The following is a 72,089-nucleotide window of genomic DNA, read 5'->3' as shown; positions in this document are numbered from 1 at the left end:
TCTACACTTGATAGCTTTAAAGATTTATTTCATTGTATGTATGTAATAAAATATATTTTTTCTTTCTCTCTATTTTCTCTTCTTTCTTTCCTTCCTTCCTTTCTGTTCATTAAATATGAAATGTCTAATTTCGAATGAAGAGTTTAGTTTACTATATCTGAAACAAGAAGCACTATAATTAATCAAACTATGTGCCTAGACTATCAATACAGTTTTGTCATCTGAACGGTAGTTTTCTTATGCCAGCAGCGAAGAAGCTTGAAAAGTGAGTGACAATGAAATCACGAAAGACGATTTCCAAAGCTTGTTAAGAATAGAAGATTAAAAAAAAAAAAAAAAATAGAAGATTTTTCCTTGCATGAGGTGGTCGAAAGCCTGGATAAAGTCACAGTCAGTTGGTGCAAAGTCTGGTGAATATGGAAGATGACAGAGAGTTTCCAAGTCCAGCCTCTATAGTTTGAGCAGTTTTGTTTGTGCAACATGTGATTGAGCATTGTCCTGCACAAGGATTGGCCTGTCTCTATTGACCTGTTTTGGCTACTTAACTGCAAACACCCTCATCATTTCGTCCAACTGGTTGTAGTAGACATCCACTGTAATCGACTGACCAGCTTTCATGAAGCTGTAGTGGATAGTACCAGCACTGGACCACCAGAAATCATTAGATGAATATTCAGTTTGGAACTGTGTTTTAGCACTTTATCTTTATACAAACATTGTGTGCTCAATGCTTGTGATTGTGAAAAAGAATTCATTTTTCATCATACATACCAATACAGTATAGAAATGGTTCACCTTTATGTCATGACAGCAATGAAAGGCAAGCTTTTAGACTTTTTCTCTTCTGATGTTACTTTAATTCATGTCATACCCATCTATACAGCTTCTTTACCTGGCTGATTTGTTTCAAACGGTCCAATATTGTTGCAATAATAATGTCAAACCTTGCTGATAATTCACACATAGGTTGACATGGATTCGCTGCCACTACAGCTTTCACTTCATCATTATCTGCCTTGGCCTCAGGTCACCCACATGGCTCATTTTCAAAATTAAAATCACTAGAATGGAACTTCTCAAACCATCAACGTACCATGTGTTCATTAGCCACATCCTTCTCAAACATTTCAATGCTAGTTCAAGCTGTCTGTGCTTCATTGGTTCCACAATGGAACTCATATTTGAAAATAACACAAATTTTTGACTTATCCATGGTTTCCAGAAAATTGCTCTAAACAAATTAGAAAGATAATCACAAGTCAAACCATGTGTTTATCAGAATGAGGATGTACCTTTACAATAAAAGTAAAGCAAGAAGTGTCAAAGTGAAACATCAGAGATGTCAACTGTCTAACTTAGTACTTAAGGAAATCAGACATTTCATACTTACTAACTTAATTCTTTTCTACTATGGTTTATTAGGGAATATTTTTGTGGTTTCCTTACATACATTTTAGAAAATAAATTATGCTCAGAAGTTTTATGTGTGTGTGTGTGTGTGTGTGTGTGTGTGTGTATGCTAATAATTTACCCTGACAAGAGTAATATTTAAAAAACATAACACAGTAAATGATTTTAACATATCATGATGCTAAAGGGTAAGATGGTAGGCAGAAAACTGACATCCATGAATGATTAAACAGATCACAGAGCTTGGGATAAGGACTCATATTTTCTATAATAAAAGAAGACTTGATTTGAGAATCCACTGGAGCCAAACCATTTGTAATGTCAGTTCAATTTACTATACAAGTAAATTATTCTTGCATTCATTCTAGGCCCACATGCACATTCAGCCAAAAAGTTAGAATGTTCCTACACATGGTTCTCTGAATCAGGATAGCTGAATCTGTGTAGAACATTCTAATATATGTGTATATGAAGGAAAAAGTTCATTCCCTGCTTTCTCAGGAATAGGAAATAATAAATCTATAAGCATTTTCCAATGCCTGAAGGTGGTAAGATAGTTCCTTTAAGTCAGACTTCCAAAGACCAGTTTGGTTATTATGAAAACAATGCTACCATTTTTGTATAGAAAAACCATCTGCTACTCCTCTGGGTAATATACCCTCTTCCCTCCAAGTTTGGAAAGGAAGCTTTTTTTCTTTTCCCCAAGCCTTCCATCAGCCACACAGTTAATTAGGAGGCACTGGAATAGACACAATATCCAGTATTGTTAGCACTGGATACTATGTTATGCAGAACAGGCTCACCATTTGCTTCTCAATATGCTTGAGTTTACAAGGCTCAGGGCAATGGAGAACACTCAGCTTTTGTAACCTTTGTGGAAGTGTTGGATGTGTATTTGTGTGGGCACAATGTGATTATATTCTAGAAGATTCAAAGAGTTTCCTAATGGAGAGCACAAAAAAGAGGAAACTGTTTGAAAGTTATCCATTACAAATGACTTCCAAAACTAAAAGCCTTGTGGAAAGATACACCCATAACTCACTTGTTCAACTCTGGACTGCTGTGGCAAAGAAAAATGGAAAAAAATATATAAATCATTTACAAAGCCAGATTAACCCCAGAAAATGAGCAAAGAATTAGATGCTCAGAGCCTGCTCCCATTCAATATGACAAACCCCAGAAATGTTCACAATTGCCACAGTTTGTTAATTGCTACACAAGAGTTATCACATTAATGCAACTCAGATGCCAAGAAGGGTTTAAATGAAGTTAAATGAGTAAAGCATGCAGAATGGTTTTCATTGTTCAGGCTTATGGGTAGTCAGTGAGTTGTATAATTGGGATCGCTAATGTTTCCAGCTCATTTAGTCTTTTACTGTATTGTGTGAACTCAACAAACATCTGCCAGAGAGAAAGAGAGAAAGAAAAAGTGCAATACCCAAGATTCAAAGATCCTCAAAGCCAAGATAAAAGATATAATTTTCCTCCCATTCAGAGTTTACTTCCTTAGAAACTAGATTTTAAAATCTATATCTGTTTGACTTTTTGTTTATTTGCTTTTCTGTAATTGCCACAGATAGCTAAATCTTTACTAATCAAAATATGGTTCACAGAGTAGAAATATCAGCATTATCTGGAAGCTTGTAAGAAATGCAGAATCTCAGTCCATCCCATACCTAGAAAATCAGAATCTATATTTAACAAGATCCCTAGATGATCTGTATGCACATTAAAGTTTGAGAAGCATTGAGCTAAACAAAAGCCCACTTAAAATCAGTAAAGAAAAAATATATAATTTTTTTTTACTTTTGAGTAGACAGCATTTGTCTTTTTAGTTCTTTGACAAACATTAATCTTAAAGAGCTTATAAGATCCTATAATGCACTCTCTTGCTATATTGTCTATTGGTATTGCTAATTAAATGTGAACAAAGCAATTACAGACATATTTACTGTCTTTAAATAACAAGTTGTGATGATAAAGTTGAAAATAGGTAATTCATGCACCAAGCTTCTTTTGCTACTTTTTGTTTTTAAATGTCATATTTATTGATGGTGTATCTGAAACCTTTCTTTTTCAAAAATATTAAGGGAGTAGAAATGTTTTAGATTACATGGATCACTTTTGTAATGCTTGAATCTTGGCTTATAGGTGTGCCTGTCACCCAGATAGCCTTCATAGTACCCATGAAGTGGTTTTTTCCCTCCCCTAGCCCCTCCCTTCTGCTTGATTTCCACTGAGTTTTACTTCCCTCTGTGCACATGTGTGCTCATCAGTTACTTCCAATTTAATAGCGAGTATATGTGGTGTTTGTTTTTCCATTCTTGAAATACTTCACTGAGGAGAATGGACTCTAGTTTCATCCAGATTGTTGCAAAAGGCATTAATTCATCTTTCTTATGGCTGACTAGTATTCCATGGTATACAAATACCACATTTTATTAATCTACTCATCAATTGACAGGGACTTAGGTTGATTTCACATCTTTGCAATTGTGCATTGTGTTGCAATAAATATGCTAGAGCAGGTGTCTTTTAGATAAAAAGTTTTCTTTTCCTTTGGGTAAATACCCAACAATAGGGTATTTGTTGGATCAAATGGTAGGTCTACTTTTAGTTCTTTGAGGAATCTCCATAATTTTTTCCATAGCGGTTGTACTAATTTGCAGCCCCACCAACAGTGTATAAGTGTTCCTGCTCTCTGCATCCCAGCTATTGATTTTGGAATTTTTCATAAAAGCCATTCTGTCTAGGATAAAGTGGTATCTCACTGTGGTTTTCATTTGCATTTCCCTGATGACTTCTAATGTGGAACATTTTTTCATATGTTTCATGTCTATTTTAATTTCTTATTTTTGAACCTTCTGCTCATGTCTTTTGTCCAGTTTCTAATAGAGTTGTTTGCTTTTTTCTTGCTGATTTGTTTGAGTTCTTTGAAAATTCTGGTTATTAGCCCTTTATCAGGTGCATAGTTTACAAATATTTTCTCCCATTCCATAGGTTGTCAATTTGTTCTGTTATTTCCTTAGCTGTGCAGAAGCTTTTCAGTTTAATCAAATCCCATTTATTAATTTTTGTTGCTGCCATGATTGCCATTGGGATCTTAGTCATAAATTCTTTGCCCAGGCCAATATCTAGAAATTTTTTTCCTATATTTTCTTATAGGTTTCATGCCTTAGATCAAAGTGAATTCTTATGGTTTCATGCCTTAGATCAAAGTGTTTTATTGGTCTTGAATTAATTTTTTTGAGTGGTGAAAGGTAGGGGTCTTTTTTCATTCTTTTGCATGTGGCTATCCAATTTTCCCAGTACCATTTATTGAATAGGTATGTTCCCCAGTGTATGTTGTTGTCTGTTTTGTCAAAGATCAGTTGATTGTAGGTAGATGGTTTTATATCTGGGTTCTTTGTTCTATTCCATTGGTCTATGTCTCTATTTTTGTACTTATACCATGTTGTTTTGGTTACTATAGCCATATAATAGTGTTTGAAGTCTGGTAAAGTGATGCCTCCAGATTTGTTCCTTTTGCTATTCAGGCTCTTTTCTGGTTCCAAACAAAGCATAGTTTTTTTTTCTAGATCTGTGGAGTAAGACTTTGCTAATTTGGTGGGGATTACATTGAATTTCTAAATCACTGAGTACTATGGACATTTTAACAAGGTCGATTCTACCTATCCTTGAACATGATGTGTTTTTCCATTTGTTTGTATCCTCTGCAGTTTCTTTCCTCAGAGTGTTGTAGTTCTCCTTGTAAAGATCTTTCACCTCTTTGGTTAAGTATATTCCTAGGTTTTTATTTTCTTTGTAGCTATCATGAATGGTATTGAGTCTTTGATTTGACTCTCAGCTTGATTGTTATTAGCATATAGAAGTGTTACTGATTTATGTAAATTGATTTTATATCCTGAGATTGTGATGAACATATTTATCAATTCCAAGAGTCTCTTGGTAGAATCTTTGGGGTTTTCTAGATACAAAATCATATCATCAGCAAAGAGCAATAGTTTGACCTCCTCTCTCCTGATTTGAATATACTTATTATTCTTCTCTTACCTGATTTCTCTGACTAGGACTTTCAGCACTATATTGAATAGAAGTGGTGACAATGGACATCCTTGTCTTGTCCCAGCTCTTAGAGGGAATGCTTTCAACATTTCCCCCATTTAGTATGATGTTGGCTGTGGGTTTGTTATATGGATTTCATAATTTAGAGATATGTTCCTTCTATGCCTAGTTTGTTGAGAGTATTTATCATGAAAGGGTGCTAGATTTTGTCAAATGCTTTGTCTTCATCTAGTCGAATGATCATATGGTCTTTTGTTTATGTGGTGAATCACATTTATTGATTTATGTATATTGAACCACCCTTGCATCCCTGTGATGAAGCCCACTTTGTCCTGGTGGATTTTTTTTTTTTTTGACATGCTGTAGAATTCAGTTTGCTGGTATTTTATTGAGAATTGTTGTATCTATATTCATAAGGGATATTGGTCTATAGTTTTCTTTTTTGTCGTGTCTTTTGCTTTGGTATCAGGGTGATAGTAGCTTCCTATATGAATTGGGAAGGATTTCCTCTTTCTCAATATTATGGAATCATTTCTGTATTATGGGTACCAGGTCTTCTTTTAGGTCTGATAGAATTTGGCTGGGAATCCTTCTGTTGCAGAGCTTTTGTCAGGGGAAGTTTTACATTTTGCTTTGATCCCATTGTTCATTATTGCTGTTTGGGAGCTCTATTTCTTCCTGGTTAAGCCATGGGAGGCTATGGGTTTCCAGGAACTTGCTCATTTAATCTATGTTCTCTATGCACATAGAGATTTATGTAATATTCATGGATGATATTTTGTATTTCTCTGGTATCAGATGTAATGGTCACCTTTTTCATTTCTGATTGAGCTTATTTGGGTCCATTCTCTTCTGTTCCTGGTTAATCTAGCAAAATGTCTGTTAATTTTGTTTATCTTTTCAAAGAACTAACTTTTTGTTTCATTAATCCTTTGTACTGTTTTTTTGGTTTTCCAATTCATTTACTTCTGCTTTGACTTTTGTTATTTCTTTCTTCTGAAGGCTTTATTCTTTTTCTAGTTTCTTGAGGCATGACATTAGGTTGTTAATTTGAGATCTTTCTGCTTTTTTGATGTAGGCTATGAATTTTCCCCTGAGGAATGCTATAGCTGTGTCCCACAGATTTTTACAGCTTGTATCCCCTTTGTCATTCAGTTCAAAGAATTTTTTGATTTCCATCTTAATTTCATTATTGACCCAATAATCACTCAGCAGAAGGTTGTTTAATTTCCATGATGTTGTATAGATTTGAGGGTTTCTCTTGCAATTGATTTCTAGTTTTATTCCACTGTGGTCTGAAAAGGTGGATCCTCAAGGGTATCCACTGCTGATCCTCAAGGGGAAAGACATGGGCTCCACTCTCTGTGGAAACCTCAGACTAGAGGACATGCCAGCTGGGGAGAGGTGGACGCTCACCAAATTCTCACCTCAAACTGCTCTTCTTGTTGCGGTGAGTCAAGGAGGGGGAGGGAAGAACAAGAGTTTACATGGAAAAAAGCCAGCTCTCTGGCCTCTTGAGTCACTCTCCTTGGAATGGAATTCTGCATGGAATGTCCAAGCTCTGGGATCATGCAAGTTCTCCCGACAATTCCATGGTCACCACAGTGCTTGGGCTCATGGAGGTGGAAAAGCTTCCAAGTAATTGGGTAGCCCACTCATTACTGAAGGACTATGGAAGGGAGAAAGGAGTTCCCCTTTGCCCCTTCACTGGACTATGAGCCTCTCTGGGTATGAGCCTCACCAATATCTTTCTTCCTTTATCCTCTTCCTTCTCTGCTTTGCAATTTTCCTCTGTGAGTTCCCTGGTAGGCTCCTGCACTTCTTTCTCTGATGTACATCTGAGCTGTGGCCCCTCTCCCCTCTCCTTTATCTGAAACCTTCTTTCCCTCTGGAATGGTCTGACAAGCGATGTCTCCAGTCAGCCATCTTGTCCCCCCTCCCTGGGTTTGCTGAAACTTTATCCAGTGGTGTGCTGGTATGTGGTTAACAGCTAGCTTTACAGTAGAGGGGACGGGTTTGATCTGAAGCATTCAGTCATTTTTAGTGTGAATAGACCCACTCTGGCCAATTTGAAGTCATTAATATGAAGTCATGGAACTGGATTTGGGAACAAACGCATACAAGCAACTCCCCCTACTTAGTATAAGGTAGCTCCCACACAGAATTGGCTTGTCACATTCTCCTACACTCACTTTGAATTGGCCCCTTAGCTCTCCCTAGCACTTCAAGGCTTCAGAACCCAGTTGGAAAACCACTTCAATACAACAGGAGGAAAATTAAGGCAACCAAGTATAAAATAGTATTTGTTTCATTCTTGTGATTCCTTCCTTTGATTCCAACACCTGTTCTGCTTGCCCTGCCTGAATTGTCTTTGGATCCTCTGCCTTGATCCCTTTCCTGACACTGGCATCCATCTGATGTCTTCAGTGCTACACCAGTGGCTCTGACCTTTGCCAAGATGGCCTATTGAGCAGGATCAGAATCTAACATGTTTTATATAGCTTATAATTTTTAAACTAATAAAATGTACAAACTGAATGTACAAATTCAGAAGTGATTTCTTTTTTGTTAAGGCAATTCAAAGTTCTAGTTAAAATCCATTTTACAAACATTAAGTGAACCTTTTCTATTGCTGGCACTGTAATAATTTCTTTAAAAGGAGAAAGGAGACTGAACAACACCTGATTCCAAAGGCTCAGGCGTGTTTTGCAGGTTAGTTTCCCTCAGGAAACCCTGGGTGCCCTGCTCTGCATTCTCCTGTGAGTGCTTAGCTCCTCCCCTTCCCAGCTGCCTCCCTCAGGCCCAGTAAGTTGTTGCTGCCCTCATCCAGGGAATAATGTACCTGAAGCAGAACCCTAATCTCAGTGTTTTTAAGAATTTCTCCTTTATAATGATGATAACTAACCAAAGCAAAAGTATTCCTTGGCTTTGTGATGATTGATTAGAGTGCCTAGTGCCAGGCAAATGGAACCTAAAGGGTCAGTCTGTGAAAATGGTGCTTGCTGGAGGTGCCTGAACTTTATTAAACTCAGCCACTCCTCCACAAATGCTTTCTAAAGGTATGCAAAAAGGTATGCAAATAAACTATGCAATTCACTTGTATGCACTGAAGACAAGAACTGAACAGCTGTTGGCTAATGGAGAAAGATGAAAGTGGAGAAGACAGGAAGACCTATTCCTACCTAATAGGAAGACCTATTACCTGATCCTACCACCCTCAATTTTAAAGCTCCACATGTCTTAACACATGAGTACAGTTTTCACTTCATTTTATACCATTGAACTTCTTCTCTTCTAATAAGTCTGTTCTATATAACAACTGCAACGGCAATAACAACCACCACAACACATTGTCTGGCTTTTCTACATATTGATACTCTCCTATTTATAGTTTTGTCAGTTTGTGGAAAACAGGAAAATGTTAATGTTAGATCCTTTAAAATTCAATAATTTTCTCTTGTAAAACTTATTAAGAATATGCAACTAGCAGATTTGTATTTTGCCTGAATAAAATATACTTTCAACTTTCATATGCCAATCACATAGTCTCATAAAAGGAAAAAGTTATCTAAACATATATTAATATTCAAAATGTATTTTAAGGGTATACATTTAAGACATTCCCACAGATTTAAAATTTCTATAAAACTATAATCATACAATTGTATTCGTGATCTATATAGAACATGATAAAATAAGTATCTTACTAACATAATCATGCACCTAGAGGTAGCTCAAAAATGTATGCTGAATAAACAAAGTGACCATTGCATTTATAACACAGAATGCCATGGTTTTGCTGGTTGGTGAAAACTAATTAATAATTAGCACAAGCTAATGGTATGGTTCACTATTCTATTCTGTACTAATAACTTTAATTTATCTTAGTGAAAATAGGAGATGAAAAGTACTTATCAACATTTCCACCTTGAATCTTGTCTCTTAGAATGTTACATATTATCATATGCCACCAGTATCTCTTCCTTGAACTTATTTACTGTCTAATCTTTAATTATGTTATGATACTACTGAAATAATTTGTGGATTCATAAGTATTTGGTTAATTTATTTTGAAGAACACTTGGGAAAGATCCAGGTAGGCACTTAAAATCTGAATGCTTAAAGTACCCTTAGAACCAAGGGATATATTTTAGTTCTAAAATATTGAGATTTAATACCATAATTATTGGACTAAAACCAAACAACACATCTACAAAAATATGTAAAACAGAAAATTATATTTTTATGTGTGGCTAATTTATTTTAAAAACCCTTATTCAACTATTTTAACTTGAATGCCTTAAATTAACCTTAGGAGGAAAGAATATATTTTATTTATAAATATTGAGAAGAATGTACATTGTAACTGTTGGAAGTAAAAGCAATTTAGAAATCGGTAGAAAGTATAAGAAACTATTAATTACAGTCTCAAAAGAATGGGACATAATTTCATTTACCTAAATGCTTTATATTTTAGATTTGTGCTCCCAGGAGTATTTTGACATTAAAAAAGTAATTTTTATAAATATAAAAAGTTAACTGGTAGGGTACTTACAAAAAGCAAAGTAGCATTATTTAACACAAAATTAACTACCATGATTTGTGTTAGCAGAATTTTGAAACTATGGGGTCCTCCCAAAGCTCTGTAAATCGTAGCTGTTATGACAAACTTAGCAAGGGAGGGTATTGGAGTGAAAGGGTGCTAAAGTAGGAATTAGAATCATCATCCACTAACCACATGACTCTTCAAGATACCAAAAAAAATGATGAAAAATTTGGATTACTTATTCTAGAAACCCTCTCTTCATTCCTGTTAAACCATCTACATATTAACAAATAATGAATATGCTAATAGACATGGAGAAATGGAAACTGTCATATTCTCTCTGAGTCACAGCTTCTTGGTTTCTGCCTCTATCAACATCTAATATTTCTCAAAAGGGCAGATTCACAGCTCTCGCAGAATCAGAGCAAGCGTCAATACCAAACCCCAGCTTCTCTCAGTCCCTGCAGTGATATTTTCATACTGGAAGCAAGTTAACCAGTGGCAGCTTCTCATAAACTTTGAAAACTGCTCCATTTGACCAGGCACAGTGGAGAGAGGCTGCAGGTTAAATATGATCCTAGGATAAAGCAATGAAATGGCAAGTCTTGCACTATAGAAACCAGAGTATTGCCAACATCAGAATAAAGGTGGGGTCTCTGGGGCCAAAAACAGCACGTAGAGATGTGCTTATATTCCTTTCTCTTCAGTGTGAAGGAGAATAAATATATTGTAAACTTTCAAGTGTAAAGGCATTCTTTTTCTTACACATTAAAATATTTGCTTTCTTTGTCTCATTTCTATACTTTCCCCATATTTTATTATGCCATTTTTCTTTCTTTAACTTTTGTCTAGATTTCTGGTCTCAGAACCACTTTATATTTCTTAAAATTACTGAGGATCCCAAAGAGATTTCACCTATATGGCTGAGGTGCATCAACGTTTAACATATTTAAACTAAAACTAAGGTTTTTTTTTTTTTTTTAAATACATAAAAATGCACAAGCACACATTCTACCAGATTCAGAGAAATGACATCACCATGCATTACATAGCCTCTGGAAAACTCCAATACACACTTGTGAGAGAACACAACTGACAAAAAAAAATTCTTCTGGTCATTACCATGAAAAGTGCTTTGACCTTGCAGACCCTATGAAAGGAGACCTCCAGGGGTCCTCAGACAGCACATTAAGAACTGTCACTCTAGATAAAAAACAGAAGGCAGACAATTCCAATTGTTTTTATCCTTTTTCATAGTTATTTCTACTCTTCCTCTAAATGTTGAAAGAGAACAACAAAGTTGAAACTTACATTACCCGACCTTATAATTATTATAAAGCTATAGTATTCAAGATTGTGTCATATTATACACATATTAGAATGGCAAAAATTAAGAGGACTAATCATAACAACTGTTAATGAAGATGTAGGGGAACTGGAACACTCACACAAATGCTGGTATGAATATAAAATGATGCAACTACTTTGGAAAAACAGTTGACAATTTAAAAAGAAATTAAACCTATACCTACTATATGATATAGCTTTTCCACTCCTAATTCTTTAAACATGAAAAATGATGCATATGTCCCTACAGAAAGTTATACATGAATGTTACAGTACCTTTATTTGTAATAGTCGAAAACTGGAAACAATCAAGTGTCTATCAACAGGTAAATAGATAGGTAAATTATGGCACTGTATATAAATATAGTGGAATACTACTATCAACAATATAGATTGACTATTGATATATGTAGCCACGTAGGTAGATGATTCTCAAAATAATTTTTCTTGATAAAAGAAGTCAATCAAAAAATAGTACAGTAAGAGAACAAAAAGACAAGTTACAGCCTTGGAGAAAATCTTCAGAAAATTCATATCAGATATAAGGTGGCTATCCAAAAAATATACAAAGAATTCTTAAAATCCAAAAATAAAAAAAAAATTAAATGGGCAAAAAAATCCAACAGACACCTTACCCAAGAAGATATAGAGATGACAAATAATCATATGGAAAGATGCTCCATATAGTGTATCATTAGGAATTATGAATTAAAACAGTAATGAGCTACCACTACATATTTATTAAAGTGGCCAAAATCCAAAACACTGGCAATACTAAATACTAGGCATGATGTGGAGAAACAGGAACTCTTATTTATTGCTGATGGGAATGCAAAATAGTACAGCCACTTTGGAAAACAGTTTGGCAGTTTCTTACAGAACTATACACATGCTTACCATATTATTCAGCAGTCATCTCCTTGGTGTTTACCCCAGCAGGTTGAAACTTATGTTTGCATTACAAACGTTGATAGCGATTTTATTCATAATCACCAAAACCAAGATGTCCTTCAGTAGCTGAATGGATAAACAAACTATCCATCTATAGGACATCTGTTTGATAGAATATTATTCATGATAAAAGGAAATGAGCTATCAGGCCATGAAAAGACATGAATGGGCCTTAAGTGCATATTGCAAAGTGAAAGAAGTCAATCTGAAATGGCTACATAATGTGTGATTCCAACCAAATGACATTTTGGAAAAGGCAAAACCACAGAGAAATAAAAAGTTCAATGGTTGCTAGGAGTTCAGGGGAAGGGAGGGATAAATAGGTGGAGCATAGGGGATTATTAGGACAGTAAAACTATGATTCTGTATGATATTGTAACGATGGATACATATCATCATACATTTTTCAAAACCCATAGAATATACAACACAAATGGTGAGCCCCAATGTAAACTATGGACTTCAGTTGATAAAAATGTCTCAATATTGGCTCATCAAATGCAGCAAATGTACCACACTAATGCAAGGTAATAAAAATAGGGGAAATTGGGCAGGGAATGGTGAAAGGAGTAGACACATGGAAACCCTGTATTTTTCACTCATTTTTTTTTTCCTGTAAACCTAATACTGGTCTAAAAAAGTCTATTAACTTGAAAAGAATAGTGCAGATTATATCATTTTCATTTGTATAGAATTTTAGAACATGAAAAATAACCTATGTGGCCTGGCAGTGAGGAGGAAGAGAGGTACGGATTACAAAGTGGCACAAGGAAACCTTTGGAAGTAATGGATACGCTCATTATTTTGGTTGTAATGATAATTGCTTGGGGGCATACATATGCCAAAATGTATCAAATTTTATACCTTGAATATGTATGGATTATTTTACATGGATTTGCATTTCTTAACTATTTCCCAAGGGATGCTATTGCTGCTGGTCTGAGGACCACACATTGAGACCACTGTTTTGGAGATAGAGAGAGAGAGCTATTGTTCTCACCCTTGGTGGCCCTTTGGAATTAACTGGAGAGTATGAAAAAGGAGAACTTCTGATGGAAGTAGTTTGTAGTCAAACTTAGCATACGGATTTTTAAAAAGCTCCATGGATGATTCTCACTCAGACAAGATTAAAAGCAATTAGGATAGAGATACCCTAAAAAATCTTTAGTTCTTCTACAGCTTGTTCACTTCTGGTAGTAATTTCCCAAGTATAACTAAAGGACAAGGGCTAACACACCTCAGACACTTCTCATGTGTACACTTGAAAATTCTATTAGTTTGATGTTTATCACATGTAGACTTTTTGGCATAGCTACTAAAAAAAATAAATTTTGTTAATTTAGCAAATATTAAGGGGAAATCTGGAAATTGCATGTTTGGCAAGAAATAGCCACAGTTTAATCTTTACATTCATCAGTAATATATGATCGCTAAATAAAATAACCCCATGCCCTTCCCTTTCCGTGAACTGCTAACTTATACATTATAGAAAATAATACAAAGTGGCAGCTGATCAATTAAGAATTATTTGGGGATAGGATGATTTGTTTTATAGATTATTTTTACTGAATAAATTTCTTCCCTTTTCATAAAACACCTTTAAAATCCAGTTTTCTCATATTTCATGGGCCATCCATGAGTTTCTTCTAAAATCTTTCCCCCTTGATAAGAACCAGTATGGAGAGGAAAAAAGGGGTCAGGACTAGATAGAGTCTGTACTCACTATGCAGTACTATAGAGCTGACTGGAAGCTGGAGCCTGCAAACCTCAGGAATTACTCCTTTATGCTTCCATTTCCTGTCCATAGCCACAAACTGTGAATGTGAATAAAGAAAGCAAGCTTTGATATCTACTCTCCATGTCAGCCTCAAGAACCTCTCTTCTACATAAACCTATTTTTAGCTCCTTAAGGATTACTACTAATATGCTGAAAAGCAGTTCAGGGCACAGCTCACAAAAAGGACCAACAGACCTCTGGCCAGTGGTTCACATGGTTACAAGGATTTACCTGGATAAAACCAGGATAGTCTAATAAAATTCTATTCAGTATATTAAAAGTTATATTGCCAGCCTTCTGAATCCTATAATTTTTGGTTTACACTAAACAATAGCTATTGCTGTGACTAACTAAATTCTTTAACTAGCTCAGCCTAGACATTTTTAAGTCAAGCCTAAAGACAAAGGTAATTTTATAAAATAATGTGTATGATTGATTGAACAAATCTGTCACTAGCCCAACAAACAACAGAAAGTTCAGTATAAGAGTATTTTAAGGTATATGCTATTTTAATGTGATCCTAAATTTAGGTGCAAAAATTGCAATTATATGGAAACCATATCAGCATTTATATTTTTATGCACACAATTTATATTTTGTATAAACAAATCGACTGAATCAATTACTAATGAAAACACAAAGTTCTTTTCAAGATTAGTGAATTGATATCCTTATAAAAATACAATTTAATTATCTCCACAGCTAGCTTTGGCAATTCTAGAATTACATACTCAAATTCAAATGAGTCTCTAACTCAACCATTCTATTTCTTAAAATTGTTCCAACTAAATGCCACAGGGGTGAGACAATGAATGTTTGGAAGAGGGCTTTATAGTCAGAAACCAAAATTATACCAGAGCCATGAATATGAACATATTCCTGATTGCCTCAAGAGTATGACAAAGTTTTAGCTTGTTTGTTTGTTTTTAGAGAGCTTTGTTCTTACTTTTCCTCTATCTTGCAAAATACAGTTTTAATCTGTATACCCTGGTGCTCTGCCAGGGTTGCAAAGTGATAGATTTTGGATGAGCTATATCCTGTAATTGGCCACAAAGAACACAAGTAATTGGGACAAGAGAAAGAACATGGTTGAAAGATCCCAGGTTCTGCTCTATTCCTACTCTATAGAACTGATTTTACTTCATCATTAAATGAAGATGATAATGCAGCCCTCAATTCACTTCCTAGGTACATTACTCTGACCTTCTGAGATTTAGACACTAAAAAGCAATTATGGACTTCCACTCCTGTTGTGTATAGAAAACCACAAGATAAATTTGCTCCTATTTTAATAAAACAAGAAGCCAGACAATATCTAAAATTAAAGCAGAAGGTATAATAATCAAGAATTTTCCATAGTTAATAAAGTATTTCAAACTAAAATCCAAGAAGCTCACTTAATTCCAGGGAACATAAACACAAACTAAATCACATGAAGGCAAAACATACACAGATGGAAACCAAGATTAGGGAAAATCCAGAAAGTTGTCAGAGAAAGCAAAGACATATTTAATACGTGCAGGGCATGATGATAAAAGCAATGGTTGGTGTCTCATCAGAAATGATGGAGGCAAGAAACTAATGAAAAGACACCTTAAAAGTACTAACCTAAGATACTGCCAACCTAGAATTCTATATCCAATGAAACTATTTTTCAAAAATGAAGGAGAGATAAAGGCACTTTCAGACAAAAAGAAAGCTGGGAGAATTCATCTCTAGAAGATCTGCTCCACAAGACTAAACCTTTGAAAAATACTATGTAAAGTGAAATTTAGACTATTTAACGTAAAACTATTAAAAATTCATTGTGGAGTTTATAGCATATATAGAGGTATGACATGTGACAAAAGAACACAAAATGCAGGAATGTGGTAATTGGAAATATATTATTGTAAGATTCTTATATTGTTTGTGGAATACTGGAATATTCTCTTAGGCAGACCATAAGTTAAAGATGTGTATATTTTAATCTCTAGAGCAGGGATTTGTACACTTTTTCTGTAAATGACCAATTAGTAAATATTTTAGGCCTCATAGGCTATTTAGACTCTATCACACCTACTCAACTACACTACTGCAGCACAAAAGCAGTTGTATATAATATGTCAATAAATGGACATGACTGTTTTCCAACGAAACCTTATTTATATAAAAGAAGGACTGGATTTTGCCTGCAGGGTATAGCTTGCTGATCCCTTCTTTAGGGCATCCACTAAAAAAAGAGGGGGGCATAGCTAAAATGTTAATAAAGGAGATAAAAGAGAGTACTAAAAATTACTTGACTCATCCTAAGAGAGTAAGGGAGTAATAAGGAGCAGGTAGGACAGTGTAATTCAGATACCAAAATGGTAGACTTAAATCCAAACATATTAATGAGTACATTGAATTGAGATGGACTAAACGCCCAATTAAAATGAAGAAAATGTTAGGTCAGATTAGAAAAGAAAAGATCCACTATATATTTTGTTTATAAGAAACACCTTTTAAATATAAAGATACAGACAGATTTCAATATAAAGTAAAAGATATATCATTCAATCAATCTGTGAATAATAGCCTATATGAGTAGCAGACAAAATAGACTTCAAGATGTAGAGTATTATCAGTATAGGCATTTCTTTAAAGGTTAAGTATAAAACTATCCTATGATTTAGGAATCTCATTCCTAGGTATTTATTTAAACCTATGTCCACAAATAACCTCATATACAAATTTTTGTAGAAAGTTGATTTCTGGAAATCTGGAAAAGCTCAGGTGCCCATTAACAGAAGAATAGCTAGTTAACAGTATATTAATATTGTATAATATTACTTAATAATAATAAGGAATAAACTACTGATATAAACAACAACATGAATGAGTCTCAACATTATTCTGAAAGAAAAACTCCAGAAACAAAACAGTATAAATAATATAATTATATTAATATAAAATTCTAGAATATATAAAACTAGTCTTTTATGATAGAAGTAAAATTAGTATTTGTTACTGGTTGGGGGGACTTGACCGGGAAAGGCACAAGGAAACTCTAGGGTGATAAAAATGTTCTCTATCTTACTGGAGGATTAATAAATGGGGGTATATTTATTTATCAAAATTGATTGACTTGAGTACTTAATATCTGTACATATAGTATATCTAAATTATATCTCAATAAATTTAGTATTTAGGTACAGAAAGTATTTATGCATGATTGAAAATCAGCAAACATTTATGTAAATTGACTATAGTAATATAAACACTTGTTTGCTATGAAAATGTTTTCAGTTCTATGCCAAGAAAAATATTTGCTAATTAGACGTTTCTGCTGCTAAGACATTAGATATCCTTGGCTATTCCTTTACCTAAAAGTAGTGGGATAAAATATACAGAAACACCTATCATATAATAGATATTCATAACATTTTTCTTCTCCCTTTTCTTAGATGAGATCTAAAAGGAACATTTCTCATACAGAATTTCGTGAGTGCAATTTGTATAGTCCCTCCCATATTTGAGATACACCTGATCCATTTACTATAATGCTCTTTCATCAACCAAGGCAGCCACCTTCAATACATTTGAGTTAGCACACAGGTTGAAACTTATTTGCCACCTTCACCAGAGTATGAAATGCAGCTCTCAAAAGCTTACTCTATTGGCACAAATTGAGCTGTGAAAGAATAACATAGTTCTGGCCGAAGTCAGAACTTGATTCTAGACTAGAATGGTAGAGCAGTATTGGAAGAATCACATGATGAGTTAAAAATGTTTAGGGTAAGACAACATCAGAGAATTAGGGTTAAATTAGTGGCAAAAAATGAGGCCAATTCAGAGGTTAGAGGTAAGAGACAGTGAGCCAGGCTTAGGGCTTTGAAGCTCACTCTTGTTAAGTGGATCCAGCTAGAAAGTGAACCGTTTGTATAAAGGAAGGCAACACAGCATCAAGCAAAGTGGCGGCAAGCCTTACCCTAGATCTCAGCTTTAGTCTATAGTAAAGCTTGCATTGGAGACTTGTTTCTATTATACATGACACTTCGCTCTCATAATAGTCATTAGGTTGATGGCCCAAGGCAGATGAGGAGCTTCCTATTTATATTTCAAAGCATATAATTTAGATATTTCAGTGACATAAAGAATAGGATATGATGCTTGTAGTTGAAATTAAAATTTTAATAAAAACTATCTCTTTTCAGTTCTGCTTAAAATGCTAACTTAAAATTTTTGCTTCTGGTGAAATAGTATGAAGACAAACAAAGCTTCCACTGACAACTAGAAAAAACAGACAACAAAATAAAAAATCTATTTGTATGTAGTAGGACCTGCCAAGAAAGCCATGACTGCTGAGGTCAAGACAATGGAAAGAAGAATCCTTCAGCTGAGCCTAACTTTTCTGCACATTGCTTTTCCCTTTGGGTCAGTTTCTCATTTGCAGTTCATAATGAGAAGCTAACAAGCCTGGCAGATGCCACTAACTGGCAGAGAAGCCAGCAGAGTTTTTGTAGTTGTGATATAAAAATGGCGTTTAGAGCTGACAAATTAGAGAAGTTGAGGGGCCAAGTGTTTAAAGAGAAGTGATTCTAACCCTCAGTACAAGTTTTCCCTTTGAGGTATTTTACTGTATCTTTAGTGCTGCTAGACGAAATGCTAAGAATTTAAGTAAAATGGTTCTAAAAAGCACAGAGAAATTATTGATAGCCATATGGTGCTAAGAAGATAAAAATGGAATTTAAAAATTGCCAAATTAAAAAGGTCATAGTAAATACCTCAGGTTCTCAGGTGGAATACCTGAAGGGCTAAAAAGTATGAGGATCTGAAGCACAGGTAGACTGAGTCACATAAAAACTGCAGCCCAGCCTTGAGTTAGCTCAGCCCCTTATTGGGTTGAGGTAATGTCCCTCTGCCACAGATCAAAGTATCCTCTCAGGAGGAGGATAATGTCATCCTGAGCCTCTACAGTGTTTCAAACATGTGGTAAATATTCAATTAATCATTCCCAGGTATTATAAAATCAAGACCAAGAAAAACACAAAGAGACAACAGATACAGACTCAGATATGAACACCAGCAGCCCCAGATACGAATGCCAAAATAACTGGTTAAATATGTCAAGAAAATCAAAGGTAAAGTCAAAAATTTTACTAGAGAACTGGAATCTGTGAAAGGAAAAGAAAAACAAATTCTAACCATGGAAAATAAAATCACTGAAATTAAGAAATCAGTAATTGGCTTTAGCTATAGATTGGACACAACAGAAGAGAGCCTTATTAAACTGGATGATAGGTCAGTAAAAAATAGCCATACTGAAGAATGGAGAGGGAAAAAGGATGGAAATTTAAGAGCAAGGGAAACATGTGAGACATGGAAAAGTTTTACCATACATGTGATTGAACCCCTAGAAGAAAAGAGGAGAGAGAATATTTGAAGAGATGACAGCTAAAATGTATCTAAAACTGATGAATATATAAAGTATACTCATATGATAGAATACTATGTCGCAGTACTGCTTAATAGGAATATAATGTAAGTAAATATGTAATATGAAGCTTTCTAGTAGCCACAATAAATAAAGTAAAAACAAAATAGGTATGTAGTATGTAGTAGGCTGAATGGTGCCCCTCCCAAAAAGAATGTACATACAGAACTTCAGAATATGATCTTATTTAGAATGAGTGCCTTCGAAAGATAATAAAGGTAAGGATCTCAAGATGAAATCATTCTGGACTAGGGTGGGCCCTAAATCCAGTAAAAAAAGTATCTCTATAAGGCATAGAAAAGGAGAAGACACAAAGTGGAAGGCCATGTGAAACTGGAGGCCGAAACCAGAGTGATGTGTCCACAAATCAAGGAATGCCAAGAATTGCCAGCAACCACCTGAAACTAGCAGAAAGGCATGAATGGATGTTCCCTCAAAACTTCCAGATGGAATTAACCCTGCTGACATATTGATTTTTGGACTTAATGATCTCCAGAACTATGAGAGAATAAATTCCTATTGTTTTAAGTCCTGATGTTTGTGGTAATTTGTTACAGCAGTCCAGCGAAACTATTAATAATACATGATAAAAACATTTTTAGTAATATATTTTGCTCAGTACAATATATCAAAATATTATCACTATTTTATCATTATAACAAGTCATTAATATAACACATAAGGTATTTTACATGCTGTTTTATATACTGTCTTCAAAATCTAATTAATGTATATTTTAAACTTTCAGCACATCTCAATTCAATTAAAAATTTAGTTCCTCCATTGCACTAGCCATATTTTAAGCACCCAATAGTCACATGTGCTTATGGACTGTCACATAACATAATGGGCAGCACAACTCTATACCAAAAATATATATATAAAAGGAGTTATATAAAGTTATATACAGAGCCATGCATGACTCTCACAGACATGTTCTTAAACAAAAGAAATCAGATGTAAGAGAGGATGTGTTGATGATTCCTTACACAAATTTCAAGAAAAGGCAAAAGTAACTGATGATCATAGAAGTCAAAATAGGGGTAACCTTGTGAGGGAATGGTTTAGAGCAGGAAGAGGCACGAGGGAACAATTCTGGAGTAATATTGTACATCTTGACCTGGATAGTGGTATATACATAAGTATTTCAAGCTACCAACATGACATGACTGAACATGAACTTGGAAGAGATTCGTGAAATCAGCTCTTACAAGCTGGTGCAAGCCAGCTCCAGCACATGTACCTTAATATAAAAGTCAAATAAATAAATACGTGAAGAAGTTAGGGTTTGAACACAAGTAGTCTGGACACAGAGCCCCCTGTCTTAATACCTCCCTCCACACTGTGGGAATAATCACGATGATGATTATGAGGAGGAGGAGGAGAAGAAAGAAAAAAAGAAAGAGGAAGAAGAGGAGGAAGAGGAGTTATTTTCATGGGACTTCCTTGACGTTCAAAGAGAACATTGATAAAAATATTATTCAGACAAGGCACAGGGAGGTTCCCTCAGCCTCCCTTCCCCAAACTCTCATTTTTCAAACCCACCCCCGTGTTATTCCATTCAGTGGTTACTCTCTGCACACCCAAATGGAGCTGAAAGCAAGAGCATTCAGCATGGGCTTTCTCTTGTACATACTGTACAATGCCAAGTATGCTGTCAAACTCGGGAAATAATACACTTTAAGATAATGAAGTATATTAGACAACAATACCAAAGGCGATATTGAAGTGTCAAATAAAAAATGTGTAACAGTAAAATAAAGCAGATGCTCCCAGGCACCTGGCTTGTTCATAGGAGAACATATATTAAAGCAGAAATAAACAGTATGTGCTTGACTGGGTTTCTAAATTTTTACATGTTTGCTGTGCAAGAAAAGTCATGCTGAGAGTCACCGTTTGCATTTCTTAACCTTTGCTAGGATTCTATGGTCTCAGTGACACAGTACCATTTGAAATTAATTTTCTAATTGCATTAGCTCGAAAAGGTACTGTCCTTAAAAGGTTATCAATTAATGAAAATTCTAATTCGATGTAAACATGAGGCCACAAAAGGCCTGGATTCTGTACAAGACAGCTTATCCCAGAGGGCAGTGTGACATTTGCCCCGAGGGCTAGTGTGACAAACAAGAAAGTGAAAACAGTGGTAACAAGGCCTTTTACAATATCCTAATGCTGTAAAACAGTTTCACTGAGGAAAAAAATGTATATCCTGATTCCAACAGTATAGTGAGGCAAGGCCCAGGCATCAGCCACCTGAGGTTGCATTCCCATTGTGCCAATTACTAGCCGTGCAATCATAGGCAAGTTAAATTCTTTGGGCCTCAGTTTCTTCATTCGTGTAACGGAGAATATAACTATCGTTCCTATACAGACACATACCTAATCTCATGAACACATATATGCACATCATATGAATATATGTATGCCTGTGTTTATAATAGACACTGTCAGTTCCCCACCCATATCTTTCGGATCTCATCATGTCTTTGTGCTCTTATGATTTCCAACTGCCAGAATCTGCATCTCTATGCAAAATCTCAGAAGGTCCCTCTGCCTGTATACACAGCAAATTAGAAGTGCTGGAGAATTAACATCCCTGTGAGCAAGTATTAATCAAATAAATGATGGGAGTTGGTGTATAAATTCCCCAGCTCCCTCCCTCAAGTGGGATAATTCAGAGGTATTGTGTTTTATATAATCTCCCCCAGTCTCTTTGCTCCAGTGCCTATAATGGTGACTTATTTAATAACTTACATTGGCTGCCCTTTCTTTGCTGAAATTATTTCCCACTCCCCTGTCAGGGTTTCTGGCACCTTATAAATATGCTGCTTGCACACAAATGTTTGTCTCAAGGTCAGCTCTGACTGTGTGCATAAAGTACACATGTGGGAACCCTCTGGCATCATAATTCCAGGCTCATAGTAAAAAAGGTGTAAGTCGAATGAATACATTTCAACTCATAATAATATTTACTTATTGTAAATAAAGTAGTAATGTCAATCTTAAAGTACAAAATCCATTCACCTGTATGTTATGGTATTTTTTTGCTTTAGACTGTGTATGTGTACATTATAAAGGAATAACAGGGTAATAGGTTCTACCAGAGTGAAGTGTCTGGATGCCAAATCTGTAAGCAGCTGAAATAGATGCTGCTGTTGGCCCACTTGGTGTAAATCCCACACTTTCTTCTTTCGCAGTATGAAACTCAGTTTTTCAGGTATCCACCATGCCCCACGTGACTCTGAGAATGAGACCCATCCCCAGACACAAGGTAGATCTTATTAGTCTCAGCCAGTAAGTGCAGGCATTCTGCTGATAACATCCTAGGCATGGCTTAAGAGGCCCAGTCACACTGAGGGACATTGTTCCATGTCATGTTTGGAAAAGAGGTCTTTTCTCCTTTTCGCTAATGGAAATAAATAAGGAAGTAACTACCCTAAAAGGCTACTGTCAGCCATGTTGGAACTATGAGGGAAGCAAGTGTTAAGATGGCAGAGCAACAGCACAGAATGTTGTCTGTCTTGAACCGATCTTGAGCTGCCAATTATACCTAAGTCCATCATCCTATAGGAATTCCAGTTATGGAAATGAATAGATGTCCTTGTTTGAGATAAGTCATTGGTTATTTTCAATCAAATACAATATAACACAGCACCTTTTGAAAATGTTTTATTTATTTAGAAAGAACTCTTTATAAAATGTAACCCATTTTGATTATATAGTCATTATCTAGAACTCAAATAAGTGTGTAATAACACGGTCATGACTTAAGGAACAAAATTTCAAGTTGGGACATAGAGGGTCTGGGAGGAGGGGTCTAGGTGGCCAGGCCAGCAGAGACAGACTCATGCTTCTTGAGGGGGCTCAGAATATGAGTTATTTTTTAAACAAAATGGCAGTATTTTCATATTTTAACCACTGGTATGGCTGTAGGAAAACATACTAGCTCATGATCAGTCTTATATATAAACATTGTTAGCACTTAAGGGGAAAAAGTCAAAAAGAAATTTAAAATTATTCCTAATCTCACCACACAGAATAACTACCATTAAAATGTGTTGGGCAGGTGGGAGGTGGGGAGAAAGGGATGGGTATTTACATACATAGTGAATGCGATACACACCGTCTGGGGGATGGACACGCTTGAAGCTCTGACTCAAGAGGGGAGGGGAGGCAGGGGCAATGCATGTAACCTTAATGTTTGTATCCCCATAATAGGCTGAAATTTAAAAAAATGACTATATATTTAACTGCAAATATAAATATATGTACTCTTTTGAACCAAACATGATTATACCACACATAGTACCATTTTCTAACTTGATTTTCATTAATATATCTCACAGTGTCAGTAAACATATCTATGTGATTATTTAATGATACCTAATATGTAATATTCTATTTTATATGAATAATTAATTACCATATGTTATGGTACGTGTTTATATTATTTTTATAGTTTTATATATAATTATAAATAAAAATATAAGCATATGTTTTCATCAATGTCCTTCTAGGTTATTTGATTATTTCCTTAGAAAAAAATACCTATAAGTAGATTGTCTAGGTCAAAAGTTAAATTATTTTTCATACATTTCCAAAACTAACTCCAGAAGTTTATAAATGTATATACATCTAGCTCTTCAAATGAACTCTAATAAGTATTTATCTTAATATATTCATTTACTTTTAATTGTGGATTTTTGCCTCAGCTATTATAAGAGTTTACATAGCTTTTTAAGCTATGCATGAAATAAAAAAAAGTAAGTGAAAAATTTTATCAAATGGAAAAAAACTAAGGATAAGAAAAGATGAGAAAGGTATGGTACTATGAGATTTCCAACTCAGCATTTTTTACTGTTTAAGAAGCCATATTCAAGGTGCTTTATAAATATTCTGACAAATACTTGATTAAGCAAAGTGATGACATGAATGAATCAGCTCCAATTACTTTTGAAAGTCAGTGTAGTAAGCATAATAACTGAGTCAATTAATGACAGTAATGAAAAGCCATGTGGGTAATTTATGCTAGGGACATGAATAATAAGATGATGACTGTATTATGTAAAATGGAATCATTTGCACTTAGATGGACATAAGACTATAAAGTTCAAAGAGGTCTTCAGGAGAGAATTATTATTCAAATAGTATTATAATCTCCTATTTCTTTGCTTTTTCCTGTCACAACATTTTTCTTTATCAATATCTATATCCTCTGGTAGCCGAAATATTCATTATGCATTTTCTTACTCTATATACATCTAAAAGTACCACATTTAGCCTCATTTATATTGCATAATTCCATTTCTAAAAAGTTAATTGGATTCAGACAATATGTGTATACAAGAAGGAGATGGCAACCTCCAGAATAAATCAGTAACAAAGGTCAAAACAAACAAAAAAATAAGCAACAAACTTCCAGTACCTCTAGAGGTGTCTGCCTGAGATGGCAGTCCCCAGTCACAAATAGCTAGTTAAGTTTAAGTGTGAATTAATTGAAATGAAATGAAACCTAAAAATCAGTTCCTCAGTTGGACTAGCCATGTTTCAAGTGCTTAGTAGCCACTTGAGGAACAGTGCAGATATAGAAGATTGTGATCAATGCAGAAAGCACTATTGCACAGCACTGCTAATAGACCATAAGTGGTCTTTGACGTATGAGAAGACAGCACATTTAAAAGTATGTATGTAGGCTGGTTGACTAAAGGTCAAAATGTATTTTCCAATAACATTGTGACTATAAATGATGCCTAAGTGTTTCATAAAAGCCTATTTAGCCCTCATTGTAACTGAAATCTTACAAACTGGCATAGTTATAAGTAATTCCATGTTATGTTTGTAATTAAACAAAATAGGAAAACAATAACATTGCCTGAGAAATAGTGCTTTATTTCCTGTGACTGCTGTAGTTAAGAAATAACAAGTTTAATTTGAGAAAGAAGTGTCCATCTGGATAGGGAATTCTGTGATAATTCGTTAAACATATGCTCAGCCTTTCCATCAGCAGAGGTGGCCAACAAATCATTCTTTATTACTATTTGTTTTTACATCACAACATGAGATTTCTCTTTTCTTTGACACGAGACTATCACTCTCACTAAACTTACATTTATCGATTTAGATATTTATATTTTTCCCAGAAATGGACCTTAAAAAGAGAGATATAAAGGGAGAAAGTAAACAATCTTTTGTAAATTAAATACAAGTAGAAAAAGAAAAGGGAATATTAAAGAGGTTTACAGCTAATATTTGTGCTAAACACTTCAGATGTATTATCTCATTAAAAATGACTAGAGGCAAGTAAGAAAATAAAAATGAAAAAAAAATAAGAACGGCTCTATATGCAAAATGACAAAAGAAAAAAAAATTAAAGATGCGATTATGGGTGGGCATAATTACACTGAGATAAAAAATTTTAAAAAGACATAATAGACCAGATATAATATAGAATTTTGCTACTGAAAGTGTTGTCCATGGTCCAGCACCATTGGCATCACCTGAGGACTTGTTAGAAATGCAAATTCTATGATTAGAAAAAGGAAATGCAAATTCTCAAGCCCCACCCCAGACCTATTACATCACAATCTGTAGTTCAACAAGATCTTCACGTGATTCATATTCACAATAAAGTTTTATTCAATGATATAGAACAATACATTGAAAACCACTAAAGTAGGGCAATTCAGTTGCTCCTAGAATGGTGTCAAATATGTCAGTTACCCACCTATCAGACATTACCAGGCCCTCTATCACCTGTCTTCCACAAACAAAGATTTTAAAAAGCCAAATATACACTTTCTCTTGTCTCTCTTGCATCTAAAAGTAGCAATGATGAGTTGAAGGACAAGAAGATATAAAGGAAATGTTTATAGGGTAGTTTCTGAAAAAGGTTTTCCTCCCTGATGAAAGGAGAAGCAGTGAGGTGAGTCCTTTTAGCCATGAAGCTAAGAATTGGGACAGGCATTTTATGACAAAAGAAGACAACACCAGCATAGTAAAAATAGCTAAATGAAGGATTAGAGCCTGGGATCTTGATGATATCACTGAAACCATACCCACCAAACTGCCCACCTTTGGACTTGTGTTTTGTGAGATAATTATATATTCTTTTGTTTAAGTCACTGTCCTGTTACTTGCAGGTGAAATCATTCCTACTGGCCATGAGGGACAGTAGAGTGTTTGAAGCAGAAAGAGAGAGGGAATTGGCTATTCCACGTATAAAAAATTCATAAGTAGAATATTCAAAACTCAGGAAGAACTAAGAAATTTTTAGTAGTATTTTGGATTTGATTACAAGTTATTTCAGATCTCAAAGGGTGTGGAGGGTGTATTCTCTTTTAATAACATAAACTTGACATACAGTATGTCTATAATTCATTTTGTTTTATAGATATAAAATGAGTCACACTTTGGGTTTTAGTCCGGGATTTAAAAAACTGCTTATCTAAATCAATGATTACTAATGACAAGCTTTGCTACTTGTTCGTTAGCAAGGTTGCTTTCAAATATTATTTGTTTCAGATTGTGTGTTTTTTCTGCATATTCACTGTACCTCCTGAAACCTACTAAAATAGAGAGTTTTGATAAATTAGATGCAGGCCCCAAAGTAATGTAAGAAGTAAGCAAGTTATATTTTCCCAAAGCTTCTCATGATTGAATAAGTTTAATCATTTTTTCATTTCCTCTAAGTCAACAAAGTCTCCTTTGGAAAAAGAATAAACATTTCAGTGTCTATTTCTGTTTGGAATTGAAATTTTCCAATGCACTTCAATCATACTCTACCAGTGTAAGAGAGTATTGCTGCTGCTACAACAAAAAGAACATGCATCAAAAGGCATGAATGACCAGAATTTTCAAGGATTAGAGTTTAAGTCTGATTATAGAAGATATTCATTTTGTAATGAAAGAACATATTTCAACACTTGTGGGTGAAAAGCATTTATAAACCTATATATGCATTTCTTTATTGACCAATATAATATTAATATACTAAACCTCTTAGATCATTGTGAACTTTCAGGTCATCATACTAATCAATAATGTTCACACTATTGAAAGGTTAAAATAAAAGGTGGATGCATTTAGACTTATTGTGTACATATTCAAGGAGATACCTTGAGGAGATATGTGAATACTGTTTATGAATTTTCTTTATGATCCAGGGTTTTTTTGGTTAGTTTTTTGTTCAGACATTTTTGGGAAGAAGGTGCTTGTTTGTTTACTAATAATCTCTCTTTTCTAAAGATAATGTCCAAAAAATAGTTTAGGTTATCCAAAGTTTAATATAACATATAACAATATATTCCACACTAATATTAATATATATAAGCAAAGTAACTGTCAAGTTCTAACGTGCATATGAATCACCTGTGAATCTTGTTGAAATGTGGATTCTGACTTAGGAGATCTGGGATTGGGTCTGGATTGCATTTCTCCCAAGTTCCTGGGTGATGCCAATGCTGCTTGTCCACAGATCATACTTTGAGTAGCAGAAGTCTAGTATGTTACAGTTCATAAAGTGCTTTAGTATACATAATCTAATGTAAATCTCACCATATCCCCACCCTACCAATGAGGGAAAAAAGCAAGTTTCTGAGATCTTCAGGTTCTTGTTCAAGGCTCTGGTAATAAAGTTAACATTCCAACCCATATAATCTGACACAAGTCTAATTTCCTTTCTCTTTCCAAAAAGGGCTTTCTCCTCTACCCTCCCCCAGGTCAGACACCCAGTCCTTTAGACCAAACCAGAACAACTTTTGCAGTCCTTTAGTTTGTCCAGAGTAAATATTATCTAGTTAATGAATGTGCTAAATCCATCCATTAATTATAGAGAGTACAAGAGGAAGATCAATTTGGCTTTACTTACATATGGGAACACATTATAATTTGGGCATCCCCCTTTAAAGGGGATATTATATGTTATACAGTAAGAAATGTCCACTTAAATATACTGTGTGCTGGCATATTAGTATGCCAGCATTATATACACCAAAAATTATATATCTTCAGATGGGAGAAGGAACAGTGGTCAACAGGATATTTCTAAATCTAATATTTCTAATCCTGTCTAATGGTATATGGAAAAATAACATTAGAGTTTTATTTTCCTCTCTCTTATATCATTCCCCCCTTCTCTCCACATCTTCCCCCTTTTTCGTTCTCTTGCACTGCATATATATCTATAAAACCCCTTAGGACCTGATTTCATTATCATGATTCAACTAACTGAAAAAGTTAAAATCCCTATGAAAGTACCAGAGCAGCAGAAAATCTGATTATTTGGAGTGCTGTTGGCTAGCTCGTGGCATCCATATTTAAGGAAGCATCCACAACATTCAGCCAGAATGAGCATATGGCAGACCTCGCTAGGCAGCCATTATTATTCAGTCATTGTTCATTACGTTTGAATTAACAGTGACAGCACACATCATGCTTATTAGATGATGTTTCTATTTAATTCCCTATTACCTATTTAAATCTCTCCACTCTTGCAGAAAAGACGCACACACAAAAGTCATACACAGAGACTTGAGGAACCACCCACATATTACTCTTCCCATCCTTTCCAAAATATAGGTCCTAATATGTTACTTTAAAAAACACCATCACCAAATTAGTACTCTAACATCATTCTTCTGGTTCTGCCTAGAGTGTTGGGAAAAGAAAATGGATTGTTGCTTTTGTACCTATCTGTGAGCCAAGGTACATTAATTTGTTGAGGGACGAAGGGGTGATACTGATTATAGAGTTGCCACGTGATGAAAAATATGGTGTCAATATACTCCTGGGTGATGTCAACATACAAACTTTATCAGCATTACTATTACCTTGTTCAATATAGCTGCTATTTTATTAATAACTCTAGTGTTGGGAAGACTGAAAATGAGGGCCAGCAGAGACCTGCTGAAAGACCACTGTCTCTGCCATACATACTTCAAATACTGTTTAAGTGATGAAATATAGGAGGGTTGTAAAAACATAACTGCAAGGTAACCATTCAGAAGTTATCTGAGCTAAGGCCTCAGTTCTGAGGGTTAGTTCAAGTAAGGCATGTAGGGGCATTTTGAACAGAGTTTTCTGAGATCTTAGTTCTTATTATAATACATTGGGATTCCCAAGTGACCACATGTTATTGGAATATAGCCAGCACTGGGATTGCCAAAAACAGGCTCCAGTATCTCCTATGTTTTACATCAAAAGCATTAGTGTTCTTCTGAAAGTTGTGAGTCATCTACTTCTGTAACAATAGCTATAAATACTGTTGGAGCTTTGATTCCCATTTAGAGACCTTGCTTCCTCCCAACTTTGATTTGATTGGAGACAAACTATGCAGGCAGATCTAATAACTTGCTCACCATGTCACAGTATGAGAATCAAGAACTCTATTCTTTGAGGCTTTCCGAGGATCTAGCTATTTGAAACTATCATAACAAAGTATGACTGAGGAATTCATTTTTATATGTCTTCGGATTCTTGAGGTGTATGTGGAAATGATCATCTACTTACGAAGATGGACAAAGTAATACAGTCATTCACAGTGGGGATTGGGGCACCATGTGTAGATATGCCCCTGACTTAGTGACAAAATGAGTTCATTTCATTTAGGCTTCGTTAACTCTAAATGAATCTTGATTTCAGGACTATTTACTCTTTATTGAAAACAGAGTTACAAAAGTTTTCTTCAGCAGAAAATCTGAGGGAAACATTAAATAGTAGCTTAGAGACTAAAGATTTTCACTTATCAAGTGCATTTTGTTTAAAGTAGCATATATTCAATCCTTAGATTTAATTGTAAGTAAATGCCTACCCCTTCTAATAATAATAGTGATACTACTCTGCACTTCTTGCACTAATATTTTTCAATTGCTTTCCGTATGAATTGAACCATTACTAATCCAATAAATATCCACAGAATTTACATGTTGACTTAATGATGAATGTCTCTCCCCCAAAAGATACATTGAAGTCTTAATTCCCAGTACTTACCTCAAAATATTACTTTATTTGGAAATAGGACTTTACAGAGGTAATCAAGTTAAAATGAGATCATTAAGGTAGGCACTAATCCAGTATAACAGTGTCCTTATTAAAAGGGGAAATTTGAACACAAACAGGCATTGAAGGAAGACAATGGAATCTACCTGACAAGGGAATCCTGAGGGTACCAGAAGCTAGGAGAGACATGGAAAGGATCCTTCCCCAGTGTTTTTGGAGGATGCATGGGCCTGCTAACACCTTGATTTCTAGTTTCTAGAACTGTGAGATAATATATTTCTGTTGTTCCTAGCCACCGAGTTTGTAGTACTTTGCTATGGCAGCCCCAGGAAATTAATGCAACAATGTTCCTCCAATCTTACACAAATATGGACTAACCTTACTCAGAGGGTTGAAAAATGTATTCTTGGCACAGAGAAAAATGCATGAGATCTAAAAGCCTCATAGCTGAAGCCTATCATGATGGTTAGAGTTATGCTGGGGGGGGGGTAGGGGTGCGGGGATTGAGGAAGAAGATTTGCAGGCAGAGAAAGAGGGGAAAATGGGAGAAAACAATGGAAAGTGAAGGAAAAGAAAGAAAGGAAAAAGAAGAGAAGGAAGTGAAAGAAGAAGACAGGAGGAAAGAGACAATAAGCAAATTGTCAAGACTCAATGCAAGAAGATAAAAGGAATATGATTCCAAAGAAAGGTGTTAGGGTAAGAAGGAAGAGGAACTGCAGGGGTTTTGTGGGTTGGGGGTAGCATGAGGCACCCAAATGAATGCCATGGTGCCATAAAGTTGAAGTGTCTGCTTTTCATGCAAAAGAAATAAAAGGAAAAGCAAAGAAAAAGAAACAAAACCTGGCCTCAGAAGTCACTTACTTGGAAACCTTTGTGTCTGAGGCCAAGGGAACGTGGCAGGAAGAAGAGGAAAGTAAGGCACCTTCTGTCTGTAAGATATGTTGATCCTTATCTCATTTGCCTATTATTTCTTAAGAACCTCTGAGTTTTTCTACTTTTTTACTTTCTGTAGTTCTGATATGAGAGGAAAAACATGTATCCTCTCCCTCTGCCCCTCGATTCAGCCTATATATATCCTACAAGGGACGAAATGTTCTTGTGGTTTATGATTTAAATTTGACCACTAATTACATTAAGATCACCTTTCTATTGCCCCTCTATTTTTCAGTAGTTCCCGTAGCTACTGCCATTTCTAAGAGAATTTCTCTTGTCATTTCTGGTGAATTTTGAGGTGTCCTTGCATACATCAGGCAGAAATCTGTTTGACATTTTGGAGAAAATGTTTTGTTTTTAGCTTTAGGTTTCTTTTGCTTATCTGAAGTCAATTGTTTCACTTTTTTTTTTTATGAGGCTTTTCTTGAAGTGTGTTGACATAGTTGATTGGTCATAGATGGATGAGCTATGGTTAAAAAAGCGCTGAATTTTTAAATTTACATAATGAATGTTCAAGTAATATGATTGTGTATCCTAGAAAAATAAGTTCAGAAGAAAGTTCCTTCTTTCTAAGTAGGGGCTTGTACTTTTGTTGCATAAATATGCTAGTTAATTCAGCATTTAATTATTAAGTACTTATTATGTGCTTAGTACTATATCAGGCAATAGATCATCCACAAAACACACAATTAAACCCAGATATCATTATAATTAGACCCTCCAAAGAATGATAATAGTCACCTAATACTCTGGGTAAAGCCAGAGAAATAAGGGTCCCTACCCCATGGTTAGGCTGAGTCTGACACTATAATGGAAGAATGTGACCAATTCTCCATTAAAAGAGGTTTTTATGGGGAGTGGGTAACAAATAAGATTAACTAAGCTACCATTGTGTAATTAACTGATAATTGAATAAAATGATAGCATTAACATTATCATCATAATAATAATACCTAACCTTTGCTTATGTTAAGAACTTGTCAAGTACTTTCTTATTTGATCCTTACAACTATTTCACTGGGTAGATACTATTACTGACTCCAGTTCATAGATGGAGAAAAGAATGCACAGAGAGGCAAGTCAGTTATTTAAGAGGTCACAGAAGTAATAAATGTGGAACCAGATTCCACCATGTATGTCTGTCTGTTCATAGAAATGACAACAGAGAATACTCACATTCTAAACATCATATCCACTAACTATGTTAAACTTTGAGTAAAAATTCACCCTTATATTTTATAAAATAATATCTTTTGATTTGTACTTATGCAAAATATCATATATTTAACAGATTCTAAGCCCAAGAGAGTAACAATCTTCCAAGAAAAGAGAAAAAAATAAAACAATAAAAACTATAGTAAGTAGGGTTTTAGATTTCTCAAATGTGAATCTTGTCTTTTGAAAAAGTCAATCAAGAAAACAAACTGGTATTTCTATAAAAGAAAAAATATGTATATGTGATATCTATCCAGAGTAAAGGAAATAACAGATGACAAGTAGAATCCTTAAAAATTTAATCTTGGTGAATAAGACACATTAGATTAGAAAATAATCATTTCTTAGGTCAATAATTTTCTTCCCAGTGAAAAATTCTCTGGTCAGCTACAGAGTTTATATCAAATCTACCCCACCTTAAAAAAGAAGGAAAACCATGGGATTGCTGAATGACAGAAGAGTAAGTGACCCAAAGGAGTATGTCCAAATCTCTTAGAGGATAAAACCTCAGACCAGAGAAGTGTTAAAGATGGTAATGGTCATAGATGGAAATCCCAAATGTATTAGATGTTAATATGGTAATTCTAATAGCATACGTCCAAATTATTTGTTTTTCTCTATATTCTTCTTTATGTGAGTCCTGATGTATTTATTAGTTCAAGAAGCTCATAACCCTGTTAGGAACATCCAGTGCTAATATATTCTTTAAAGCTTAACCTTAAATTTATTCAGCCTTCCATCATTAATAGTTTCTTCTTCATTTTGGCAATGACTCCTTTCCAGAGGCTTTCACACATATGCCACATGCACCACATGCCAATGCGGCATTGTTTCCTTATAACTTTGAAACCTGAGGCAGAGATAATGACTTTATGTCTTCTTCCAGAGCACACAAGAAGACTACCAACCACTATTGCAGTTGGGCTGGGACCATCTCACTGAGTTCTGATCCATGATATGTGGCTAGAACAGATGGAAATCATTTTAAAACACGTCCTATTTTCCACCAGCCTCCCTTCTCTTCCAGTGGTTATACTGGGAGTCATTTGTTCCACATGACATAGCCTCAATAAAGAAATATTCAAAGTCTCTGACTCATCACTTGAAAGAAAGCTACTGAGAAGATCTGTCTGACCCACACTGTACAAAATATAAAGACAAATAATCTTCTATTATGTCAAATCAGGACTATTTCAGCATTTGTTACTACAGCATAGCCTATCCTATCCTGACTAACACAGGAAACAGCCTCTGTGTATAAGGATCCTTGAGGTTGTGCTTGTTTAGAACTCTGGGTGTCTGTTACAAACTCACATGTGGCATCCCATACACTGAGGGCATTGATGTCAAATAAAAACTCTAATGAGATAGTTAAATAATGGCTTTATTTTCTCTTTCTCTGGGGTTTCTTAATTTTATCTTTCTCACTGTCCAACTACCCTGGGAATTATTTTGCATCTCTCTAAACTCTAGCACCATATTTGCCAGATAAACTGTACTTAGTCTTCTCCTTCACTTCAATACACTACCAATTACAGGCTCATGTCTTTGATGTCTGATTCCTTCTATTTACATTTTTATATCAGTGACTCGACATCTTGATATCTACTTGGGGGAACAACTGTAATTTACCAGGGTATGCTATAAACACAGATTGCAACTGGAATCCCAGAACACACAATGTGGACATAAAATCAAATATCTTATAGTAAGTATTAATTTCATTTCATCTCCAGATTTAGGTACTATTATAGCCAACAAACATCCTTCACACTCTTCACACAATTTTTTGTATTAAACAGGGATACCCGAAAATAAATTAGAATTTTCCTACTTTTACCTTTATCCTTGATAGGTGGGCTTTATATAAATATGATATTCATTAATTTAATCTATGTTAATAGAAATGGAAGAGTCAATTAATTTCAAGGTGTCAGAGCACATAGATCCACTCAGTTCTTTTCCACGAGTATGGGAAGTATCAAGATTTCATAAGACTATCAAAGAGAAAATTTTCTTAAGTTGGAATTGATACTGTATCAAGGGCTCATTTCCTCTCTTGACAATGTCTCTGCTGCATAGTATGAGACACAGTTGTTATGGTGACAGGAAATGAAAGGTGCCGATTTAGAAGGAGATTTAAAAATAATGAATTAGGAATAGATAGATTTGAGAATAGTCTGCTACCCAAAATTGGTAGGAATTACAAAGTCAATAAAAGCTCCTAATATTTGTGAGACAGACAAGTATTTATATTCTTTATATTTTCTAATTCTAAAAAGATACAATCATCATGTGGGGGAAAGAGGAGGGAAATGTTTGCAGCAACAAGTCACCAAGAAACAGTCCAATGCCAAAGAGAAACATGTTGAAAGAACATATACTTTCCTATAACAAACAAAAAATATGTTTGTAGATATGTAAAGAATTGCTTGAAGGACTAGCAGCTTTGATGAAGAGAAAGAAGGGAGGAGGAAAAGAACCTGGAAGAACTTTCAGGAAAATGAATCAGTTGTCCAAATGACTATGTGTGAAAGGGAGCTTGACCCCTTCAGAAAACTGCAGAAGCTCAGAAGAACAATAGCAAAGAACACAACAGATGACCTCCTTCATTTCCAACTAGTTGGCACTTGACCAGGAGTTACAATCCAGGATCATAAGTCAGCAATCATCTCTATCATCTCTTGTAGCTTTCCTTTGAATTCTAATGAAATAGAACTCTTTTTCTTCCAAATACAACTCCAGTGGATATTTATCATTTATTGTGGATGCCCAGAAGCTTTGAATACCTTTGTTATGTTTAGAAAATACCCCACCTCGTCAGTCCTGGTGTAACAGAGGGCATCTTTCTATATAGAAGTCCAGTTCTCACTTTAATTGCCTTCCGCAAAGATAAACATAACCGAGAGCATGCCTATCAAACATGACAAAGCCAAACACTGAATTGGAAGATGGTGGCCTTACCCCAAATTCCTTCTGGCTGTAAACTCTCCCAATTTCCAGGGGCAGCAGTATTAAACACTACAAGTGAAGCCTAATATAAACTATGGACTATAGTTAATAATATTGTTGCAATATTTGTTCATACATTCCAAGCAATATACATTACCAATGTAAGATGTTACTAACAGGAAAAACTGAGGGCAGTGGAAGGTGAGGGGAGAGAGGGAATATGTAAGAAATCTCATAGAAGGGGAGGCAAGATAGCTGACTAGAGACATTGGTCACTAGATCATCTCAGAAAGAAGGAAAAAATTTGGATGAAAAAAAAAAAAATAGCCCAGGTGTACTGCAAGAAAAGTGCCAGAACCCACTAGAGATTCCATGGGAAGAAGTTGCAGAGTAGAACATGAAGGAACAAGATTTTGGCAGAGATCAACCTCTGAGGAATTTGGAGCCTCATAGAAAGGGTAGGTGGGAAAGATTGTTTTTCCTCCCTTCACACTTGTGGCAGACTGCAGGCTGGCAAAGTGTTAAAGAGCTTCTCTACCCACACAAGCCCAAAAGTGAATTGGAGCTTCTTGAGAACAGAGCACTAGGCTGCCAGCACCCTCATGCTTCTCCCCCTCCCCACAGACTGGAGACAAGCCAATGGGTGCCACACTGCTTTTCTGCCCATTGTGTGCCTTTGTTCTCCCCTGGGAGCTTTAGCCCTTCAGTTTTCTTGTCACTCGTCTCCACACAAACAGTTCCTAACTCCTGCTCAGACTGTGGTGGCCACTTGGGACCAATGGGTCCCAGGAGAACTATGTGATCCTAGAGCTTGGACATTCAGGGCAGACTGCCTTCAAGGGAGAGAAGAATACAGCAAGTCAGGGGGCTCCTCGGGACAAAGGGGACCAGAGTGCCAGCTCTCCTCCATTCAGACATTCTCCTCCTCTTCCCCTCCCCTGCCCACAGTTGCCAATGCAGCAGTGGAAGTTTGCACATAAGTAGGCATGGGTGGCCCAAGGGATGATTGTGCCAGGGCTTTCAGGAGTGTCTCCTTCCCCTTTGTTGGAGCCCCCACCACACCAAAGCTCCCAGAGGGTGGGGTTCACACATTTCCTCTTAAAGGCCTACAGTGAATCAAGGGGTGATTGGACTGTGAGCTCTCTGCCAGTCAGCCTTCCCCGGTGCTGCCTGCTGGTCTGCTCTGGCAGATCAGGGCATATCCTGAAGTGCAGGGACATGAAGCTTGATTGAGCACTACAAGGACAACTCAGGGTCAGCACCCTTCTCCCTGGCACAGTCAGGGATTGAACTTGGGGGATCACAGGACAGGCTGGATCCCGTACCCTCAGAACTTGATTGTGTTGCTCGGGGGCATGGAGAGGAGATTTGTAAACTAATCTTAGGAAACAAGGGACCCCGCATGGGCAGAACTAAAAGGAGAGTACAGTATGGGTCTAAGCTGCAATCCACTCATGGAACACCTCTACCCCCACAGGAAAGCCACACTTTCAGTCTGTGGTGGGATCCTGGGCAGGGAAGCTCCTAGTCTACAGCACCATTGCTGGTGAGCTCGGCTAGTTTGGGCTTCTGCTGGCAGCTATATACCAGAAGGAGACCATGAGGCAAGGGGAAACCCATTCCTATCTGCAAGACTGGGCATCTCATACTGCCACTTTCTCATAAGCAGAATTTTTGACTTGGTGGGAGAAAGCCCAGTGGCTTTCTCCAGAGGCCTGGGAGATGACCTTTGCTCCCTGATGAAACAGGTCTTGTGCTTGCCTTTGTGGAGCCTGAACACAGGCTCCCATGATGAAGCCCCACGTAACCTCACTCCACCCACAGAGGTGGAGAATAAGGAGTCCCCTGGGAACTCCAGGGCCCCACCTATCACCTAGGGCATCTGAGTGTTTCTGCTGATTGACTAGAACCAGTCACAAGTCCCAGAAAAACAACACTGCAGCTGGCTTTTTTCTGCAAGCACCAGCTCCTGGCAGGGAGGACAACTTGTATAGCCCTTTACAGCTTTTTTTTTTTTTTTTTTTTTTGAGACAGAGTCTCGCTTTGTTGCCCAGGCTAGAGTGAGTGCCGTGGCGTCAGCCTAGCTCACAGCAACCTCAAACTCCTGGGCTCGAGTGATCCTTCTGCCTCAGCCTCCCGGGTAGCTGGGACTAAAGGCATGCGCCACCATGCCCGGCTAATTTTTTATATATATACCAGTTGGCCAATTAAATTCTTTCTATTTATAGTAGAGACGGGGTCTCGCTCTTGCTCAGGCTGGTTTTGAACTCCTGACCTTGAGCAATCCGCCCACCTCGGCCTCCCAAGAGCTAGGATTACAGGCGTGAGCCACAGCGCCCGGCCCCCTTAACAGCTTTACTGACTCAATTATACAAGGCATGGCTGACTCCTACTCACAAGCGCCACCTACTGTCTCAGAAATTAAAGTGGGCATCCCAGTGTAATTCACACTATTAAAGAAGACCACAGGGCTAGGGAATGAGAAGAGACTTAAAAGAGGTCTATCTCCCCTTGTTGGCTAAGGACAGGGAATCTGCCCATGCACATAGTAAGTAACTACTGCTATAGCCTACAAATAACTAGTAATTGTGAAAACCACCATACTAAGACCATCTGTTACCAAGATATCCACCCAAAACCTAGACCCCCATTAAAGAACCCCCAAACAAAGCCTAAAGTCCTTAACCTACATGTGATATAGGCATACTCATAAGAGTGAGGGGGAAAAAATTCCATCTAGACAAAAGAAATCCAAAGACAACAAGCAACAGCTGCCCCAGATGAGAAGGAATCAGCATAAGAACTCCAGAATTATGAAATATCAGAGTGAAAGACCTTTCCCCAAAGGAGCACACCAGCTCTCTAGCAATGGATTTGAACCAAAATCAAAATACTGAAATGATAGATAAAGAAATCCAACTATGGATTGTAAGGGAGCTCCATGAGACCCAAGAGAAAATGGAAAAACAATTCAAAGAAACAAGAAAAATAACTCAAGAAACGAATGAAAAAATTACCCAATGATATTATATTGTACCTAGAAAACCCTAAAGACTACACCAAAGACTCCTAGACTTGATACATAAATTGAGCCAAGTCTCAGGTTACAATATCAAAGTACACAAATCAGTAGCGTTTCTATATACTAATAACAGTCAGGCCAAGAGTCAAATCAAGAACACAATACCATTTACAATATCTGCAAGGAAAATAAAGTAACTAGGAATATACTTAAGCAAGGAGGCAAAAGATCTCTACAAGGAGAACTATAAAACAGTGATGAAAGAAATCACAGATGGCACAAACAAATGGAAAGACATCCCATGTTTATAGATTTGAAGAATCAACATTGCTAAAATGTCCACACTGCTCCAAATTATTTATAGATCCAATGTAATTCCCACCAAAATACCAATGTCATTTTTCACAGACCTAGAAAAAATAATCCTAAACTTCATATGGAACCAAAATGCTTGAATAACCAACACAATCTTAAACAAAAAGAACAAATCTGGAGGCATCACATTACTTGACTTCAAATTATACTGCAAGGTTATAGTACCTAGAACAGCATTCATTAGTATAAAGGTAGAGACACAGACCAATGGAACAGAAAACCCAGAAATAAAACCATATAGCTATGACTAACTGATTTTTGACAAAGCAGACAAAAACACACACTGAAGAAAGGATTCTCTATTCAATAAATGGTCCTGGGAAAAATGGATAGCTACATGAAGAAGAATGAAACTACATCCCTCTCTCTCATCATATATAACACTTAAGTTGGATTAAAGACTTAAATGTAAGGCCTGAAACCATAAAAATTCTGGAAGAAAACATAGAAAAAATTCTTCTAGACATAAGTCTAGACAAAGAATTTATGACTAAGACCCCCAAAGGCAACTATAGCAACAACAAAAATAAATAAATGGGACTTGATTAAATTAAAAAGTTTCTACATAGCAAAGAAAATAATCAACAGAGCAAATAGGCAACCTACAGAATAGGGAAAATATTTACTAACTATAGATCTGACAATGACCTAATATCCAGAATCTACAAAGAACTCAAACAAATCAATAAGAAAAACACAAATAATCCCATTTAAAAGTGGGAAAAAGGCACAGAGTTTTTTCAAAAGAAGATAGACAAATGGCCAACAGATGTATTAAAAAAGCACATCACTAATCATCAGGGAAATGCAAATTAAAACCACAATGAGATACCACCTTACCCCTATCAGAAAGACCTTATTTAAAAATCAAAAAACAATAGATGTTGCCATGGATGCAGTGAAAAAGGAATGCTTATACACACATGTTGGAACTGTAACTTAGTACAACCACTATTGAAAACAGTATGGAGATTCCTCAAAGAATTAAAATTTACCTACCCACCCATACTACTATTTACCCAAAGGAAAGGAAGACATTATATCAAAAAGACACCTGTACCTGAATGTTTATCATAACACAATTCACAATTGCAAAGATGTGGAATCAACCTAAGTGCCCATCAATTAAGAAAATGTGGTATATATAATATATACACCATGGAGTACTACTCAGCCATAAAAAGGAATGAATTAATGTCATCTACAGCAACTTGGATGGAACTGGGGAATATTATCCTAAGTGAAATATCTCAGAAATGGAAAAACAAATACCACATGATCTCACTAATAAGTGGGAGCTAAACGATGGGTACACATGGTCATAAAGTGTTGTAAAGGACATTAGAAACTAAGAAGGGGACTATCAGAAAGGTAAATATAGCTATCGGGTACAATGCACACTATTCTCATGATGGGAATACTAAAAGCCCTGACTTACACATGATATATTCATCCATGTAACAAAAACACCTGTACTCCCTAATATTTTGAAATAAAAATTATAAAAGCAAATGAGTGAATAAATAAACTAAGATAAAAATCTCTATACTTTCAACTCAATTTTTCTGTAAACTTAAATTAATAAAAAAAATAAAATCCTATTAATTTAAAAAATACTTACACATAAGCTTGTACATAAATATTCATGGCAGCATTATTCATAATAACCAAAAACTGGAAATGCAGTATCATTCAGTCGTAAGAAGAAATGATGTAGTGATACACACTATAACATGGAAGAACCTAGAAAACATTATGCAAAGTAAAAGAAGCCAGACACAAAAGGGCACATATTGTATAAATCCATTTACATGAAATGTTAAAAATAGGCAAATCCAGAAAGACAGAAAGTATATTAGGGGTTGCCAGGTGCTAGGGGGAATGGGGGTGACTACTAATGAGTATGGAGTTTCCTTGGGGATGATGAAAATGAATTAGATAGAGTTGATGTTTGTACAACTTTGTGAATATACTAAAAGCCATTGATTTGTACACTTTAAAAGGGTGAATTTTATGACGTTTAAATTATATCACAACAAAAAATAAAATACTAGGTGACTTTGTTCTTACAGTTCGAAAGGAAGAAAATACACTTAAAAGACATTGTTCAAAAATCTAAAATATCTATTTTACTAAATTAAAGTGTTTTTATTTTGACAAGTAAGATCATTATACTTTCTCATCATCAGTGAAAACATTGCCCCCTATCAGTCTAGTCCACTCATTCTGATAATTTTAAAAAGACTTGAAATATCTTTGACTAACTATGAGTGGGTCAAAGGTAACATCTTCCTATATGAATGGCATCCACAATTCTAAGGTATTATTTGTTCTTCATTATCTCTTCAAATTAAGCTCCCTGTATTAGAGTGTTATTGTTTTGTGCTTTGAGTTGTCACTGAATCATGTTTTACCTCTGCCAAAACATAAATACACATACATTATCATATTCTTATTTCTCAGCTCTATGTGATAAGATACAAGAAATTCAGGCTGGGCGGGGTGGCTCATGCCTGTAATCCTAGCACTCTGGAAGGCCAAGGTGGGAGGATTGCTCAAGGTCAGGAGTTCGAGACCAAACTGAGCAAGAATGAGACCCTGTCTCTACTAAAAATAGAAAGAAATTAATTGGCCAACTAAAAATATATACAAAGAATTAGCCGGGCATGGTGGCACATGCCTGTAGTCCCAGCTACTCAGAAGGCTGAGGCAGGAGGATCGCTTAAGCCCAGGAGTTTGAGGTTGCTGTGAGCTAGGCTGACTCCAGGGCACTCTAGTCCAGGCAACAGAGTGAGACTCTGTCTCAAAAAAAAGAAAAGAAAAAAGAAAAGAAAAAAAAAAAAAAGAAAAGGAAAGAAAAGAAAAGAAAGAAAGAAAGAAATTCAGAAGGTGTGGGAAAAGCACAGTGTTCATAGAACTTAATGCCATGTCAGTCATTTGGCCTTATTATTCATATAGGATTTCTAAACTTTTTAGAAACAAAATTCTTGTTCGTAAAATATGCCAAATAAGGAAAAGTCAGCAAGAGAGCCATGTAGAATCTGAAAGAACTCCACATTTTCATACATATTATCTCATTTTATCACCCTCTTTGCCTTAAGTTTGACAAGAATTTAATTCCTACTTCAAAAACAAAGGAATTAGACATCCAGAGGGCACACGATTTCCAAAAGGTTACATAATTAATTTATGGAAGAAACAGAATTAAAACATATCCTGATTCTCACATATATTTATTGAAAAGAACATACCTTTCTTTGCTCACCCTATTCTCCCAGCCCATTGATGTAACAAGTAAGATTTTTCTAACATTGTAGTTAAAATACCTGAGTGAATTTTAAAGTAGGTGATTGCTATTCTGTAACTTAAATTGCAAAGAAGATAAAAGAAGTTGCACAAAGAGATTGGGATGCAAGCTTCTAATGGCATATTTGTTTAAAATATTATAGAGGGAATTACCCAGGAGTTGCTTATTGAAATAAAATAAATTTCTTTAAATCACTCTCCTTTTATTTTTATTAAGAAATTCTGCAGTAGAATGATCTTGCAATGTCCGCAAAGTAATAAAATGTAACCTTATCAACCAATCTACATGAATTCAATAGCACACTAAATTAAGACTTCCTTTCTTCAACATGCACCAATATACAGGTGCACACGCACAATGCCCTTATTTTATGGCTTGAAGTATTTTTTCTTCTAGTGTGTGCTTTATAAAAAGTAGTAATGCCTTGGTAGGATAAGGATCCTTGAGGCACTTTGAAATAAATTCAATATCTACTCCTGTTAGAGAAAATTGCCATAAATTACCAGGTATCAAATTTTGGCTAAACTATAAGTCAGCCACCTTTTATGGAAGTGTATTTACTATCTAGTGCATTTCTCGGAATTGACCAGGTTGCTTATAAATGTCAAACAAGGTTCACATACGTACCTGCACTTTTCCTTTTAGCAAGTGACAGCACTATACCCTCTCAGCAGGCACTGTATATGTAATTTAGCCATGGAAGTAAAAACAAGAACCAAGATGTCTTTTACCCCTACTGCAGTACTGCTGCTGAACAAGGAAATCTCCACTTGCTCTCCCTGGGAAGCAGCACCAAAAGAGCATAAGGAGCATGTCTGTGTGATGCAACCAGCTGTGTATGGAATCAATCCTTAATTAAAAATTACTTAGGAGTAATAAAACTAGGGACCCAACTACCATTTGAATTTCAGAGGCATTAAAAGGCAACACCCTGCCAATGTTAGGCATTTCGTTTTATTTCTACCAAATGATCTCCTTCTCTAAGTATAAGCTAATGCAGCATAGGTCTCTATCTGCAAGAAGGGGAGATTAAGTAGGAAAGCAATTAAGAACTTCTTTAAGGCACAGAACTGCACCTATAAAATTTAAGATATTGTTCTCCTTTCATATAAAATAATATTTGACCCTCTGTTTCCTTGTTTGAAAAATACTAATAGAATACCTGACCCATAAAGATGTTGTGAGAACTGAACAAATACCATATGAAAACTGCCTAACAAAGTCTTCTGGTTAAGATGGCACCAAAAGCCCACATGGGAATACCACCTACATTTACCTATAGCAATAGGTAAATGCAAATACAGATACAGGCATTCCTTGGAGATATGGTTGGTTAAGTTCCAGACCACTGCAATAAAAAGAATATCATAATAAAGTGAGTGACATGTATTTTTTGGTTTCCTAGCACATAAAAGTTAGGTTTACACTATGCATAGTCTATTGAGTGTACGATAGCATTATACCTAAGAAAAGTACATATCTTAATTAAAAAATACTTTGGGCTAAAAAGTGCTAAGGATCATCTGAGTCTTCAGCGAGTTGTAATCTATTTTCTAGTGAAGGGTCTTGCCTTGATGTCTGTGGCTGCTGACTGATCAGGGTGGTGGTTGCTGAAGTTTACGGTGGCTGTGGCAATTTCTCAAAATAAGACAACAATGGAGTACTATTCAGCTATAAGAAACAACGGTGATATAGCACCTCTTGTAGTTTCCTGGATAGAACTGGAACCCATGCTACTAAGTGAAGTATCCCAAGAATGGAAGAATAAACACTACATGCACTCACCAGCAAATTGGTTTCACTGATCAACACCTAAGTGGACATTCAGGAATAACATTGGGCAGGTTGGTGGGGGAGGAGGGGATGGGTATATACATACATAAGGAGTGCGATGGGAACCGTCTGGGGGATGGACACACTTGAAGCTCTGACTCGAGGGGAGAGGGGGGACAAGGGCAATATACGTAACCTTAACATTTATACCCCTGTATTATGCTGAAATTAAAAATAGACAACAATGAAGTTTGCCATATCAACTGACTCTTTCTTTCACAAAAAAATTTCTCTGTAGCATGTGATGTTGTTCAACAGCATTTTACCCACAGTACAACTTCTTTCAAAATTGGAGTCAATCATCTCAAAACCTGCCACTGCTTTATCAACTAGGCTTATGTAATATTCTAAATCCTTTGTTATAATTTCAATAAGTTCACTGCATCTTCACCAGGAGTAGATTCTATCTCAAGAAAACACTTTCTTCGCTCATCCACAAGAAGCAACTCCTCATCCAACCAAGTTTTATCATGACATTGCAGCAATTCAGTCACATCTTCAGCCTCCACTTCTAATTCTAGTTTTCCTGCTATTTCCATCCCATCTGTAGTTACTGTCTTCATTGAAATTTTGAATCTCTCAACAACATTCATCAGGGTTGGAATCAACCTCTTCCAAACTCCTGTTAATGTTGATATTTTGATCTCCTCCCGTGAATCGTGAATGTTCTTAATGTTGTCTAGAATGGTGATTCTTTTCCAGAAGTTTTCCAATTTACCTTGCCCAGTTCCATCAGAGGAATCACTGTCTATGGAAACTATAGCCTTATAAAATATATTATTAACTAAGACTTAGGCTTGAAAATCAAAATTCCTCCTTGATCCATGGGCTGCAGAATGGGTGTTGTATTCATGTATGAACACAACATTAATCTCCTTGTACATTTCCAACACACCAGAAGCTCAGATGGTCATCCACAGATAATCAATATAGACTGATGCATTGTCAATGAGCAGCAGTTTTTTTTTTAAAGAAATCTGTTTTCCTTCAGCAGTAGGTCTCAACACTGGGCTTAAAATATTTAGTAAACCATTCTGTAAACAGATGTACTATCATCCAGGCTTTGTTGTTCCATTTATAGAGCACAAGAAAAGTAGATTTAGCATAATTGTTAAGGGTCCTAAGATTTTCAAAATCGTAAATGAGCATTGGCTTCAATTTAAAGTCACCGGGTGCATTAACCCCTAATAAGAGAGTCAGCCTGTCCTTCAAAGATCTGAAGGCAGGCATTGACTTCTCCTCCATAGCTATGAAAATCCTAGGTGGCACTTTCTTTCAATAGAAGGTGTTGCTTTTTATACATAAAAAATATCTTATTTTGTGTGAGCCACCTTCATCAATTATCTTAGCTAGATCTCCTAGATAACTTGCTATAGCTTCTACAACAGCACTTGCTGCTTTGCCTTGTACTTTCATGTTATGGAGATAGCTTCTTTCCTTAGACCTCATGGACTAACCTCTGCTAGCTTTAAAATTGTTTTCTGCAGCTTCCTCATCTCTCTCAGCCTTTACAGAATTGAAGAGACTTATGGCCTTTCTTTGGATTAGGTCTTGGCTTAAAGGAATATAATGGCTGACTTGATCTATCCAGATCACTAAAACTTTCTCCATATCAGCAATAAGACTGTTTCACTAATCATTCATGTGTTCACTAGAGTAATACTTTTAATTTCCTTCAAGAACTTCTCCTTTGCATTCACAGCATGGCTCACCGTTCGGTGCAAGAGACCTAGCTTCCATTCTATCTTAGCTTTTAACATGCCTTCCTCACTAAGAATAATCATTTCTATTAATAGTTTTTGATTTAAAATGAGAGACATGTGACCCTTCCTTTCACTTCAACACTTAGAGGCCACTGTTGGTTATTAATTGGTCTAATTTCAATATTGTTGACTGATATTAGAGATTACTCTCTCTCATGAATGAAGATGCAAAATTCCTTTACAAATTAGCAAATGAAGAAAAAAATGTATAAAAAGAAATATATCCCATAACCAAATGGGATTTATTCCAGGTATGCAAATATGGTTCAACATTCAAAACCTAATCAATGTAATCCATCTTATCAGTAGGAAATTCTAGATGACAAATTATGGATGAGCAAAATATGAAAAATCTTAATGACATGCATGAAGAAAAATATTAACAGTCACAATACAACCAAACTGAAATAACTCAGCAAGTCTGTAATGAAGTTCCACTCAACTTCCTCTCCAGGTCTGCCCAGTCTCTATGGGAAGCCAAGAGAAAAATGACAAAAGATAGGTAGGCCAAGCAATTGTTAGGAGTTTTCTTGCACCTTATCTCACTGAGTCTGAATGAATATTTGAAAATACAGTTGTTTATATGCCCATTTGATAGAAAATTGGTCCTCAAAAAGAATAAATAACCTGTGCTGGATCAACTGTTTCATGTGTAACAGACACAGGAATGGATGGCAGGTCTGAAAGCAAAGAGCTTGCCACTGATGCAGACCGGGTTTTAGAAATCAGCTAAGGTGAGACCACCATGGGATGGCAAAAGAACTATCTGTGAAACTCAAACATGGTGATGGGCAAAGAGGCCTGTATTTGGACAAAGGGAGGTGAATCTCCATCACACTCAAGAGAACACGTCAGTGATGTTCTTGTATTTAGGCTCCTCAGTGCACAAAGAGTATGGCGCTCAAAGACTAAGGAAGTCAAGTAAAGAGGCATGTATAACACCATGTGGAACATAGGGAACGCAGAGTGCTAGAGCAATATGTGGGTGTAGGGTACTTGGCCATACCTGGGGAAAGTCAGAGAAGGTAGTAAGTGAGTTGAGCCTTAAAGGATGAACTGACATCAAATGACCTCAACTCTCAACTCTTTCATTAAATAGCTGTGTGGTCCTAGGTAAATCATAAAACCTCTCTGGCCTTTGCAATTTTTAATCTGTAAAATGAAGGAGGAAGGAATACAGAGAGTTTCCTAAGGGTTCCCTCAGGTCCATCAGTCAATAATTCTATGAATCTGTCACAGAATGGAAATACTGTTTGATTTTTCCCTAATATCTCTCATATATGCTGTTTTTCCTTTCACTCCTGCTTGCTCTGGCGATTCACACTATCCTGCCACATTCCCCCACCACCCCTAAAAAAAGCAGCAGCAAAAGGAAAGCTTTAAAATGACAAGTGCCTTGACTCTGAGCTAAGCTTAACATGCACTTAGTCATCCGCTGAGGGTTATTTTGGCATTATACTCTATTTATTCTGTTGGGCAATAAAAAAGGTTCTGCTTACCGCACAACCAACCACAGCATAAGTGTGCAGACTCTACCATGGAAACAGAGGAGTTTTGTGGAGTATGAGAAACTCCACAAAAAGCTATCAGCTATATAGGATTTCACTAATATTTTTGGCATTTCAACCTTAGACATATGGAATCTGTAAGAATTCTATTAAGTTTAGGTGAACTATCATATTTTATTATTAAAGGGCTATTTTTCTTAGATACAGTAAAGGTGGGGAGAATGTGTGATGAAAACTGCTGAGTCATTATAAAAGACAGAAGCCAAAAGAAAAGTGCCAGGAAATTGATACAGGTACATAACTCAGTTTTTGGCTACATCTAAAGGGCAGATATGAATTGTAGAACCAACATATGCTAATCCGATTCTGAAAGACTTTCTTTTTATTACCAAGAAAAGAAAAGCCATCACTCCTGTGAACATGTTCAGTTATGCAGGTGAGCTGGGATTAAATCTACAGAGACAGCCTCAACTTTTGAGAGAGGAGAGTCCTAGACCCAGCTTCTTGGCGACCTAGGATAAATTTTTTAATCTCTCTGAATTTCAGTCCCCTCATGTGAAAAATGAAGTTCTGGGGTTTTTGGATGTCTAAAGTCCTTTGGGAGGCAAAGTAGGGAATGAAAAGGGGATTTCAGGTCATACTAATCTGGGTTCATTCATTCATTTCTTCTTTCAATATTCAAGTCTAATTAAATGCTGACCAGGTACAAAGCACAAAGGAGCTCACAGTGAGTAAAAGCAGACATGAAGATATGATAAATAAGCACACCAATAAAAATAAAGGTGCAACTCTGATGTGAGCAGTGGAATGATGTGTGGCATCAGAAGTAGGATAAGTACTAAGTGAAGCTGCGCATGTGACTGAGATTAGATGGGGTTCAGGACACCCTACTCCAAAATTATGGTACTTTGGCATTTGAGAAAACAGTAGAAGCCGGAAGGTCCTTCTCACTTTCACTTCACCCTTCTTATCTGAAGTAGGCCATAAAAACTAAGAGGGTCACTCTCTGACTTTCTCCTGTCCTTCTCCCCTGAAGCAGGCCATAAGGCCCTCAGTCTAGAGGTACCTTCTCTATACCTGGAGGAAACAAACATCCCTATCTCTGAAGACACAGGGACACAGAGAAAAATCTGAACCAGCAGAACTTGCTAAGTCTGCCCTATCCCTAGTTTATTACCATGATACTCCCTTTGTCCAATCACATTTTTCCATCCCTATTCACTTCTTCTTCAAAACTATCATAACAATACACAAGTTTCTTTGGGTCTTCATTTCTGGAGGTTCCCATGTCATGTAAAACTTATATTAAATAAGTTGTTATGATTTTATCTTGTTAATCTGTCTTTTGTTATAGGAGTTTTAGTAATGAAACTAGGGATGGGTGAAGAAACATACTTTCTTTTCCTTTACAGGTAAAAGAGGGAGAAAATGGAAGAGAAGGTGCCTCAAGCTCAGTCTTAAGGAATTCCAAATCATAATTATCTACTCAAAAAGGACAAGCCTCCAAGAAAGATAAAGGAAAGATCACAGAAGAGAGATGCAGGACAGTGTAGTATTACCAAGAACAGAACAGGTCTTTAAAACAGGGGGTGCGGGGGGTCATGGTAAATACTGTGGAATGCTTTGAAAAGTCAATTAATATCAGCACTGAGAAATGTCCATTGCACTCAGTGACAAAGATGTAACTGGTGACTTAAATGAGGGTTCTTACAATGGTGGCTGGGGAGGGTTCTATCTGCCTTATTAGCTTTAGTAACTATTTTCAGGTCAATTTGAGCCTCAATTTTCCTACCTGTGAAAATAAAGCTAATCATAACCTACTTCAAAAAGAATTCTACAGCATTTGCCAGATATGTGTTCACAAAAATTTACCCTGCATCTTCAAGGTTTATCCAAGAAAACTTGCTTTTACAACATTAATTCAGATTTAACTTGCCACCAAATTTTTCTTGGTGGAGTTCATCAGAATAATAGTCATGGAATTTACCCTATAATTAATTATACTATATCAGCTTTTGGGTAGCTAACAATCTTCATAAAAGTAAAAGCAAATCAAAGTAAAATCAAAGTAAAAATGCCATTGAGTAGGTAATTCAGAAGGATTATATAGCAGACCTCATGGGATGATCACAGTGTTGATGGGACAGTCATTGTCATCACTTTAAACAATGTTTTCTTTCCCATTATGGCCTGAATCCAAACTTTCAACTCCCAAGATGACATCTCACTTACTACCCCATTCTCCTGCAAGAATTAAAAGAAACAAATAAAACTCCACCTATGTCTCTACCTGTTGACATCCTTCATTAGATAAATAGCATTCAGGAAACTAAGGAAGATTTTTCTCTCTCCTCAGTTTTACCAGGGGAAACAGGACTCAAAATTAACATTGGCTTCCTGCCTGTTATGCCCCAATCTCAGCTTTAAGTGTTTACACACATCCATCATCCCTCCTAGGCGCCTAGCAATTCTAAGAGGTGGCTGTGACTAGTTCTGTAAGATGATGAAACTGAGGCTTGCTGAACTTAAATAACTTGGAATTACAAGGCTGGCACATGGCAGAGCCAGGATCTGAAATCAGATCTCTCTGATTCTAAAACCTAAGTTCTTTTCATTACATCAATTGTTTTCTAAACTCAATGTTATAGCAATGTTAAGTGGGAGTAGAAGGAGGGGATCAACAACAACACTGGCAATAAAGGAGTATATTACCTATAGATAGTTTTGCCAGGTTTAGAAAATAAAAATCTAAGCTACTGAGTTAAATTTGCATTTCAGATAAATAACCACTTCTTGGTATAGGTATGTCTTATACAGTATTTGAGACACACCTTCCCCTAAAAGATTATTTGTTATTTATATGAAATGCAAATTTAACTGGGCATATTATATTTTATCTGGCAATCCTATCTGTATGGAATTTTAAAACAATAATAAAATTATCTAGAAATCAGTTACTACCATACACCTATATTTCTAAACAATGTCAGTGACAGAATACTTGTCCCTAATGGGGGACTTCTTCTATACCACTCACACACATTTTGATTTGCACAACCCGAACTGTTCTACAGAATCTCAGTGGCCCAGGAGATGTTAAGAGGTCTGGCAGATATTCTATAAAGATGGCCTCTATTCATTCCTTTCCTTTCTGAGTGTCCATGTGTCTCCCTCAAGAAGTGGAGTCTACCTCCCTTCCTCTTGCATCAGAGGTGGTCTTGGGTCTTGCTTGACCAAAAAGGTGTGGCAGAAGTGATGCTCTGAGACTACCAAGACTGGACTGTTAGAAGACATGGAGCTTCCCTTTGGATCTATGGAAATGTTTGCTCTCTGGGTGCCCTCTCTGAGAATGCTCCCTCACAGAATCCCTGCAAGAAGCCAAAAGCATGCAAGAGGACATGGGTGAGTGTTCTTGTTCACAGCCACCGCTGAGCTCTGGATATCTTTAGATAACTTGTCCCCAGCTTCTGTATGATTACAACTGCACAGGACACCCCATGAAAGAACCGCCCAACTGAACCCAGTCAAGCCTGATCTATGGGAGATAGTAATAAATGGTTTTAAATGACAGGTTGGTTTGTCATTCAGCAATAGATAGAAATTCTGGAAGAACTGAATTTTATATCATTAAAAAAAGGAAGTTCCATGTGCGTACACATTTTGGACATTTGTATTTCCTCTTAGAGACTCACAGTGCATAAGTGCTTATCAGCAATTCTGAGAACTGCTGTAGAAAAATAAAATACTGTTTACTTTTGTTTAACCTGATATTTCTTGGAAGTATCTGGTCAAATAATACATGCTCTATAAAACTCTCATTAAAATTTTGTGAAACACTGTCCTGGGGAACACAGTTTAGGAAATCCTGCACTAATCCATGCTGTTTACCATCAAAGATGGCTCTCTGAATAAGTTGTTTCCAAACTACTGAAATGACAAATATTGCTAGAGGTCTGGCCTCTAAAAGTAAACTAAGATGTAGAAATATGTAGGTTTTACAACATATATGGTAGTTATGTATGCTGAATAATGAATAGGGATATACATTTTGATCAGGAAAAATATATAAATAGAAAGAATGGAAGGGAATATTTAAATTGAGATGGTCTAGTCCAGAAAACCTGGGGTGTAAAATAGCTAAAGCAAAGTGTTACCTTTATTTTTAACAGGAAGATCTCAATATAGAAGCCTTCTATCTCAATAAGCCGGAGCATTCAACTCAAAGTTTCACTTCTCAGTTTGAATTGCTTGGCTTAGCTACAGCTGGCAATCTAATTCAAATCCTAACTTTAAAGCTGCGCTGCATAGATAGAGCTTTACTTGTAAAATAAATCACAGTTAAATTATAGGGAATATTTGTTTCCAACCATTTGTCTGAAAAGGATCTTGAGTAATAAAACTATAATTCTCTAATATTTCTTGACATATGTACCAGTTGACACATTTTCCCTCTTTAGTTATGATAGTAGTCAGAAAGGTATTCTTTGTAGCTCCTCAATTATATTCTTTTAATAAATCATAAAGATAGCATATTCTTTTGCAGGTTTTCTTAAATATGAGTATCTTTAGAGTCAACTGCATTAAGGAGGAGACATTTTTATTTATGGATTCAGCTGAGATGAAAGAAAGTAAAAAGCTGTATAAACAAATTGCTACAAACATTGCCTTCATTTTATGTAGTTATCAGAGAACAGGTATTTACAATAAAATGCTGCATGTAGAGAAGTCAAACACATGAAAGGAACCAGGAGAGATGCAGGTAAAATTAATCTGTGTTCTTACCGTTTTATTTGTGAAGCTTAAGAGCAACACTGAATGGGAAGAGGGGTCAGCAGAGGTCTTTGATGCAGATCAAGTACTTCGCAAAATGCTTTACATACATTACTTGTTTCATCGTCTCTAGTTGATTTCACAGATGGGAAGACTCAAGCTTAGATAAGTCAGAAGTACGCTTGGGGGTAGGCAGTAACACTTTCTGCCAAATAGCATCTTTGCAAAAATGTTCACATGACCCTTATTAAGAACATGATGAGAGAGAGAGAAAGAGAGAAATGTAAGATGAAGTAATGTGAAATATTCTACAGGATTATCAATAGTCAAACCATAGGAAGCATAGTAGTCAAAGGTTTTTTTGTGTGTCTTTGTTTGTACAATGTGTTTTCTCCCTTTTGTCAACAAGAAAACAGGCCCCATCTCTAGAGATACCATACATGTTGCCCCATTTTGGGAGCTCCATTCACACTGTAATATGTAGGAATGGTGCCCTGGAAATGTGCAAGGTGCATGTATACCCTTAATGAGAGACCCTCCCCACCTCTCTCATATTCACTAGCCATATTTCCAGGGTTGCTGGACTTGGCTACACTTACATATGAAATAAATTCTTCAAACTCACATATCCTTCTGATCTAATAGGTGGCACACCCAAAATGTATATCCAGCCCCTGTGAATCTGAGTCCTATTATGTTTTTAGTTACATTGTGACCAAGAATTAACACTACCAAAGACACGGGAAATGTGGATTAAGTTGTCATAGAGTGCAAAAAAATAAGTTAGTTATAGGCATGTACGAGTAGAAGCCAAGTAACCAAAAACAACCAAATGGCTTTGTGCAACACTTAAGTTCTTAAATCTTAACTCTCTAAATGCTTGTTAGAGAGGCCAACGAGGAATCTAAAAAGACTAAGGCCCTTAAGAGATCCCTTGGGTTTCCCTGGAAATATAAATAGTAAGATATTTACATACACACACACACACACACACAGTCACTATGTACAAATAAAGTGCATGGGTACCCATTGAGGAAAAGAAAATATTCTGCTTGCTAAAATTAGTTGAATTAATCCACCCTTTCCTTTAAATTTTGGAGAACCACCATAAATAAGCCAGTTCTATTAAAGCCATATCCTTGACCTGACCTTTCTTAACCACAAGTTTTAAGTTTGCCTTTTTTAATTTAATAATTCCACTTTAAAGCATATTATAGCATTTATACTTCCATATTCCTTTGCTGATTCAATCCTCATGACAATATAGAGAATGAGGTCCAGGAGAACTTTGGTGACTTGCCAAAGGATACAGCCACTTACAATCATTCAAGGTTGGACTTTGAAACTGTTTTGTGTGTTTTTTTTTTAAACTATTTGTCAAGTGTTCTCAATTTTGTCAATTTATGATACTCATTTCTTTACACCATTTCTGAATTAAATTTTACAGTGATAATATCAGGTAATTCTCAGAGGTATTTGAGATCTTCACAGGAAGGTAAATGGAAAAGTCTGGGTTCCCAAAATGGAATTCGGACTATGAAAAAAGAATCTAACTATAACAAATGTATGATGACCACACTGAAGGGAGTGGAGGAAAATAGGTTCAACCTAAGTAATGTTGGAAATGTGGGAAGACTAGGAAGTTATAGATAAAAGGAATTGCCCATAGGCACAGTACTGTATTTGGTAAACTTGCTTCTCCTGAGAGTATAGGTTACCAATTCTGAAGCCACTGCACACGCACACTGGATTGAACACATGAGTAGATGGATGGTGGATGGTGGGAGCAAAGATTGTCACTGTTAGAGTGGAAGGTTACAGATAAGCAAGGGGAGGAGGCTAGAATGAACCACATGATACTAAATTATAGTTGAACATATCATTATGAGCTCCTGTTTAATTTCATATAGACACAGATGGATAAATACATAAATAATTATAGTTGTATATGTGTGTACACACAGGTTAGTGTGTGCACCTATCTATACATATTTCTAAGCGTTGTCTACTGAGAAGGCCTAAAAAATGATATCTTAGTAGCAACGAGCACATCTAGTGCTCAGATCTTAGTTTCAAATACCATTCTCCAATCCCTTCTCCCAAGATCTTCAAATGTGGGCTGCACATAGTGACTTTCTTCCAAAGAGTACTGTATAGAAAGGCGGTGGGTGGAGGGAGAGCAACTTTACAGTGGAGAAACCTACATCAGCGAGGTGATCAAACTTACCAGCAAAATGTCACATTGATAGCATACCCTCATGATATGATGTGATGAGAATGTGTTTTTCCTTTGTGGTCTTTTCCCCAAGAATCCATAGCCCCAATTATGAAAAAAATAAGGCAAAACCCAATTGAAGGGAATTTTACAAAATATCTACTAGTATGCCTCAAAACTGTCAGTCATTGAAAACAAGAAAAGCCTAAAAATAACTGTCCCAGTCGAAGCATAAGGAGATGTGATAATGAAATATAGCATGATATTTTGGATGAGATTCTGGACAAAAAAGAAGGCATTGCACTAAGGAAATGTGAATAAACTATAGATTTTAGATAATGGTAATCTAAAAATATTTATTTATTAACTATAAAAAATATACCAGGAGAAGGAGTTGAGTAAACTCCCACCTAATGGATGTGATGTGCTCTGTCTTAAGGATAGGCATGCTTATAGCTCTGGCATTGGTGCTGCAGAGGCAATTTATGTAGCCAAAGCATTTGTACCCCCATAATATTCTGAAATCAAAAAATATATATATACACCTTACTAAACAAAAGTGGTAATAGGGTGACGGAGTATGGAGTATATGGGAAACTTCTTTGCAACTTTCATGTAAATCTAAAACTATTATAAAATGAAAAGTTCATTTAAAAAACACACGTATACATACACTCAAAAGGTGCCAAAAGGTATCCGATAAGGGACTGATAACTAGAATATACTTAGAACTCATGAAAATCAGGAAGAAAAAATCAAATAACCCCATTAAAAAGTGGGCAAAGGACTTGAACAGAAATTTTTCTAAAGAAGACAGAAGCATGGCCAACAAACATATGAAAAAATGCTCAACATCTCTAATCATCAGGGAAATGCAAATCAAAACCACAATGAGATATCACTTAACCCCAGTGAGAATGGCCTTTATCAAAAAATCTCCAAACAATAAATGCTGGCGTGGTTGCGGAGACAGAGGAACACTCCTACACTGCTGGTGGGACTGCAAACTAGTTCAACCTCTGTGGAAAGCAACATGGAGATACCTTAAAGCGATACAAGTGAATCTACCATTTGATCCAGCAATCCCATTGCTGGGCATCTACCCAAATGATCCAATGACACTCTACAAAAAAGACACCTGTTTCCGAATGTTTATAGCAGCACAATTCATAATTGCAAGGCTGTGGAAACAGCCCAAGTGCCCATCAATCCAAGAATGGATTAATAAAATGTGGTATATGTATACCATGGAGTACTATTTAGCTCTAAGAAACAACGGTGATATAGCACATCTTATATTTTCCTGGTTAGAGCTGGAACCCATACTACTAAGTGAAGTATCCCAAGAATGGAAAAACAAGCACCAGATATATTCTCCAGCAAACTGGTATTAACTGAGTAGCACCTAAGTGGACACATAGATACTACAGTAATAGGGTATTGGGCAGGTGGGAGGGGGGAGGGGGGCGGGTATATACATACATAATGAGTGAGATGTGCACCATCTGGGGGATGGTCATGATGGAGACTCAGACTTTTGGGGGGAGGGGGGGAAATGGGCATTTATTGAAACCTTAAAATCTGTACCCCCATAATATGCCGAAATAAAAAAAAAAATCTTATTCAAAACCAGCCTGAGCAAGAGCGAGACCCCGTCTCTACTATAAATAGAAAGAAATTAATTGGCCAACTGATATATATATAAAAAAATTAGCCGGGCATGGTGGCGCATGCCTGTAGTCCCAGCTACTCGGGAGGCTGAGGCAGAAGGATCGCTTGAGCCCAGGAGTTTGAGGTTGCTGTGAGCTAGGCTGACGCCACGGCACTCACTCTAGCCTGGACAACAAAGCAAGACTCTGTCTCAAAAAAAAAAAAAAAAAAAAAAAAAAAATCTTAAAAAAAAAAATGGTGCCAAAAGGTGAGATCATTTTTTAAAATCTTGATTTATCTAATGGTATTTTGTAGATTATTAATTCACCAATGGCCAAGAAAGCATTTACAAGCAAAATTTGTTTTTTGTTTTTTTTACTTTTTATTATCTCCCAATTTCCCCCATTCCCCATCCCCTGGAAACCACCATTATACTCTCTGCTCCTGTGATTTTAATACTTTTTTGATTCCACATATAAGTAAGTTGATGTAGTATTTATCTTTTTATACCTGGCTTATTTCACTTAGCATGATGTCCTTCAGTTTCATCTACATTGTCCCAAATGATAAGATTGCTTTCATTTTTAAGATTGAATAAGATTCCATTGTGTGTGTGTTGGGGGGGATATGTATGCACACACACACATGTGTATATGTTCTTTATCCATTCATCTGTTAGTGGACACTGAGGTTGATTCCACCTCTTGACTTCTTGCCTATTGCCAATAATTCTGCAATTAATTATATATTAATCTCTTGTTAGACATACTCTTGGCAAATATTTCTCATATTCCAAAGGCCATCTCTTCACTCTGTCAATTATTTCCTTTGCTGTACAGAAGCTTTTTAATTTGATGCAATCCTATTTGTCTATTTTTGCTACAACCAACTCTTGAAAACATATACCAATGAAGAGAAGAAACAACAGTATCGATATTCTAAAACATAAGATATTTAAAAATACCCTTTATATTTGCTTAGGAAAACACTTGAGGCATTCTCTCTCCTAACTTCTCTGATTTTCCTTCTTCATTACATTTTGCTTGGTCTAATGTCAAAATTAATTGTCACACTGTGGATAGTCACAAGTTAGCAATGGGCAGTGGGGAGCCTGGGATTTAAATAAAGAAGACAGGCCTGCAAAGTGGATAAGCCACATATGGATAAGGAAGATTTTGCCCATATGCTCAAAAGCGTCCCTTAATTATAGACACAACAATCCAAGGTTACGTTGGTCTTTTAAGTAGTGTACGTTAGTTGCAAAACTTAAGCACTAATTAGAGGGATTTCCTCAACTTGGTCAAAAATTTAGAGGGCACAGGAGGCATTTTTTTTTCTAACTCAATTCTAAGCAACACAGAGAAGGAATGTCATGGAAGAACTTAAGCATGCACTTTGCATGGTGCAAAATGAAAGGGTCTATTTCAATGAATGGCTTGCCAGGTTGGAGGAGGAGGGGGTGCCACAACAGTAGGTAGGGAGGAGACTTGAGAAATGTACTTTATATATTGCAATCATTTTAAGAACTGTGGCATTTTTTGATCTCATCACTATCCAATTTTTCTCATTTCTAAAGAGAGCAAACAAAGCAAAAGAAAACAGCCTTAGGCCTCAAAGTAGCAGGTTTTAAACACTGAGAGCCGTGATGCAACACCTTAAAACAACCCACTGTGCATGATTTCTGAGCATCAGCAACAAGGAACAAAGTAACGCAGACCAATAATTCTCCACTAGGGTCACCAGATTAGGAGTCCTTCACCAATTCTGGTTCAGTGAGGCTATTTAGGAAACCTAAGAAGTTGCAGATTCTAAAATCTCATGAAAATCCAAACTGCATGTTTGTCATCTCCATCCCAGAACCCAGAGCAAGTCTCTAACACGTTCTCTCTTCAGCTTTTCCTGTGTGCTTTTTATGCTCTGGTCTCTAGCATGACTATTTCAATGGGAATATTTCTACAAATAAGATGCACTTCATAGAATCTTGCTGATTATTGTTTTTCGTTGTTGTTTGCTTATTTTGAATTTCAGAGAATTACAGGGGTACAAACACTTCCGTTACATAAATTGTCTTTGCACCACCTGAGTCAGAACTGCAAGTGTTCCCATCCCCAAAACAGCACGCACAATACTCGTTAGGTATGAGTTTACCCAACCCCTCCTTCCCACTCCCACCTGCCCGATCCCAGATGAATATTACTTCCCATATGTGCACATTAGTGTTGACCTATTAGTACCAATTTGATGGTGAGTACATGTGGTGCTTCTTTATCCATTCCTGTTATACTTCACTTAAAAGAATGGGTTCCAGCTACATCCAGGATAATGCAATAGATAGTTCACCATTTTTCATGGCTGAGTAGTACTCCATGGTATACATATACCACATGTTATTAATCCACTCACGTATTGATGGGCACTTGGGTTGTTTCCGTATCTTTGCAATTGTGAATTGTGCTGCTGTAAACATTCAAGTGCAGATGTCGTAATGACTACTTATAGCTGTTAATAATTCACCCAGATCCCCTTCCCAGGGACAATTCCCTGGTAACTGCTGGGAGTTATGCTGTCTCTGCTAGAGCAGCCTGAAACCAAGGAGTAATTGTTTCAAGAGTACAAATTTGGTTCCCTCGTCTCACAGTGGGACAACTTTTGGTGCACTTCATACTCTAGAGCGCTCCACAGGGTCAGGCTGAGGTTAGATATCAGCTAAAACCATGTTTGTCACCCTTTCAGGTTTCACCTGAGAGTCATTCTTTATAAATGCCTGTGCCAGAATCCTCTCTTAGGCTCTGCTCCTAGAAAACCTAATTAAGTTACGCCAAGTAAAATGATGATAATAACAACAGCAATATCATCAATAATCACCACAAACACAAGAACAGCTTCAATTTATTGAGTGCTTATTATTGACAGGCATTGTTCTAAGGGCTTTGTAATAATCATCTCTTTTAAACCTCACAAAATTCCAAGAGGTAAGTGCTCTTATCATCCTCGTTTTGTAGATGAGGAAATAGGGGCTTGAAATGGTAAACAGCAACAACAACAAAAACTCCCCAACAAATAAATAAAAACTTCACCAGGATCACACAGCTAGTAACTGGTGAACCCAGAAACCTAGGCAGGCAGGCTACAGTCCAGGCTCTTAATCACCCTCCTATTCTAAATTCAAATCCTAATATATTTTATACCCACAGGATTCTTAAAATTAATCTATTTTTTTTTTCTGTGTGTGAAGTTTCTCATCTTAAAGACCCAAAAATGTATCCTTAAGCAGCTAGCCTAGATATAGGCCATGGGATATAAAGACACACAGTGTGGGCCAGCTGCTGGTTTATAGGGTGCTGGGGTCCCCGTAGAGAGGAAGGAGCCCCACCATCTCCCCTTCAGTACAGCTCAGATCGCAGGAAGTCAAAATCCATGGACAGACATCAGAATACATCTGTTTTATAGAGTGAATTAAAGAAAAATGAGGTGGATATTCTAGAGCAGTTGGCTCCAGTGTGCTTTATTTGGGTTCATGACCCCTGGCTGTAAAGATCCAGTCTCGACATTTAGAACATTTTGGGTGGGAAAGGAATGAGGATATTCTCCCTTTCCTTTCTTCTCCTTCTCCTCTCCCTGAAAACTGCAGCTGCATATGTCGCCTCAACACGCAGGCTGTGGGGAGCCGTTTTTGCTCTCACAACAGCCAGTTAGAAAGCAAAAGGCCAGCAAAGTCCTGCCAGAGACTTGCTGTGCTCTGGACAATTTCCCACATAAACAAAGTGGGGACTCCTTTAAAGAAAGGATGCCCTTGGCTTTTTGAGGGTGAGAGTGATCTTCCTACAAAACCACAATCTTTCCCTGGCCTAGAATTCCCCCCATGCAAAATTCAAATATATGTGGTTTTACTTCTGTATAACCTTTTCTCAGCAAACCCACAAGAATTTGGGTTCCAAAGTGATCTGCCAATTACTCCAGTTGGTGATAATTAGAAAAAAAAATAGGAAAAAAGGGGAAAAAATAGGTTTATGGAAGAAGGAGGAGGTAACTCAAAAGGCAGAATCAGTGCAGAATTTTGGCAACACAACCTAGGAAGAAAAAAGAGAGGAAAGATGAGGTTAAATCTGGATCAGATTAAGACTTTTAGGAACTGATACTAAAAAGAATGCTGTAAGTTCCTCGTGTTCTATGTAATTGAAAACAAAAACTTTATACACTATATATTGGCATGATGTTTGGCAAAATCCAACTAGCTTTTTGGGGGATGGAAGAGGGTTTATTTTTTTAATTACAAAATTCTGGAGTTCATTGCAGCTGGATTCCTCTCACCTTTGGAACCTTTGCTTATCCAGTCCCCTAAGATGCTTGCTAACTACTGCACAAAGCAGCACAGGTTGAAGTGAAACCAAATACTAAGAAATAAATCCTTGCGACTGTTGGGAGGAGGGAAACAGTGGTGTATGCAACAGTTGCTGATGTCTATACCTGGCATAAATTTGTATTAGACAAATCTGAGCCCCTATATGATTCTGCATCTTAGAAGCCAACAAAGGTGCTAGAGGTGGGACATAGGAAGATAGAGTCAACAACTTCTGTTCTGTAAAAGATACTTTAAAATAACTATTAATAAAAGAGTAGAATCGTAATGTTCTTAACACAAAGAAATGATAAATGCTTCAGGTGGTGGATAGCCCAATTGCCCCAATTTGATTATTATGCATTGTATGTCTGTATCAAAACATCACACGTGCCCTATAGTTATATATGAATATAACTATTATGTACCCATAAAAATTAAAAAATATTTTTTAAAAATTCCCATGAAATTCTATAGGCATCAAATATTTAGGAGGTATCCTAAACACAAAGGAGAGAAAACAGCTTAAAGCCTGTTCATTTTGGGCAACAAAGTAAAGCAATTCTGTAAGCAGAGCAGATATTCACGTGTCAAGCAGTTGTGTCACACTCATTATTAAAACACTGAAGCACGCCTGTATTGATTGTAAATAGCTGATGGATGCCCTCAGCTCCCTCTACGTCCTGTCTCCTCTCCAGGGACCCCAGGAACCACTGGCTTTCCCAGGACCCAGTAACTATGGAATGAACACCTGGACCACCTCAGGACAGTGACCACGCTAAATAGTCAGTGCCCCTCACAGATATCACACCTATCTATAAACATGGCATGGAGACAAGAAGGTAGAGAGATCATGAAATGTTAGTAACAAATAACAGCTATAGAATGGGAGTGAGGAATATAGTAGCTATTACAACTCATTTATACTAAATAAAATATAGCTTTTAAGGAAATTCTGATTTCCTTTTTAAAATAAACTTTACTATGTGTATTTGAGCTTTATGACACATGATGAGATACATATAGATAGTAAAATGGTTACAATAGCTAAGCACATTAACATTTCTATTATCTCACATAATTACTTTTTTGTGACAAACACAGCTAAAATCTACTTATTTAACAAAAATTCCTAATACAAATTTATTAACTTTAGTCCTCCCATTGTACATTAGATTTCTACACTTGTTCATCCTATGTATCTACTATTTTATATGCTTACATCTACATTTCCCATTTCCTCTCCCCACCTGCTGCCCCTGCCCATATTAACCACTCTTTCATTCTCTCTGTGTATTTGCTCCTTCTGTTTTATTCCACATATAAGTGAGTTCATGCAATATTTTTTCTTTCTGTCTCTAGCTTATTTCACTCAGCATGTCCTCCAGTTCCATCCATGCTGCAGGAAATGGCAGGATCTCCTTTTTAGGGCTGAATAATATTCCATTGAACATATATATCACATTTTCTTTATCCATTTGTCTTTCTATGGGCATTTAGGTTGTTTCCGTATCTTGGATATTGCTGACAATGCTGCAAGAAACATGGGAGTGCAGATATCTTTCCAAGGTGGTGATTTCATATCCTTTGGGTATACACCCAGAAGAGGAATTCCTAGATCATAAGGTAGTTCTATTTTTAATTTCTTTAGGAAACTGCATACTGTTTTCCATAATGACTGCACCCATACACATGCTACCAACAGTAGACTAGCATTCCCTTTTCTCCACACCCTGGCCAACATTGTTATCTCTTGCATTTTGACAACAGCCATCCTCAAGGGCATGAGATGATATCTAATTGCCATTTTGATTTGCGTTTCCCTTATAATTAGTGAGTTGAGCACATTTTCATATACCTGTTGACCATTTTTATGTTTTCTTTGAAGTATGAAAGAAAATGAAGTAATTAAGGCTGTTGTAAAGTGCAGTTAGATCGTGAGAGGATTGCACTCACACCTGGTAAAGGTCAACTCACAGGATGTCCCAACAGAGTTGGATAACAACTAATGTCAGTACCCTCCGGCTTTCAACATCCTTCGGCTGGGAGTATTGTAATTAATGGGTTTGCAATTTTGGATTTCTGACAAGCCAATGAACTGCCTCCAAAAACAACTTTTGTAGAAATCTCTTATTAAAAAAAACAAAACTGTCCTGTGCTTGCCTTTCAGGACACTTTTCAGGGCTGTCATGACTCAGTGTACCCAAGTTGCAATTTCTTGTTTCCCAAATCAATGCTATTTCCTTTGACCTCTGTGTCAAAGTTGCCTTTTTGTTTTGTTGGTTGTGTCTTTTGCTGTGCAGAAGCTTTTTTATTTGATGTAGTCTGATTTACTTATTTTTGTTTTTGTAGGCTGAGTATTTGGCGTGATATTTAAAAAGTCGTTGCCAGGGCCAATATTAAGGAGCTTTCCCCCTATGTTCTCTTCTAAGAGTTTTATGATTTCAGGTCTTATATTTAGATCTTTTATCCATTTTAAGTTGATTTTTGTATATGATGTAAGATAAGGGTCCCATTTCATTCTTTGGCATGTGGAAATCCAATTTGACCAGTACCATTTATTGTTCCTCATTGTGCTTTCTTGGTATTTTTGTCAAAAATTAGTTGGTCATACATGTTTGAGTGTGTTTCTGGGCTCTCTATTCTGTTCCATTGGTCTATGTTTCTGTTTTTACACCGGTATCATACTATTTTGTTTTTTTGAGACACAGTCTCGCTTTGTTGCCCAGGCTAGAGTGAGTGCCATGGCGTCAGCCTAGCTCACAGCAACGTCAAACTCCTGGACTCAAGCAATCCTTCTGCCTCAGCCTCCCAAGTAGCTGGGACTACAGGCATGCGCCACCATGCCTGGCTAATTTTTTCTATATATATTAGTTGGCCAATTAATTTATTTCTATTTATAGTAGAGATGGGGTCTGGCTCTTGCTCAGGCTGGTTTTGAACTCCTGACCTCTAGCAATCACCCATCTCGGCTTCCCAGAGAGCTAGGATAACAGGCGTGAGCCACTGCATCTGTCCCTATTTTGATTACTATAGCTTTGTAATATACTAAATAATTTTAAATCAGGTACTGTGATGCCTCTACCTTTTATTTCTTGTTTTTTCTCCCTCATTATTGCTTTAGCTATTCAGGTATTTTGTGGTTCCATGAAAATTTTGGGTTTTTTTTTTCTATTTCTGTAAAGAATGTCACTGGAATTTGTTTTACTTATAGTTTGACTCATACACAGAAAAAAATTATCACCAGGAAATGAAAAAAGAGAACATGAAGTGAAATACAAAATATATACTCTCTATTGAAGGAAATAATTGAAAATGCTATACGTAAACAAAGTGAAAACAGGGAGATGTTTTTCTTATAATTGTCAATGTAGTTTGGGATTTTGGTAAATCTGTATATTTCCAGTATGGACATCCATGAATATGGAATATCTTCCCATTCATTTCTGTCTTTATGTTCTTTATTACCTTATAGCCGTCAGTGTACAAATCTCTCACCTCTTTTATTTCTTTTTCAATTTAAATTTTCTTAACCATTACCTTCCCCACTATGAGATTTTCAATAGTTTAATATTTGAGATTGGAAAGACAAGTCTCCACTTCTAAAATGGAGCATAGGTAAGGAAAGACACCTGAGGATCTATTAACTTTTACTTCTATAAACCACTCACACATGGGACAAGATGTCTTTCATAATTTCATTCAACACACATTTAATGAGGTCCAGCTATGTTCCATGCATTCTTCTTGGGCTGAGAATGCACCCACAATAACAACTCATCTAAAATTCTCCAGAATTTATAGCCTAGCAATCCTATCACCTTGCTCCCTCTGTAGAATGACTTAAACTTTAAAGAAGTTATTTCATTTTACTTTCAAAAACTCCCATCAGAGAGATTTTTTTGGAACCTAGTTGTCCAGGAACATTCCCCCCACTTCCCTTTTTTTTCCCCTGCAGTGAACATAGTCTAGTCTGTTGTGACTCTGGTACAGACAGTTCCTTAGGTGCAAAACAGTGTAGACTGAGTAAGACTGAGGACAGGTGCTAGGTGAATCACAGGCAGGGGCAACACAACAAAAACATAGTAACCTTTCAGGAAGGGTTTTTGCATGTATTATTGGTTGTCTTTCTTTAACTTTTCCTTTTAACTATGATCCACAGTAGCACTTCTATTTAGAAAGAGAGCAAGAAAAAAAATAAATGAAGAAGGGAGAAAAGAAGGAAGGGAGTGGGGAAGGAAGAGAGAAAGGTATGAAGGCATCTCCTTGAAATTCTAGTTAAGTCACAGCCCAGGGAAGAATTAGTATGGTAATACAAAAGACCCCTCTGCTTCAGGTTCAAAAATTCAACTCATCTTTCCATATATTTTGTTTTACAAAAGATCATTATTCTTATAGACTTTCAGTAATCTGCATTAAGACGCTCCTCAAATCCCAGGGCCAGTATATGATCTCTCTAATAAATTGCCTTCTTCTTGCTAATACCTTGTTTAGCTTTTATTTTCTAAAACTATACTTTGGAGATGAGATAGTGGAATTTTAAAAGATATTACAAAATTAAAATTTCTGTCTGTTGCAGTTTCTAGGAACTAAAGCTGATCCTCATCAAATTATGCTAATTTACTGTACAGTGTTTAATTAAACCTTACCCCAGGCAATCTACTTCCAGGGTTTATTTTTATAGCTTAGAACTTTCAAACATGAAAATGCCTTTCAATTCAATTTTTTTAAAAAAAAAAGCTATTCACTGAAGTTCATTAGGTAAAAAAAAAAAAAAAAAAAATTACATCCTGAGCTTACTCCAGCCTCAATTCCCTTTCTTTCTCATTCTCACTCTTTGTTGCGGTCTCTTTTCAGTAAAACAAAAATGTTTCTTAAAAACTCCCTTCTCTACTTGTGAATAGTACATAGTGTGTCTCTGAAATGGCAATTTTCTTGAACTGGGCTATTTCTCAGGCAGATTGTGTTCAGCTAAATATAAACACAACTGACTGGGGAGAAGATGGGATGTCTTTCATCCAGGAAGTGACAATGACTGCACTTGCTACAACTGAACATGTGGGTATAGTGCCACTTACTCCTTTAGGTTCATATTCATCAGGGACATTCAATAGCCCGAGACGTCCCCTTACCACAGGCTAGAGCTGAAATGAAGGTGCTCTCTCCTTTCATCCTGACCCATTCACACAGGCCTCTGACTTAATCTTCTGTCAGCTGACAGATAAAGAATTGGGCTTTCTAAATCTTTCCCTGTAGAAAACCCCTATGTAGCCAAGAGCTACCTGGGACTCACTGAGCATCTGCTGCTAAGCCATCAATGTGAAACCTGAACCAGTCTACCTAAAAGCTTACGATAAATCTTGCTCCAGCCAGGCATTTTTTTTTTCTTCTGAATGTTAAGACATTTGCCCCAAATCTTGATTTTTAAGTGGGCCTATGATTTTATTTTATTCTTGGATGTTATGATGTCTATGTGGGGTTTTTTCCAGCATATTACAAGGGTACAAATGTTTAGGTTACATATATTGCCTTTGCCCCACCCGAGTCAGAGCTTCAAGCATGCCCGGCCCCTAGATGGTGCTCACCACACCCATTAGGTGTGAATATATCCATTCTTTCCTCCCCACTCCCACCTGCCCAACACCTGATGAATGTTACTACTTTATGTGCACATAAGTGTTGCTGAATTAATACCAATTTGATGGTGAGTACATGTGGTGCTTGTTTTTCCATTCTTGTGATACTTCACTTAGTAAAATGGGCTCCAGTGCTACCCAGCATAATACAAGAGGTGCTAGATCACCATCATTTTCAGTGGCTGAGTAGAAGTCTACAGTATATATACACCACATTTTTATTAAACCACTCATGAATTGACGGGTACTTGGGTTGTTTCCACACCTTTGCAATTATGAATTGTGCTGCTATAAACATTCTAGTGCAGATGTCTTTTTTATAGAATGTCTTTTTTTCCTTTGGGTAGATGCCCAGTAATGGGATTACTGGATCAAATGGTAGTTCTACTTGTAGCTCTTTGAGAACTCTCCATATTACTTTCCACAGAGATTATACTAGTTTGCAGTCCTATCAGCAGTGCATGAGTGTTCCTATCTCTCCTCATCCATGCCAATATTTATTGTTCTGGGACTTTTTGATAAAGGTCATTCTCACTGGAGATAAGTGATATCTCATTGTGGTTTTGATTTGCATTTCCCTGTTGATTAGAGATGCGGAGCATTTTTTCATATGTTTGTTGGCCATTACTCTATCTTCTTTTGAAAAGTTTCTGTTCATGTCTTTTGCCCACTTTTTAATGGAGTTCTTTGACTTTTTTTCTTGCTAATTTTCCTAAGTTCTATACAGATTCTAGTTATCAGTCCTTTATCAGATGTGTAGCATGAATATTTTCTCCCATTCTGTAGGTTATCTGTTTGCTCTCATGATAGTTTCCTTGGCTGTGGAGAAGCTTTTTAATTTGATCAGGTCCCATTTATTTATTTTAAATTATTTTCCAGGGCAAGTACTATACTCTAACATCTCTATAACTTTCCATGATTTCCTCGATTTGAATATACACAGTGATCAAAAATTGTCTTCTGACATCGAAATGCTACATTCAATTCAAAGGTGACACAGCATCATAGAAGTGTTGGTCTTTTCCCATCAAATTCCTCTATTCCAGGACATCCTTTGTCCTTTGTGGCTTGTCCTCTCCAATTTAAGCCACTGAGAGTTGGAATAATCTCCTGGGCATCAAATCCACTTAGCCTTTCTAAAGCACTTCTGGTAAGGAGCTTCCAAGATGGCCCTGATGACTCCTGTCTCCTGGTACTTCCTTCCTGCATAGTCCCCTCCTACACTGCACCAGAATTGGTCTGTGTGGTCAGTGAAGTGCAGTGAAAATGATGGTATGTCACTTCTGAATTTAGGTTATAAAAGATGACATCTTCTCTCTTGGACACTTTTTCCCTCTCAGTTTCTTTCTCAATCTCCCTTCCTCTCTGATTACTTGCTCTGGGGGAAGCCAGTGCTATACCAGGGAAGACCCAGGCAATCTATGGAGAAGCCCAGGTGACAAGGAGTTGCAGCCAACAGTCAGTGAGAAAGTGAAGCCTATCAATTACACATGAGTGAGCCTGGAAGCAAATCCTCCTCAAGTTGAGCCTTTGGATGAGACTGCAACCACTGCCAACATCTTGTCTGCAATCTTATAAGAGACTTTGAGCCAGAACCACTTAGCTAGCCATATTTTTGACTCATCTAAATTATCACATGATAAATGTTTGTTTTTGTAATCTTCTCAGTTTGGGGACAATTTGTTATATAACAATGGGGACCTAATAAAGGAATGTTGATTATTCTATGCTTTCCTCTTTTGGTATTTAAAAAGAAAAGTCTGAAAAGGAAAAAAATTACTTGGTTATTTAGGACAGAGGAACTCTTAATGCAGGGAACTGGTTATACAGGTGACAAAAATGTGAAGAACTCAGAGGACAATGAGCCAACCAAGAGATTAGCATCAAGCAGCCATTCCTGCCTCTATGCTAAATTGGCAGAGAAGAGATGCTGCTGCCAAAGCCCAGGGAACAGATTATTCTTTAGTACAGCACTGTCCACTAAGACTTTCTGAGATGATGGAAATTCAATATATCTCCACCCTCCAATATGGTAACCACTAGTGACATGCGGCTACTTAGCATTTGATAATGTGGCTAGTGTAGCTGAAAAACTGAATTTTAAATTTTATTTCAGTTTAATTAATTTAAAATTGCATAGATACATATAACTGTATATACTAGTGGCTACCATACAGCACAGTGAGGCTCTAGAAACCACATCAGGCCATTTCTTTGGGGCTGTAGCCTTGGAGGACATGCAGATTCTGCCTAAGACGTTATCAGACCTAGAGAAGGACTGGAAGACAGTCCCTGTCATCTCTCATCCCCACCATCACCCTTTCTCTCTAATCTCTTGCAAGTGCCTCCTATTGGTGATATCTAGCAAGAAGCAGATTCGAGGAGACAGCCTTCCTGCAGGATATAAGGCAGAACAAGGGGCAGTACTAACTCCAAGGGAGCATATCATATGCCCAGGACAGAATAACTCAAAATCTTGGTGATTTCTAGAACATCCATAAGCATATACCTTTCTCTTGATAAAAAAGAAAAAAGAAAAAACAACAACAACAACAAAAAACACCATCTACCTTTTGGTTGCACAGTAGCCTTGGATGCAGTCCTGAGACTGAATCAACAAAGTCCCTTTGTTTTTTTTTTCCAAACACTTACAGTGCTTTCCATAAAAGGAAATGAAGCAATTTTTCCACCTTGTTTTACATATTGCAAGGGCTATTGCATTTTCGGTGGTAGGCTGTAAACTGCTTGTATTAGTTTTCTTTTGCAGCATAACAAATTACCACACAATTAATGGCTAAAAACAACATATATTTATTATCTGACAGTTTTCATGGAGCAGGAGTCCAGACAGAGCTTAGCTGGTTCCTCCACTCAGAATTTCACAGGCCGTAATTAAGGTGTTAATCAGGGCTGTGGTCTCATCTGGAGGCTTAACTAGGGAAAAATCTACCTTCAGGTTGTTGGAAGAATTTGTTTCCTTGCAACTGTATGACTAGAGGCCCCAAGTTCCTACTGGCAGCTATACGAAAGCTGCCTAAAGTTCTAAAGACTGCCCACAGTTCCATGCTACATGGTCCTTTATCTAGGCAGTTCACAGGATGCCTATTTGCTTCATCAGGGCCAGCAGATTTTTTGCTCCAGTTTGGTAAGAGGGAGTCTTCTATAACATAATATAATCATGGATGTGACACTCCTCCACTTCTGCCATACAACTTAACCTAATCAAGGAACTGACATCGTAACACCTTTACTATATTCCATTGGTTAGAAGCAAGTCACAGGTTCTGCCTGTTCTCAATGGGAGCGGATTTTACAAGGATGTTCCCTATTGGAGGGTCACTTTAGGTGTGTCCTCTATACAGCTGAAGAACAAGGTCTATGTCTTACTCATATTTGGTGTTTATATTCACAACCAACATTACAAAGCTTAGACATCTAGAGTCATTTAATAACAATTTCTTGGGTTGGAAAATCCTATTTGCCAAGACACTGCTCCTTGGGAATATGTTGATGCCCAGCACACAGCAAAATGGGAAATATTGGTGAATCAGGATGGTGCTGAATACCAACCATCTGCTTGGCTAAAATAGACAGTGAGGAGATGTCCCAGGCTCAGAGGCTGACAGCATAAGCTTATCCACCCAGACAAAAGCAGATGGAAGGGTTATTGCACTTTTTGGGAATATGGTCTGAGATATAGAAGTCACATATGTACAGCTGAGTCACAGGTCAGACTGCAGATGGAGTTTATTTGGCACACATATCATTTCAAAAAAAAAAAAAAGAAGAAGAAAAGAAAAGAAGAAGAAAAGAAAAGAATTAGTTCCCAACATTTTCACATCAGGAAATTTCACACTAAAATTCAGATTATTTTTTCTCTTGAAATTGCAGTTACCAGCCAGATATGACTTGCAGCTACCTCCTTTGAATGAGACATGCTCTTTCTAGTTCATCTCAATCCCTACCCAGCCCTCTCCACTCAGAAGTTTCTACCTGAACCTCTGATCTAAGGAAAGATAAGGGGTCCCAGAAGCTGGACCAGTGTGAATGTTTGGAAACAGAGAAGATGACTAACTTTCAGAAGACCAGGTAGGTAGCTGAGTTCTGGAAAATCTCTAGATATGGAGATCATTCACCAAAGAGGAGCTCTGTTAAGAGTAAAGCGAGACTAAAGTAATTCAGAGACTCTATGATCTTTACAGAGGAACTCAAGACAAGTATAGGAAAGAAAACTGGCTCTATGGAGGCTAGCCAACAAAGCACCTTGGTGCTATAGAGTCCCAGGATCAGAAGTGGGCCATGGCAGCACAGTGAGAAACACATAGGATGCAGAGATTCTGCCTTGGTGAGCCTTGGGTTTCTCTTTGGTGAGCTTCAGGACTCACAATCTCAGGCAATATACTTGGAAAAGGGGATTAATGCTCCTCTCCCACCACAGTGGAGAGCAGAGAGCAGAGCTCTGTCCTTCAAAGAGAACTGGCTCAGAAACTAGAGATGGGATCTAAGCCTACAGCTGGAAATGCAGTAAATTCCATAAAGTTATAAGAAAAGAAGCTGGACCTGACAGAGATTTCACTTCCCCTAATTTTTCAATTACAAGAACCCAAATTTGCTTTAAGAACTGTTTGTCTAATTTTCTTCAGAATTAAAATATTAAAAGAGTCTGTCTCCTGCTTCCCTTAAAATTAAAATAGCGTAACGGAACCTCAGACACATTTAAAATCATGAATGCAGAGAATCTGGAACAATTAGCAAAGAGTTTCTATTCCAAAAAGGAAATGGCTGTTTTTATGATTTTTCTCAAAGGGGTAGATAAAGGAAGAAATTTACTCTTCTCTGAAATCTTTCTTGTCCTTTCATTTTCACCTTCCACCACGTTTCTTTTTTCTTAGCCATCCCTTATTCAGGTGTAGGGGAGGATCAACTTCTTCCTGGTAAATTTCCAAATACTTTAAATTCCCAAGAGTGCAATTTCTAATGCTTGGTGCAATCATTGGTTCCCATGGTAATGAGTTGAGAATAACCATCATCTACTCTCACCACTGGAGAGAGGGGTATGATTTGTTCTTGACTGGCAAACTACTCCAAGAAGTGGAGTGACCTCAAGATCAACTGTGGAGGTGGTGAGGTCTAATTTCCAGAATTACAAAACTTAAAAATATGAACAATAACCACATATTTGGGTAATTGCACAAAGCAGCAGCAGCCAGAGGGGTCTTAGTGAAGGTTTATTAGGAGTGGAGATCAGCCCTCCGATTTTCATGCTGCCCACATCATGGTCAGTTTCAGATGGTAAGAGTAGCATGTACTTAACTCTCAGCACTTAGGCATGCCACATCCTGTGAAGCAGCAAATAAAACTCCTGAGAAACAGCTAACCTGGAATTACAATGGAGGTGAGGCCAGCCATGAGAGGAGGAGGAGGAATTGAATGGTGAGAGATTAGCCATCACAGCAGACAGATCCACAATCCTCAATATGGTTATAAGGAATGTGCTGTCCCCCAAATTCTTCCACTAGACTTCTGGCTGTCACTCTTTCCTTTGCCCTCATTCAGTACTTGGAAGTCTCCATAGTGATATGAATAGGCCCTCAGAGTATTTTTTCTTTTACTTTTCTTGGAAACCTTGAATAAATCAGTTGAATATTCATTAATCTTAAAAATTCATCCAGCTAAATTCCTTAAGTCATGGCTCAAGGACTGTTTGCTCATGAACTCATCAGGTAGGTGCTGAGAGTTTTCTATAGAAGGGGGACTGGGAAGTCAAGGAAGGCAGGGTCTCTCCTTTTGATTATTATGCCCTGAGGAAGGGAGCTTAGGAAGCGAAGAATATTTGTCCTTGAGAGATGACTTATCAGCTCTGCATGAAGCACATCTCCAACTTTATAAGGAACGGCTGGGCACTAGAAGTTTGGAAAAAAATCTTGCTTCTTTTCTGATTCAGTGCACTGTCTTCCACATTAGTGCTCCCTTGACTACTTGCCAGGTAACAAAGCATGTCTGGCTCCTTTATGGATCTCTTTTC

This window comes from Microcebus murinus, chromosome 1 (assembly GCF_040939455.1).
Source record: "Microcebus murinus isolate Inina chromosome 1, M.murinus_Inina_mat1.0, whole genome shotgun sequence".
NCBI classification, from domain to species: Eukaryota; Metazoa; Chordata; class Mammalia; order Primates; family Cheirogaleidae; genus Microcebus; species Microcebus murinus.
This window is presented reverse-complemented; position numbering follows the sequence as displayed.